The 51,414-nt window shown below is 35.3% G+C and overlaps 4 protein-coding genes across 7 annotated transcripts; 2 read left to right on the top strand and 2 right to left on the bottom strand.

Moving 5' to 3' along the window:
• Window positions 1-4,318: 4,318 nt before the first annotated feature.
• LOC145570342 (uncharacterized) lies at window positions 4,319-15,371 on the bottom strand. Of its 4 annotated transcripts, none has more exons than XM_081629387.1 (9): window positions 15,238-15,371; window positions 14,893-15,085; window positions 13,681-13,988; window positions 13,296-13,519; window positions 12,405-12,551; window positions 12,197-12,321; window positions 8,328-8,532; window positions 6,712-6,965; window positions 4,319-4,844 (listed from the first exon to the last, which is right to left on the bottom strand). In XM_081629387.1, the coding sequence occupies exons 2-9, from the start codon at window positions 14,991-14,993 to the stop codon at window positions 4,676-4,678; spliced, it is 1,533 nt and encodes a 510-aa protein (XP_081485513.1). In that variant the 5' UTR covers window positions 14,994-15,085; window positions 15,238-15,371; the 3' UTR covers window positions 4,319-4,675. The 4 variants fall into 4 exon arrangements, with proteins under 4 accessions (XP_081485513.1, XP_081485515.1, XP_081485514.1 ...); XM_081629389.1 differs by having other exon boundaries at window positions 13,681-13,985; XM_081629388.1 differs by having other exon boundaries at window positions 14,893-15,082; window positions 15,238-15,361.
• A 1,242-nt stretch (window positions 15,372-16,613) lies between these two features.
• LOC145570341 (guanine nucleotide-binding protein-like NSN1) lies at window positions 16,614-21,838 on the top strand. The gene is made up of 9 exons (XM_081629386.1): window positions 16,614-16,741; window positions 16,835-17,079; window positions 18,382-18,484; window positions 18,600-18,773; window positions 19,245-19,459; window positions 19,605-19,869; window positions 20,662-20,841; window positions 20,950-21,167; window positions 21,317-21,838. Exons 1-9 carry the CDS (start codon window positions 16,723-16,725, stop codon window positions 21,680-21,682), a joined length of 1,785 nt encoding a protein of 594 aa, XP_081485512.1. The 5' UTR covers window positions 16,614-16,722; the 3' UTR covers window positions 21,683-21,838.
• A 1,408-nt stretch (window positions 21,839-23,246) lies between these two features.
• LOC145572010 (inositol polyphosphate multikinase alpha-like) lies at window positions 23,247-26,246 on the top strand. The gene is made up of 2 exons (XM_081631032.1): window positions 23,247-23,462; window positions 25,004-26,246. Exon 2 carries the CDS (start codon window positions 25,055-25,057, stop codon window positions 25,931-25,933), a length of 879 nt encoding a protein of 292 aa, XP_081487158.1. The 5' UTR covers window positions 23,247-23,462; window positions 25,004-25,054; the 3' UTR covers window positions 25,934-26,246.
• Window positions 26,247-37,383: 11,137 nt separating this feature from the next.
• LOC145570866 (uncharacterized) lies at window positions 37,384-38,799 on the bottom strand. Its single transcript, XM_081629992.1, has 2 exons — window positions 38,323-38,799; window positions 37,384-38,139 (listed from the first exon to the last, which is right to left on the bottom strand). Exons 1-2 carry the CDS (start codon window positions 38,797-38,799, stop codon window positions 37,384-37,386), a joined length of 1,233 nt encoding a protein of 410 aa, XP_081486118.1.
• Window positions 38,800-51,414: the final 12,615 nt, after the last annotated feature.

The raw sequence follows: 51,414 nt of genomic DNA, 5'->3' as shown, positions 1-51,414 counted from the left end.
TTATCTATCTTTTTGCACTTTGATCTTTTTTACTTTGTCGTCTTTTTTCAACACTCACTCACTATCAACATTATCTAGTTTCTCTCTCAATATCCTGAATTTACATGCAAAAATTAATAAGTGTTAAACCTTTTGAAAACGAGAATAGTATTTCATTTTTAATTTTGTTTACGTGCAAGTGACCAATTTTTATGTTAGGATCTGTAACAATAAAACACAAACTTACTATCGTGTGAAAAATTCATTGAACTATTCACCAGTCCACGTCAGATGAATGTCAGATTACATACAAACTCAGCAAAGTTTTATCCTAAAGTCAATTCTTAAATGTGTGAGTTATTTTCTAAACATATCGTGACCTACGCGATCTAAGAATTACCTAGTAGGAAAGAAAAATTAGAAGATTAGGCCCCATTTGTATTTGGATCGTTTCATTAGATTTATTCTATTTTCCAATTTACATTCCATAATATAACTCAGAATTCTCCAACTAGATTCGAAGTCAACATCAAATCACAAGAGATTTGATTTATTTGCTTAACTGGCCTAAGGTGGTGTTGCTTTCATCTTGCAACATTGAAATGAAAAGTGACACAGAAAGCAGCCATGACTTGTGAATGGTCCACACACAGTAATCATAAGGCCCAAAATTTTATTTTAATAAATATAATTCAAGAATTATTATCATGTCATAAGAAGATTTCCATAGATGGGAAAATTAACTCCCTTTGACTTTTTGTTAATTAATGTCAACTTTGTTACTATGTCTTATATTCATATGTCTTATATGCTACAAGTAAATTTATTGAATGCATGTAATGCATACATGAAAAACAACTCAATTTACTTTAACATGGCCTTGAAAACATCAAAAATCTAAGAGGGTAAAAAAAGTGAGTGTTTTAGATTGTCCAAAATTTAGACATCAATAATTTCTCAAGTAATATATACTCCGTTTTACGTGTACTTGTACTCTCTGATATATTGTATAATGAGAGAAATTTAATGAGGACAACCATAATATTATAAAAATTATATGGTCACAACTATTATACATTAATATTTACAGAAATATAATACCCACAGTTGTTGATTTATTTACAGAATTATCATGCCAATTGGACAAAATTGTTGATCTATTTGCCATTTGATAAACAAAATTTGTTTATCTAAGAAATAAATTGGGTCTTCTGCTTATACTTTTGTATAATGATTATCTAACATACAATTAATATTTGTGAAACTGTGTAGAGGACCAATCTGGCTAGACCATGAGCTAATATGAGAAATCAATTAGCTAGATAGTTGTATTGTTATGAGAAATCAATTAGCTAGATACTTTTTTTTTTTTTTTTTTTTTTAATTTTTTTTTTAAATGGCTTGAGTTGATATCTATCTTTACTTTATGTTTAAGTTATAACCAAATTCCAATCGACCACTTTTATTTGGGAGTATTGGGACGGAAAATAGATACATGTCCATATATGATCTTATTTTTATCGGCCTCACTTTTATGCATATATTTTTAAAACGCATAATATTAAGTATTGATGCTCAATTTTGCACTGCAAAAAGAAATTCTAAAACCAATACTATTAGTAAGAAAAAAGGGATCATATTGAGAAAAAAAAAAAAAAACAACCTAGCATGTGATAATTTTTTTTGACAGGAGCATGTGATAATTTTCAATACTGTGTATATTATTCACATCTTCATCCACTTATCTTGTCAATATGACCCACTCCAAAAGTCCAAATGATACAGTTAAACGCACAATTAGGGATATACATAATCGATTTTCCACTATTATTGTTTGATTAACTTTCCATGTAATTAAATTTGTGTATAATATAGCTAGTCTATTCAATCTCTTAGCATCAACAGTCCAAAAGGCAAACAATGAAATTATTTAATACTTTTTGATCTAGGGGAAACATGATGAACAATTGAAATGACATTCATTAAAGTGTAATTATATCGCCTAAAGTAGGTCATTATGTATATAATCTACCTTCACTATTTTCCCTAAATGAGTGCCGTTGTGTTGTAGGCTATGACAATGAAAACAAGATTAAGACTGCCTTGATGGTCATGATAGATAGGCAAGCCATCCCGATTTGTGATTCTTTAGTTTCACACGAAGTTATAATTTTTAGTAAGAGACTATGAACCACTTCACATGTGAATGACCATAAATTTTCATTATAGATAAGTGAATGATCAAACTAGAATGAACGGGTATAGTGATTCGTGAAAGATAAACTTAATCAAACAAATATTATCCTTGTTTAATAAACATATATGGCCTGGTGCACACGTCACATATGACATACTATACTTATTAAGTTCACACGTGTATGGTGTACATGCATGTGCTATATACACACATACGCGACTAGTGTAGGTACAGAATATATTGTTTAATTATATGCATCATTCAATTCCGATTACTCTCGAATCTACGACAAAAGTTGAGAAAGAGAGAGTTCATTCATTGAGAATATGAATTGAGGAGGTAATAAAGTCATCACGATGAGTTAGTAAAGAATTTAGAAAGTGTACAATAGAAGAAAGCACAAGATGCCTAGCTAAGAGCTAATACAATAAAAACAAATTTGACCAGCGGCTCAATATATCTTCATACATATATATATAATAAGTGAACAAAAGTGGGAAAACTTTGCTTTTGTTTTGGTTTCTTTGAATAAGGAAAAAACTCCAAAAATAAGTTTCTCTAATTAATTATTGTAAGAACTTTCTTACATGAACTTTCATACATACCTTGCTAAAATATTTAATTTGTTCAAACAAATTAAAGTAGAAGGGAGCAAAGATTATCTTGTAAAAATGTACTTTAACTTTTATTTTGTGCGATCTTTTGTAAAAGTATAATCAACCACTAAAAGATATACCTATCATTTTCTCATCAAATTTGTGTTCCCACCAATTTGATTAATTAGTGATTAAATTATTTGAAGATGACTCATACCATGCAAGCTTACTACGTACAATATAACATACTTACTTTATTACATACATAATATTATATACACCCTAATGTTGTGACCAAGGATAATAGAATATACACATTTATTCATGTAAAGAGAAACATTATGTAAGAAAGAGTCAAATTAATGACTCAGAATTCTAAAGAGGGTCAAACACTCCATCTTAGCAATGCCTTAATATAAGGGAGAGTGTTGGATACTTGACTAATAGAGTAGATTTGAATATATTGTTAAACAAAATCCGTGTTGCAATTCATATTGGTAACTCAAACTATACTGTGGACTCGGGAGTATCAAGATGGTGTTATCGATTTATATTATATAATCACAATTCACCAGTAAGATTGTTGATGTGTGACAGTGTAAGATATATATTAATTAATTTATATGTGATTGACATGTCTAACCATTTTCACATCGCCCGTGAACATAAGATTGGGATATAACCATTGTTGAGGTAAGGACGAAGTACAATAATTTGTATGTCCTATTTGTCTTCCAAGACTTAAGGAGTACTCTTGTGAAATTATATGTATTTATTTATCACTCATTCACTTTTGTGTTTTTCGTTTAAAGGGTAAGTGGTACTTTTCCTCTTTTTGGTGTTATGATTACAATTATTTGATTGGACCACATTACAAGAAATGATATACAGTAAAAATTTTAATTCTTTTGATCTTGAAGCTTGAAATATGTAACAAATCGAGAACAATAATTGGTTGAAAAAGATGAGGCAGTGCATCCAAAGCATTGATAGTTGAATAAGGATCAAACCAGCAGAACCCTCTACATATTTGGTCGAAGTATTTCTATATCCAAATTTTCAACTTCATCACTATATACATAATCTCAAACTAATTCTGCATTTGTTTTAAATTGAAGATATTTTCCATAAATTCCTAATTTTATACAATTTCCAAGAGTGTTTTTAATGCTTATATATAGCTTTGCCCTAAGGGCTATGTATAACATTACCCATTTTATAATAAGGTAAGAAATGCCCTTTGGGAGTGGAGGGAAGGACTAAAAGGAACCCCCCCCCCCCCCCTTGAATCTTTTAGGGCCTGTTCTAATTGACTGAACTGAACTTATTGAAACTGAATTAAACTGAATTGAATTGAATTGAATATTTCATAAGAGACAGAAGTTATGAACTGAACTGAACTTATTAGAGCTAAGATGAACTGAACTGAAAATAAGCTGAAGAGAACAGATCCTTAGTAGGTTTTGATCCTCCAACCTTGACTACTCGTTGATAATAAAAAGATAAGACAATGAACATAAATGTACATAGTACAATGTACATAAAATTATATGGTGCAAAGTTCAATCTTCTCATTAAATGCAAAAATAAATTTACAGAAATGATAATAAAGGGATTAATCGATTGAATAAAGGGGTGCTGTAATAATATACCACCAAAAATGACAAAAGACCTGCTCAAAACAACAAATAATAATTTTCAAGGCCCAACAATTACCAAAAAAAGAATGGGCTGAAACAACTGGGCTGGGCTAAACTTAGGACTAGCCCAGAAAAGAATCACTGGATTGGAGTAGCAAGGTTGCTTTGTCCTATATAATCCATCCACTCAAGTGTATATTACTAGCTAACAAAGGTACAAAGCAAAATTGGAGAATGAGATGAGGGAGTTCCAGAGATCATCTTTACTTCCACCGTAGAGATTGCCTTATTCCGGTATATACAAGTCCTACAGACCGTCCAATCAAGCTAACAAGGAAGAAAGAGATGGCATTGCGAACCTGAGAAACTATTACTTTCACCATCGGCACTGCAATGTCAGACAACTCGAGTATGAGGCTGAAGTAGTACTTCCTGAAATCAAAAGATTTGTAGGAATATTAACGTCAGGATAAAAAAAAAAAAAAAAAAAAAAAAAAAAAAAAAAAAAAAAAAAAAAAAAAAAATCCTCATGCAATCAGTAAAATAAAAGGAAAGTTCAAGACTTCTTTGTTCTAGTTAATTTGCCCCATAATAAAACGGTTTGCCACAAAGCTATCAGAAAAATGCTACAAAGTTTGAACAAACCACCCAAGATCCAACTTGAGACAAGAACATATACCATAACTCGAAAACAAGTATGAAATGTAATATTCTAAGTCCTTCCTAATTACCCCCCTCCCCCCCCCCCCCCCCCCCAAAAAAAAAAAAAAAAAAAAAACTCCCAAAGGTACAAATCCTATGGCTGGCATAGTTGTAGATGTGACTTCTCTAAATAGATGCCTCATACAGAAGCAATGGAATGGCAAAATGGCATAAGACAAAAGGTTGATACTTGATATTAAGTTGCACAGTTCAAGACACCTCAGATTCAGCTAAGACCAAAAGAATCAGTGTCTCCCTTGCACTTTTACTAGACATCAATTGTCAAAAAGCACATGAGTAGATGGCTTCCTCCATACTACAGTCAGAAGCTTCTAGAATAAACTACAGCATATCCTTCATTCCTTCCAGGTATCATAGAGTTACATAATTCAAAGTTTTCTATGAACCTTTGAAACAAATTTTTTATCTCAGTAGCTGTAAGCTTGTAATCTACTTATCTCCAGATAGCAATTAAAGAATCAAAGCAACCTAAATCCAAGACCACAGTCTAGTTTGCAATTCTTTATATGCGTGCATGCTAAGCCAATTCAAAGATAGAGCAAGAGCACTCGGCACCAAAATTAGTTATTCACCACACTTTTCTAGTTTTCTGTACTACAAATCCACCACAAGCAATTACAAAAAAGTACCGGTTCTTATCTTCATATTCCCTCTGTCTCATAATCTGACACAGTCAACTTTGCACACATGCCAATGCACTAGTTTAACTTTATTTTTATATGAATAAATATTAATGAAAACTATTTTAAAAATTATAATTCCTCCTTTTTTTTAGTAGCAACACTTTTTTTTTTCCACATTCTCCTAGGCAATTTTTGAAGAGGAGAAAGATAGAGTGAAAAAAAAGAAGGGACCCATGTGGATAGGAGAGAGATATAAATATCAAAAATAGAAAGTGTTGCAACTAATTAACAATTTCCTAAATAGGAAAGTGTTGCAACTAAAAAGAAATGGAGGAAGTATTATGAAATTTTATATTAATACCTATCTAACAACATATTTTATGATAAAATATGTTTTTATTATGTTAGTAAAAAAAATATGGTCAAAGCTAATACATGAATAGTGAAAAAAGTCCAACGTTCCAAACATTCTGAGACGAAGGGAATATAATTTTTGTTTGCACATCCAATAGCACTATTAGGCCCTATACTCTTCACTTTAAAATATAATTTCAATTCAGGAAAAATAATTTTTAAGCAATAAAAATCAATAACTTTAAAGATCAAATATAATAGGGAATCAGTAAAAAAATAAGTTTTAATCAGTATAAAGTTAATTTCAGTTCAGCAAAAATAATTTCAATTCAATAAAAATAATTTCAGTTTGGCAAAAATAAGGTGAAGAGAACAGGGCCTTACTCTTGCTATTCCATAGTTTAAATAGGCATGCATTAATAGGATGAATGGACAAAAGGCTAGACTTTCAAACAGGAGACTGATTACAAAGATACTGCCCTAACTTCAATATATGTGCTTGGTGCAACTTTTAAGCCATTTCATGCAATATTAAGAGTACCATAATTATAGTTTCCACATATTTGGAAAATAAGAACTTGGGGGGGAAGGGAACATACCATCCTTTTAGGGCCCTTAGTTCCCTTGTGCGCTTTAAAGTCAAAGAGAAGGTACTGACTACAGAACAGCGTAGTGAGGACTGCACATGTACAGATTTCTTCAGAGTAAGTCTCCTCCACCAACTATGACTTTCCTTGAGTGTCTCAGCCGACTCACGATAAGGTTCAGTATTTAGTACCCGCAGGTTGAATCGATCCTCATACATTAATACAATTTCTCCAAAGTTCTGGTGAATCCACTCACGCATAGCTACCTTACACCATAAATCCAATTCAAAGAGTCAGGGGGCAGAACTGCTAAATTTATGGAGCAATTGATACATTGCTGCTGTTTTTCAACTTTTCTATTTACTTCCTATTCCAAGACAATGGAGCTCTTTCTAGAGACTGAAAGGAACAAAATGTTACTTTGACAGCCATATTAGCATCAATACTGAACATTTGAGGTACTTCACACAAATTGAGTCATAATTCATGAAAGGAAGCTGGATAGAAGACAAAATCTACAAAGAAAATCAATGAAGGGGAGCAGGAATTAAATACAAGGTTATGAAAAACACTACTTCTAATACTCACATCAGATTTTTAAGGAAAAAAATAGAAGAAAGGTAATTGACTAATCACTTTATAGCTTTCAATACTAGATCAAGTTTGGTAAATCAATTTGTGGGAAAATTATATGAAAAGGATATTGCAAAACAAAATATATCCTCTGTCCCTAAACCATCCTCATGTATACTCCCTGTCACTCTCAAACCTTCATCCCATAATTAAGTAAAAGCTCAAAGTTTTAAGGTTAGAGGAAAAGGTTGAGAGTCAACATGATTTTTTTTTTTTTTTTTTTTTTTTTTTTTTTTTTTTTTTTTTTTTTTTTGTGGATTAAGAACTTATGAAATTGTTAAATTAGTTGTAGGATGTCTCAAAATTCAAGATGTGAACTTATTACTACATGTTACCTACTTTGGTTTTTAGAAAAACCACCCTATGTGATAAAGACCAATATTCTCCTGAAACAACATCAATCCTATATCTCTCAAAATTCCCAAACTATCTCTTACTAATTTTTTTCACACATTTTACCACTCTTTAGTCCACCCCCAACTAGTGTTCTCAATTTGCATCTAAAGAGTGACAAAGCTTAACAAGAGGGCAATTGTAGAATAGAGAAGGTAGTGTACTATGCCTCAGCTTCTTATAACGATTACATTTCTACAATGCTACTCACTATGTTAACTTAGATCAACATTGCATCACTGATGGAACAAGAAGAAATAATCTGATTCAGTTTCAGGGGATTCTTAGTTTTACAAGTGATGGATTTTAAAACAGATTGGAGACAATTTTGGTCATAGGCAACAGTCAAAATACGTAGTAATAAGACCTGAAGTCCCAGGATATCAAAGTGAAACGAACACATATATGAATGATTATATACATATATTTCAATGTATAGATCTGGAACACAAGAATGTAAACACAGGTGGTCCTTCCTTTGATAAAGGCTGATCACCGAAATGATAGTTGCTCCTAATTCTCCTCTTTTGACTTTTGAGACACTGATCATTCCAAGACTGTTAGCAGGGAAAAGGAAATGAAGAACATGAAGAGGGGGATACCTCATTTCTTAATTTCTGCAAATCTCTGGTCGACAAAGTACACATGGACAGCCCAAAGTTACTAATCTTTTCAGAAATGTCACTGTCTACAGATATAACCTCCAAATATATACTTGATATTGCATCAGCAAGGGTAATAATTAGATCTTCCAATATAGCACCTCCATGTAAGGGATAAACATTATGATCATAGTAGCTACATTCCCTGCAACAAAAAAGGCAGATCCGTGTCAAGTGATAAAACTTCAATTTGGGGGTTTGTGAGCGTATCGCCATAAAGAAAAATCAACAAAGAGAAGAAGAGAAATGGTAAAAAGACCTGAACAATTCTACATTTCTATGTAAGTAAGATTCCTAAACTCTATAAATGTGAGTCACCAGAAGTTATAGTATAGAAAATGTTACTCCCTCCGTCCCTTAATTAGATGCCTACTTCTTTTTATTATGTGAGGAATAAATGCTAGAAGTACCATATAATTAAGGGACGGAGGGAGTAGTAGACAGTCACTGGTGGGGCATTATTCTTTATATCTGTTCATTTCCTTCAAATTAAAAATTCTCATTTATTGTAACATGTGAAATGACACCTATAACCTCACAGAATGGAATGTTGTGCCCATGACCCACTGTAAACTATGAATGAAAAGAGCACCTGTAAGATAAATTCAATCAAAGCTCAAAATACTTGAGTAAAACCTTTTAGTATAAAATATTATCGTAGAAGCATATTTCAGCCTTCCAGGTAGAGTAAGTACGTCATGAACATCAATTTTACTTATTCATTGCAAATTAGATCTTGAATATTGAGACTGCTCAAAGAGAGGGACAATAAGTATGGAAAACAAAACATAAAGACAGAAAAGACCAAGTTTCCATAATAGTTTAGAGCAACCTAAATATAAAGAAAGAAAACCCCATTCTCTTAAACTAGACAGGGCAAGAAAAAACCACATACTCTTCACTGGAGTTGGATTTAAAGGATTTATTCAACCTGATGTGAAATGAGACTTGAACTACAATAAATAAACTATCATAAAGAGCAGTTAAAGGATGAGGCTGGCATCAACAGAAGGCGGAAATTTCACTTTAATTTTTAGTATATGTCATCATGTAAGAACATGGGAAAATAAAAAGTTGTAACAGCTTATCAGAAGTAAGGAGCTCATTTTGACCAAAAAATTATGGGTAGAGGTGATTTAAAAGACCGAGAAAGGATATATCCAAATCCAATAACTAATTCTGTGTACAAATAAACCTGCAGTTGAAGCTTTTTAACATCTAAGGCAACTGCTAGCATTCACAGAAGGATTACCACAATAAATCTTTAGTACATATAGGCTTACACTAAAGTGCATAAGGTTTTGAGGTAATTGGAGAAAAGGGTCACAATATACCTGTACTTGAAATACTAAACACATATATTGAAAAGTGAAGAATTTCGTTAGACACAGAATAGAGGTATTAAGTTATGTCACAAGTCCTCCAGTTCTTTTCAGCTGACACAATTCTTTAGTTACATCCAATACAAAAAATCAACCACTGATATTTTAATTACCAATAAGAAAAAATTATAGAAAGTTGATATACTGAAATCATGTATCAAGACAAATCTTACAAGACCCTGCATGACTATACTTTTCATTATGTATAAATCACAAAAGATGGTCAAAGGGGAGTGTGTAAATAATGCTAAAGTTGAAATGTATCAACTAAAAAGAAACGGAATACGTATAGGCCTTACTCTATATAGCAGTCACAGACTTACAGATATGCTCAGAAGAAAACTTTTCAGACCAATATACCTAAGTTCAGGGTTTTTGTCAATTATTTTGGCTTTCGGAAACTATAGGCACAAAGGATGCTAGAAGCTGTTCTATCTTCTATGTGCTCGTTCAAACAGATGGAGAGACTAAGAATCCTATTCAAATTCTACGTGCTTGTTGAAATACATTTTCCCTTCATTTCAATCTAAGTATCCATGTCACCTGTTTTGAAAACCTCTTCCCTCCTCATATAATTTATTACCTTAACAGAGGAAATCAAAGATATGAACTTAAAAAGAACAGATGGAATTTTTTAACCCCATAACCATCATCAGCACCAATTAAAACCACACCTCAGTGACCTCACCATACGACCACTCACAAATCTGCAGCCCATGGCCATCCTTCCCATCCCTAACAACACAGTCCAATAACCATCATGATCAAGGCCAATGTACAAAAAATGAATAATTTCAAGCAAGAAGGGAAGGCAGAAGCAAAGCAGTTAAAGAGAATGAGAGAAGGCTTGAAGGGGGTGGAGCCACACCCAGTCTAGAAGCACTGGCATTGGCCATTGAGGGGTAATTTAGTAGCCAAATCAAGCCACATTTTGTGCATGGTTTCTCAGTAGAAAAAGAGAGATTGAGAAAGGGGAGGCTGAGGCAAAGTAACATAGGAGGCGAGAGAGATAAGATGTGGGTATAAATCAACATATTTCAGTAAGAATAACAACAATTGTAATCTTACTATTGTTCAAGTTACAACATTTAACTTACTAGTTACTAGAGAAGTAAATAGTTAAATCTGCAAAAGGTGCACATCATCTTCTATTTCCTTTTAGATAAATTTTGAGGGAGCAACATAATAGGCAAAATTGATGTCCATAACATTTTCCAGACTAGCATTTTTATTACAAAATATATTCACCAAGAACCTAGAATAGCATTACAAGATAAAAGCACTTCAAAAACTAGGCCATAATTGAAATTCAATTTCTTGGTCTGTATCTTCCATTTTTGGAAACTTATAAAGTTCTTCCTTTAAACCCTGATCAGTGAACCTCCAAAATCCTTCAAATTGTATCTGATCAAACCTAGGGATTGTAGACTTTCCCCCATTTCCATCCCGTAGCATTTGCACGCAATTCCCCATTTTTGGCTCATTCTTCGTTGAATCACCAACTTCTTCCAATTAACTATCCTTATAGAGTCTCTAGTGGTGACATTACAAGATAAAACTTTGTCTACCTACCTTGTTCCTAATGCCAAACCACCAAAACCCAAGTTAAAAATTTCCCCTTATAAAGTGGCAATGCTTACAATTAGCCTGCTGCTTTTTTAGTGCCCTTTTAAGCAGTATAAGAACATCAGCCAGTACCTAGTTTTTTCAATTTGCAAACCTTTAAAGTTTTACAGGTATATTCAAAGGACAGAAATATTTGGCAAGCTACATAAAATGTAGGTCCCTAGGATGATCAATACACAAATGTTGACAGACTTGACACAGATGAAAAGGGTAAAGGGGAACTTCAACAATATCAGTGCTTTATAAAACTCAGTACTAAGTTAGAAAACCCTCAAAAGGTACAGGAAGCAAGTCCATAAATCTCAAGCAAGAACAAGTAGGGAATCAACCAGCCCAACCCTTCTAATAAAGGTCTAGGTTGTATTACCTCCATTCTAATAATCAGCACCCTGAGGTCTAGGTTGTATTACCTCCACTGGTTATATAATAGCATCAATAGTAAAACAATCTATCAGTTCGTCTACAATTTTTCTTGCTTAGAATGACTTAATGAGTTCTAGCAATCTACAACTGAATGTCATACTTCTATGAAAATCAGTATTTTGAACATTATATACCTCAAAAGTCAAACAAAGAAATAGTGCATAATAAAAATAGTTTGTTGCAGAAAGATGATTCAGTTTAATTGATCAGAAACCAGATATGCAAAATGTAAGGTAAAGTCCTTTTTCTCTTTATTAAAGAGAAAGAACAATATATACTGCTGAAAGCATTATAGTGAGTGTACACTCCATTCTACCAAATGAATCAATTTAGACAAATAATCAGCTAGAGCACCCCAACAACCATAAACAAACTTACCTAAAGCAACCATATCTGAAAAAACCTATCAAATCTGCAAAAAGATCCATCTTGCCGGATTTTCTAAAATCTCCTAAGATGATATCTTCTCCTCTCAACTTCTCTGACATAGACAGCAAAAGCTCCTACACAAAAACAGAGCAAAGAATAATGTTGATATCTCAAATGTAACTACTTTGACATCATAAGCAATCTGTTCAAAAAATACCTTGTCAGGCTTGCAATTTTCTACGCTGAACTCCTTTTCCATCCAAGAAAACAAAGCTGATTGACAAGCCTTCTTTACTGTAGAGGAAAATAAACCCAGCCATTCCTTCCTTTCCATAGCCATTGATGTGTCTGGAATTTCATTAACCTGTCCAGACAATGGAGAAACTTGAGCAAGAAAGAAGAAACAAAATCAACATAATTAAAGGTTGACAAAGGAGATTAACTAGGCAAAATCAATTCACTATATGAAACAAGTTATCACATGATATCTTCGTAAACATCCACTACCACTCAATACCAAACTCTACAGTGGTAATCGGCAGTAATGGATACTTGTGAAAAAAAATACAGTGTAATGATATTCTTAGTTTTTAAATTTTCATATTTGGTTTACCCCATGATACCATGTGACCTAGACCTTAATTCACAGTGAAAAAACAATGTTCTTGCCAATTAATTTCAGAAATAAGCCAAGGTAAGATGCCCCTAGGAGCTATAATCGTAATTAATAAGGGATTCGTATTAAAGAAAAATGATTTCTGGAGCAGGAAAAGTATAAAAGAGCTACAGAGGAGTTGTAAACTCACAGCAAAGGGAAAAAAATAGTTCGCTTAGTTGTCTCATGCTTAAACCTTAATATATATATATACATACTACGTATATACAAAGCATGGATCCCAAGAGTATGGGGAGGGCAAGATACATGCAGCTTCACCCCTGACAAAAAGACAGATATTTTCGTGCAATTTCTCAATATAATTACAATCCTCTACATTAGATGCACATGTTTCATGTTTCAAGTGTCCAATGTCTGATAATATATTTCACGACGGAAACTAAACTGACAACAAGGAAACAAGCTGATAGCACATAAAGAACCTGTGCCCACCATTTTCTCAAGTTGCTCAACCAAAGACAAAAGCAACCTGAATCTGGGACCAATAGCAACGGCATACAAATTAAGAGGCCTTTTTGCACGATCTAATTCATATTCTTTGGTATTTTCTTCCACACTAACACCATTTTCAATAGCAAGAAGAGACTTTGTGATTTTCCCTTTCACTGCATCCCAGGAAACAATGACAACCATGCTGATCTTCCTTTTCTGTTGTACTGCAAAATTTAAATATAAATAATTAGAAAAAGGAAGAGCAGAACTAGAACAAGAAAATTTAGCACATATCTTCATAAATTAAGACAGTGCAAACTGCAATTGTACAATAGAAGATGTATGGTAAAGAAAATCAAACTTTAAGTACAGTAAGCTTACCTACCAAAAAAGATGGGACTTTCAGGGAGCAGCAGGTCATTTGACTTGTTCTTTTGGGATCTTATATAAGAGTCCCCAGAAGGAATGACTCCAGCCATATAAGCAAAGAATATGCTAGCAGTCAGAAGCACTTGGTCAATGACAGGAACCCAGCTAGACACAGCAGCACTCTCGAAGTCTATCATAGTTCCCAAGCAGCTACACCTCATGGGACTTCCACTAGAAACAGGAGTTCTGAAAGTAACTGAAACAGACATAGTACTACGCTTGCTGACTCTCCATAAAGGAAGTGATGCAGACCTACAATTTCTGCTGAGAAAAATATTAGAAGTTGTCAAAACCTCCATAGAGGTACTTTTGCGGACATATAATGATATAATCTCTGCAGAGAAAAATATTAAAAGTTGTCACCCCACAAATTAAGTTAATTTGTAATTAACATGAAATGCGCAGATCAAATAAGTGCATAGTTGACATACTTCTACAGAATTACACCAGGTCATGCCTATGACAGTTTGTCCTTTAAACTTATACACGAAAACACTAACAAAAAATTCCTACTCCAAAGCAGAAGCCTCGGTAAAGAATGTTCTTTTTCGAGAACGAAATAGCAGAAGGCAATAAAACATGCCTTGCAAATTGCTTCGATCAGTACAACAGAGATGACTTCTAGAAAGTGTTAGTGACAAAATTGGAATGACAGTCAGTAACATATGGAATATGAAATTATAGAGAGCAAGCCTAAAAGGGGTTGTCATTAACATAAGATAAATGAAGCTTCAAAACAAAGAATACGAAAATTGTAAGTAACAAATTTCTCAAGATGCTAAGTTCCCAAAGTTTTCAACCCAAGAATCCATCATAATATTCCAATCAACACATCCAAAAGTCCCTAACATCATTGCTGAAGCTAAACCTCGTACTTCCAATAGGCATTTTTGGGAGCTACATATCCATAAACAGGCAATATTAGAGCAATATTTATGGACATGACTCCACAAAGTTATGTTACACACCCATTGCAAATGCTTCCACATCATAAACAGGCAGCATTTTGTCAAATGATGAAGTGCAAAGAACCCACATTATATCAATTTCTTCGATTCGACAAAATAACAACACTACAGTTCTAGCAACCACAGAATAACAACCAAAATGAACAATATTATCATACCAACATGAAAATTAAAACGAAATTGGGAGGAAGAACAATCACCTTGGGAAATTTTTGGGGTATGAATTCTGGGGTTTGAGCCAAGACCCATTTGTTTGCAATAGCAGCTTGAAACTCGATGACACAGTCCCACATTCCGCCATTTTTCTACAGCTTCAATCTCACCCAAATGCTCAATACATTTTATTCTCCCAATCAAATACGAAAACAAGAACTTCGTTTATGCTTGAATCTACTGAAAATCAATCATAAACAAACAAAAATCAATACCTAAACAGACAACATATTCATTAATTTTCAAAGAAATGGCATAAAATTCTAAAAAAAGGCGTAATTGAAGTGGGATTTAGGGATTTAAGGATGAGAAAATGGGAAATTAGATGATACCTGGAGGTTAATTCTCATGAATTCACAGTGTTAGAAGGAAGGAAGGAAGGAAGGAATGGGCTGAGTTTTTGACTGGTTTTGCAAAGATGAAGAATGGCAGAGAGAGTGGACCATGATATCTACAATCCTTGGAGGTAAATCATTAGTCCTCTTGGGCCCTTTTCGCAAGCTGGAATTGGAATTTGGTGATTACTCTCTCTGTTTTTTATTGGTTAGTTACGTATAGTCAGTCATATAGACCTGTCAATTCAGATTAACGGGTCGGGTTTGGGTCAATTTTAAGTTGTTTAGGATGGGTCGGGTTCATGTTTTCTCTTAATAAAAAGGGTTAAAAATTGAGTCAGATTGGGTTGGATCATGAATTAACAGGTCTAGTTACATATATTTTTACTTCATGTATACATTAATATATGATCAAAATGGACCAAATAGCAAATGTGCCTTTAAAAAAAAAAACCAATCCTATTTGAATAAGTTTTGTTTTCCTAGGAGATATAAAAGAAAACAAGAGATTTGAAATTGAATTTGTTGCATTTTTAATCTACATCAAAATATGTGGTGTAAAATGCAGTATAAAAGTACTTAAATTTCTAAGGTTTTAAATAAAAAATTTTAATTTGTTTTGTGGTAGTAATCTTTAGGTCATTAAAATCCATTTTCCACATTCGTTTATCAAATTTTATTTGCCTTTTATGGAGTATATGGAACAATGAATTAACTTCAAACATAAACCCTTTTTTTTCCTGATTAAAGCCCCAAAAGGGCAGCTCAAATATCATTACTTAAAGAAAGCAAATCATTCAACATTACAGAGCTAATGGAAACAGGAAAAATCAGCAAATCAAATATTACTACCCAACTCCCAAGGAGGCACATGAGCAAACCATTTAATTCATCGTTTATCTTTCAAAAGGCTTTTGTCGATCACATTGTATGGCAATTATAGACTCATATCGATATACGGAGTACGAATATTTCTATACAGAACTTTTTTCTTACCCTTCCTAAAGAGCTAATTTAGGTTATTGAGACTCTCCCTTACCAAGAATATTAAATCTATATTATGATGGGTCTGTTGTTTAGAATTATGCAGTAACAAATATGATAATTCGTGATTGTAATGGTGTCATATGGTGTTTTTTATCCATTAAATCATATTTTAGCCTCTTTTCAATCGAAGTTACTATCTTACAAACCTAATTGTATTCGTGTATCTTTCTATTGAACAAAAAAAAAAAAAAAAAAAAAAAAAAAAAAAAAAAATCACTAAAATGGACCCTTAAAGCCCAATGTTGAATTCATGTTCAATCCAATAGAATTAGACCCGAATTTTGACAAATCGGGCCAATTCTCACTCTCCCCTACTTGTGAATCCATAAACCCTAACCCCTAACCCTTCTCTCTCTGTCTTTCTCACACAGAACGACCGCCATTCTTCCCCTTTATATAACTATTTTTCTCTTCAATTTTTTCTCAAAACCAAAAATGGTGAAGAAAAGTAAAAGTAAGCTTAACCCACAAACCATAAACCCCTTAATTTTCTGGGTTGTTGATAAAAATTCTAACTTTGATTTTATTTGATTGATTTTTATTGCAGAGAGTAAGAGTAATAGGGTTTCATTGAAGAAGAAGTATAAGATTATAAAGAAAGTGAAAGAGCATCACAAGAAGAAAGCTAAGGAAGCAAAAAAACTTGGAATTAATAAGAAGAGTAAGATTGAAAAGGATCCTGGTATTCCTAATGATTGGCCTTTTAAGGAGCAGGAGCTTAAATCTCTCGAGATTAAACGTGCTAAGGTTGTTGAAGAAAAGGAGCAGAAGAAGGCTGCCAGTAAAGAAAGGGTATGTGATTTTAATTTGTTTTTGTGATAGTAATTTTCAAGGTTTTCATTGTAATTATATTGTACTTATTTTTATGTAATGTAATGTCATTGTTATGTTATTCTCGACTCTTCAATTCACCTCAAGTACCCGTGTTGGATACGCGACAATTGGACATGGTTATGACATTTAGACATTTAAATTAAATTTAAGAAACAAAATTATGCAAAAAGGGTGGTGTTTAGATTCTATAAGTATGCCATGAACTTAGTAGACATTTTATATAAATTCAGATTTTAAAATAGTAGGAAAATTTTGGGGAATATGTTTGGAACTATGGATGTGATTACTTATTTCAACATCTTAGTAGTATAGATTTAAATTAATTGATGATGATACTAGAGCAATTGACTCTGTTTTTTTCATTGGTTGATGGAAATTATGCTTCGGTATTTGGAATAATCCATGGATTATATTGTGACACCAAGTGCCATAAGTAATCAAAATTTGAATTAAGATGTATGCTTTGTTATGGAGTATTGGTTTGGAGTACAATAATGTAGTATATATGGTGTAATTTAGCTGATTAGCTTAGCTACTTGGGAATTTTTTTGGGGGTCTCTTGATAGAGTTGATCTTGTTAAAAGTTGTTGTTGCTGACTGTGGAGCGATAATATAGGAGTAGTTATTTAATATCTAAGGTGAAGGGGAGAAAAAAGACGTGCCTTTGAAGAAAGTATACAAGTAATTGGTTTACAATATAATCCTGATATGCTATTAACAATGCTTAAACACAGGCTAAAACACTAACAGAGTATGTACTATGAAGTATTATTTATTATGCGCATAGCAGCTTGATTAGACCCAAAGTTCTTGGGGGAGTCATTTCCCCTGCCAACATCACCTCCCATCAGTTCGTGTTTGCGTCTTTGTATTTGGAGCTTTGGAGGATTGGATGGTGAGAATGGGAGGGGGTCATTGCACATCATTTAGCTTGATATTTGCTATTGATACCTTACGTTCTGATGTTGTTGGTTGACCAAAATGTATTGATTTAGGCAGGTCTAATTCCAATAGTACGCTAGCAGAACTTTTGACTCACCCCTTTTTAAAGGATGTGCTGTATAGAGTACGTTGTTGGTTGATTAGTCTTTATAGAAAATGTTTAAAATTTTAGCATGATTACTCTTTTAGTGAAAAGTGGGAGGTATTATGTATCTATAGGCTGTCTAATATTTAAGTGCGGTTGTACTTTTAGTGAAAACTGGGAGGTATCATGTATATGTAAGCTGATATCTTCTGATGCTTCCATTTTGTTTATAGGCTCGGAAAAGAAAGTTAGGATTACTTGAGGACAACACTGAGGAGCAACCTGCTGAGGAGGTTAAAGAAGCAGATCCAGCCAAAGAATTCATTAAAAACCGAGGTATGTGAGGTTTGCAAAACAATAGAGTTTGCTACAACTTAAATTACAGATATTTACTTACCTGCACATGATTTTCCTTGTAGTAGTGAACTAATGATTTTGAGATTTCATGCAGATAATTCTGACAGGGCGTTTTACAAGGAGCTAGTCAAGGTTATTGAGGCATCTGATGTTATTTTGGAAGTTCTTGATGCCCGTGATCCCCTTGGTACTAGATGTGTAGATATGGAGAAATTGGTTCTTAACTCGGGTCCCAGTAAGAAGCTTGTTTTGCTGTTGAATAAAATTGGTATGTCTTCCTTTTATCTGCTTGATGTTTTGTTGTAAGACTAGTTGTCCATTATGAAGTCTAAGTCTGCTGCCTTCATGCTTTTCAGATGCTCTGAAAACTTTATGCATGTTCAAATTATATCTTCAAGGCAGATAGTCATTGTTTTGGGGGTTGTGGTGGTTGTTGGTAGATGAGCATAAATTTGAACTAAGCTTAGTGCCGATATGATGAATTTCATTTTGATTTATTCATTCTTTCACGTGCCTCTGAGATTGAGGGATTGTTTTTGTCCCTAGCCTAGTAACTCATGTTTTGGTAATGGATCACACCATGTTGGTGTCGTTTTATAACAATTTATTATGTGCCTGAAGATTTTGATAGTTTTTTGCCCTTGTTTTTCCTCAAGTTTAAGTTATTCCATATTGAAGAAAAATATGGTTTGTTTATGGTACTCATCTGCTGTATTCTAAGTTGTTGCCTATATATCAGATCTTGTACCTCGTGAAGCAGTTGAAAAATGGCTAAAATATCTTAGAGAAGAACTACCAGCAGTGGCCTTTAAGTGCAGTACCCAAGAGCAAAGATCAAACTTGGGGTGGAAGTCCTCAAAGGCTGCTAAACCTAGCAACATTTTGCAGACCAGTGACTGTCTTGGAGCAGACACTCTAATTAAGTTGCTTAAAAATTACTCAAGGAGTCACGAGGTAAGAGTTTAAAAGTCCGTGAAACTTTTCAGACTTCCATCCATCAACGTATATCAGTTGATGTTACCTACATTAGTACTGTGATTGTTAACAAGTCATCTTATCATTTAATCACTCATCCTCTGTTGATTTGGGGACTTTGCAGATCAAAAAGTCAATAACTGTTGGCATTGTGGGGCTACCCAATGTTGGAAAGAGTAGTCTCATCAATAGTTTGAAGAGAAGCCATGTCGCTAATGTTGGTGCAACTCCTGGATTAACAAGGTCTCTGCAAGAAGTTCAATTGGACAAGAATGTCAAGTTGATGGACTGTCCTGGAGTTGTTATGCTTAAATCTGGGCAGAGTGATGCAACTGTAGCCCTTAGAAATTGCAAACGAATTGAAAAGCTTGAAGATCCTATTGCACCAGGTTACTATTTCCTACCTTCAATCTCTACTTGGTGGTTGCTGTAATTGGTGCATTGTTCATGATCTAATGAGTAGGTTATTTGCTGATAGTCTAAAATTCTAAATTTTCTTACAGTCTCTTTTGTTGCCGGTTACAAATAGCAGTAGTAGAAATGAATTTAAGTGTAATTTAACGAGCAAAGTAAAATCCTATAGTCCATACTCCATAGTAACACAATCTCCAAACTGATACTCTTTTTTTATAATTGTCCGTTAACACCTAATACCACTCCCCAAATGGTTTTGAATGGTAATGAATATTTGTAAGAAACATAAATAATATGGGTTAAACTAGCATTACCTTGGGAATGGACGTCAATTTTCTTACCAATTTATATAAAAGTCAATCCCATTACCACATATTATCAACACTTAGCAAATGGGCCAATTTATGAAACTAAACAACAAGACTATCCCAGTCAATCTTGGATTCACAGAGAAGAATAGTCTAATTCTTGTTTTGATTGATCCACATCTTATCCTCTAATTTGTTTTGTTAATGAAGTTACTAAGACATTGCAACATATCCTAGAAGCTTTTGGAAAAAGAGAATAGGTTATGTTTGGGTGTTGAGTGCATACTTCATTAATTGCTTTAATATTGGACATTCAGTTGTTTTTTAACTCTTGTTTGTTTCTTTACTGAAGACAGCGCTCTTTGGTACAAGTGTTTTTCCAAAAAAAAGTTCCATTACAGGTTAATTTTTGTATCTTGAATTCTATATTAATTGTGTGTACAATCTACCTCTATGCAGTGAAGGAAATCCTAAATCTTTGCCCTGCCCAAGTGCTAGTCACATTATACAAGGTCCCTAGCTTCGATACAGTTGATGACTTTCTGTTCAAGGTGGCCACTGTCAGGGGAAGACTTAAGAAAGGTGGTATTGTAGATATTGATGCAGCTGCAAGGATTGTTTTGTATGATTGGAATGAAGGTATGCTCAAGTTATAAAAGATCTTGTGTTCTCTGGTTCTCTCAGTACTCTGTGAAGACATGTAAGGAGCTGTTTTGTGAATATATTTGTCCATTTTCTTTGTTTCAGGTAAAATTCCTTATTATACAATGCCTCCAACAAGGAATCAAGGAGAAGTACCCGATTCCGAAACTAGGATTGTTACCAAACTTGGTAAAGAGTTCAATATAGATGAGGTCTATGGAACTGAAACTTCTTTCATTGGAAGCTTGAAATCGGTTGATGATTTCCAAACTGTTGAGGTTCCACCAAATTGCCCATTGAACTTTGATCAACAGATGATTGAGGTTAGCTCTTTTCCTATTCAGTATTTTCTATCCATCCATTTTAATTTTAGTACTTTTTTTTTTTCCTAAGCTTGGGAAAAAAATGGTAGTTAGTTGGAAAATACATCGTATATTCGTATGTAACTACATCCCTCATTTTCACCAAACAGGAAGATCAACAGCCGTCAGCTCAAAACAAAGTAGCCATTGATTTAAATGTAAATGGCGAGGATGAAGTTATGGAAGCTGAAGATGAGGAAACAGGAAAGACCAAGGTAAAAAGCTCAGCAAGCAAGCAAAACGAGAAGCTTTATGATGAAGAAGGAATGCTCAACACAAAAAAGAAGCGAGCAGAAAAGAAAAAACGAAAGAAGGTCAGCAAGCAAGTTGCATCAGAGGATGCTATGGTTGGTGATTACGATTTCACAGTGGATTTCAAGCAAGGAGGATCGTCCATGAAAGTTGATGAAGATGATGATGAGGATGAAATCAAAGCCGAGGTGCCAATGGCTGGCATAGAGTTTGACGATGAGTGATAATACGTTGATTGATCTCTTTGATTCATTGTCTCACCATAAATTTTTGGTAGTATACATTTTTTCAGAGGAAATTGTTGTAGAAGAATGCAAAATATTCAAAGTTGATATGCATAGTGAAAGTTTGTTCCTTAAAAGTTAGTTTCATTGATATTACTTATTAACTTTCCGCATTCAGCAGTCAAAAGTTCAAAACACCTCGCAGCCACTTTGCTTTTCCAAGTAAAATGAAACTTTTTTAAAAAAAGAACTTTTGAAGGGTCAGTGTTTACTGCGGAGTTATTAGGGTTTATTAGGTTAGGAAACTTGGGAATACCTTTTATTTTTATTTTTTTTAGCAGCAAAAATACAAACAAAAAAAACTAAGCCGCTCTCCTAGCCGTAGTGGCTAGGGAGTGGGTTCTAGCCATGACACGACTAACATGTTGACACTTCGAAAAATTAAGACAAGAATACTCGTAATTAAAAGACATTTTTCTAACACGATTGACTTGATCCGATGGGGTTGGAGTTTAAATTTTCCTCTCCGGTCTTGCATGAAGAGTGCCTTTTAGGCTTGATGGGTTTCTTGATCATTGTCTCCTCTATACAGGGCTTATAGCTATTGCCGAAAGCATTGTAATTGCCTTTCTCTTCCTCATTCCAACTAACCATTTTGTTTGTTCTCCCGTACACTTTAAGCTTCAGCATTTTGGATTTAAATTAGATGGTACGTCCTTTAATATGGCCTCGCGAACTTCTTAATCATGGTTAAATTAAGAGCTTGTAATTTATTTAGATACCAAGTACATTAGTTTTTTAAGATGAATGAGGAATGAGGACACCTTCAAGTGAAGAAAGTTGGCATATTAGAATGATTTATGATTTCATAATAAATGGTAATTTTTGGCTTAAACTTCAATTTAAAAGAATCATGAATCATCTAATCTTACGCATTGGTACTGACAATTAGGCGTGACATGATTGATTGGCACACTAACATACTTTTTTAATTGTTTATTACAATGTAATTTTGTTTTCGCTCTAAATTCAAAGAATGTTGCTTTGAAAAATCCTTAAAAAGATACTCTCGTGCTTAAACTTGTATTAACAGGAATCAGTTTTCTAGTTAGCTTAGACTGCTGATGCCCCATAGGCTTATACCCTACTCTAATACTCTCCAAATTACGATCGCTATTATAGACATATGCACCTCACACGTCGTATATAGATGGACAAATAGTGCATGCTAATACAAGTAATTAACTATATAGAGTATAGACATCGTCTCACATTGACATAGCTAGGCACACCGTACTCATAGTAGTTTACCTTCACAAGCAAGGATATTATGGGCAAATAATGTTAAAAACAAATACGAGTAACAAAATATTCAAAATTTAATACGTAGTATAAAGTATGAATAATAAATTTTTTAAAGAAGAACAAACATCTCAAATAAATAAAAAGTTTATGTTGCTAAATTATTTTATGCATAAATATTATTAGAAACGTACAAAGTATAATCTTTATATACAAGTGATGTATTGTATACAACTACGTGTTCAAGTACGCAAAAGTTCGAGATCGAGACGAGGGCATGTGGGGCGTGGGGTGTCAATGTGTCATGTCACCATAATAATTTGATTATTTGTTGGCAATCTTGGCAATAAAACAGAAACTTTTGAATTTCATAACACTTGTGAAAAACCCCACGAAGCTTCTTATAGTAACAACTGCATGCCAAATTGCCAGCCGAACAATAAGTTCCTAACCTTTCAAGAAATTGAACAAATACAAGGTTTTCATTCTCTCTCCTCTGTAATCTTTCTAAGATTTTCTGGGTTTCTTATTATTTTAAATATTTTTTGCTTAACTGGGTATTATTGCTATTGTGTTTGTGAATTGGAAGCTGTGTTTGTTAATTGGAGAAATATCCGTTCATACATTTTGAATGTTTGTGTTTTTGCATCCAAATTGTTTGATAAATGTCTAGAATAAGATTGAATTTCATTGTTAGATGAGTATATCTTGTGCATGAATGTAAAAGTTGAGGATTGATGAATTTATTTATGCTTGTTAATTGTTGGGAATTGATAATATAAAGCTGTGTTTTAACTCTACATCTCTATAAAAAGTGCTAATTTTGCTCCATTTTTGGAAAAATTCAAAGTATTTTGATGATGATAGAGTACTTCTATAATGCTAATTAAGGAGTTGTGATTGAAGTTTATGGATATCTTTTGAATTGATAATGTTGTTGGATTCAAGATTTGTTAAGTAAGAATCCTTCTTAGAAACCTTTTATATCGAAACTCGAAGAAATATAGTTGTGCAACTAATCTAGCTTAGTTACAGGGTCTTGTAATTTGGAAAAGAAGGGTTTGGTTTGAAGTGGTCTTAAATGCATATTCTATATTCTAAAGTGAAGTATGTCTTTATCAATTGACTGAAATGATGTGGGGAATGCTCTTCTTGGAAGAAACTTGTACAATCTTGGTAGAAATTAAGTTAAACAAATTAAGATATGTAGTACTTACAAACAACCTCAGTTCTATTAAGTCTAATCATCATTAATTTGTAAGGAAAGGGTCATGGCAACTTAAGGTAGAATTGCGATGTTTTACTATTAGAATACAAGCAAGAGCGCAAAAAGGCCCTCTTCAACTTTGTAAGAAGGTTGAATCAACTACCCTTTTTTGGTTTATAACTATATATGTAGGCTAACTTATGTAATGTTATGGATGGACTTTTTGAGAAATAGGGAAATGTTTGTCATATTGGGTGCCAAGTCATTGGCGTATTCACAATTAGCTACAATGGCCTGGGCTACTCTACTGCATTAGTTTCACTTGAGGCTCAAACTTAATGCTCTTCATGTTTATATGTATAAAATTCTGTATCTTGTAACACTTCGTAATACTAATGACATCGAATGTGGTAGTTAAAGTGTGCTTCGTGTGAGGCAAAATGAGTGCTTAAATATCATATATCATGTATTGGAGAATGATGATAGTGCTTTCTTATATTTGTAAGTAATTGGGGAATGCATCTATATGAAAGCTAAGGTGATCTTCCATGAGAAGCCTATCTTTCTGTACTTTGAAGATTTTATGTGCTATTGTAGATCGATATCCATCTGTTCCTCCAAAGATTTTTAAACACCAACATACACCGACTAAATGCAGAATAACATTGTCTTTGATATTTCTTGATAGAAGTTTCTTCTTTATCCTCAATTCTTCTGGGTGCAAGTTCTCTCTATTTTCTTTTGGCCCTTTCTTCCTGAATTCCCTCATTGACTCTGGTCTGTTTCTGATTATGTATATTTTAATCTTGTAGTTGATTTGAGCCCTAAAGTTTCAACACCTAAACACTTAAGAGACAAACACCATGATTAAATTCCCAGAACATCAGGTTGCAGGCCACCTGGCCCTTGGGGGAAAATTAGGTCCGCAGATAGACGAATCAGGGCGCTTTTGCAAGCCTCTTCAGGAGGATGAACGAGGCTCTAGAGAGGTTGCTTTCTATGAAGCACTCTATTCTACCTCAAAAGTCAAGAAGCAAATTCTTCGCTTCTTCCCTGTATTTTATGGTACACATATTATTGAGGCATCTGATGGATCTGGACTGCATCCTCACCTTGTTTTGCAAGATGTTGTTTCGGATTACTTAAAACCATGCATCATGGACATCAAAATCGGATCCAGAACATGGTATCCTCAAGCATCGGAGGATTATGTTGCGAAGTGCCTCCGTAAAGATAGAGGAACCACCAGCCTTTCTTTGGGTTTCAGGATATCTGGCCTGCAGATATATCAAGGCAAAAAATCTGGTTATTGGAAACCTGACAGGAAGCAAATTCAGAAGTTTACAGCAGATGATGTCAGATCAGTATTGAGGAAGTTTGTGTCTTCAAATCAGCTAGGTGATTCAGATTGCAAACCTGATTCTGCACCAGCATGTTATATGTATGGTGGTTTCTCTGGAATTTTTCGACAATTGCTGGAACTAAAATCATGGTTTGAGGATCAAACAGATTTTCACTTTAACTCTTGCTCGATCCTTTTAATTTACGATGGTGAATCAGAAAAGAACGGTGGAAATCCTCAGTCTACGATTAAGCTTATTGATTTTGCACACGTGTTTGACGGCAACAATGTTATTGACCATAACTTCTTGGGTGGTCTTTCCTCATTAATCAAATTCATTTCAGAGGCATCGGCCACACAGCTCAGCAAACCCAAATGGTTGGATGCTCCGGCTGCTTAATGATGTGCAACTTTCTCATATGCTTTTTCGACTGTCAAAACTGTGGTTCCGATTTCTAGTAGTTCTGAACTATCAGTTTGACGCAATAGTTGCTACTTTTTCGAAAGTTTCAGCTTTGGCATGCTATGGAGGAAATGTTGTTCTTGGTAATTTGCACCTTGTTTAATCAACTAGCTGATCATGAAGCCTCGCTCGCATTGGCTACTAATCCTTTTATTTGATCAGAATAGAGTGTGTGAAGGTGTGAAGTATTTAATTCTCTTGGAAAAACAAGTGGGTTTTAAGGATGTCAGTAGTTGATCAAAGCAGGTTATTGAGGGGGGTGTCGTATGTACTGAACTTGATTGACGGAGTTAGCAAAATCAAAACATAATTGAAGTTTAATTTAGCATTTCGTTTGACAACATAATTTTTTTACATGAAATTTGGTATTACTAAAATTTGTGGTGTACAATTTACTTAGATTAATTTGTTTTTCAAGTCGTTTAGGTTAACTAGAAGATTTGTGTGCAAGTTTTCGTACACATTCCTTATGGGCGGGGTAACCCCATTGCTTGGAATCCGGGCCTGACGCGGATCCTATAGCACGGTCAGTTGCTCTTACAAGCCAACCAATTTCCCACCCTAATCTACTCAATTGCACTTATCAAGTCTTCAATTGTTCCATCAATTTAATGCTCCCACTCCAGTCACAAGCTTGCGTTACTAAGCTCAGCAATTAGTATTAGCCTTTTAATGCTATATTAATTAGTACAAAATGGTGTAATTTAATGATTTGGGAACCCTTTGTTTTGGAAATTCATGACGAAATTTATCATTATTGTTTTTTTGTTTCATTGGAAATGGTTCTTAAGATTGTATCCTATAAAGCTCTTTTTTTTTCAAAATCATATGATATATTACCTCCGTTAAATATTATGTGCAACTTTGGGGTATTATTTATAAAATATAAAATATTCTAAAGTTACACATAACATTTAACGGAGGTAGTATGTCATATAATGAAAAGTCAAAATTATTAAAATTACGATAATTTTAAAAATAGACAACAAATGAAAAGTGAAAACCCCTTATTCTTGTTACATGTTTTTGGTTTTTTGTTGATACCAAACAAGCACAAATATTTATTTACAGTTTTTTGTTATGAAATCAATAGCTAGTGGCGTAATAGAAATCATTTTTCTTTCTCAAAAGGTATGCAAGGGACGAAAAATAACGGAGTTTCTTTCATATTTTTCACAATGTTTGATTCATCAATTACCTTGATATTAACTTTTATAATATTCTAGTTCTAATAAATTGTGGGCAAATACAAGTTTATCTGCCAGATAAACGTATTTTTGTTAATCTGGTGGTATTTCTGTAAATATATTGAAAAAGCGTGGTTATAGCTCATAAATTGTTATGACCTAATTTTTATAGTAAAATTTATGAAAAATTGATGTAATCATATTGTTGGAATATATATATTTTTAATTATTTTTATCAATGAATTTTTTGAGTAACCGCTAATGTTAGACCTTAAAAGGAAGAAACAACACTCATAGTCTCATAATCTCATACAATGACACCGTACTACATGTCTATCACTATCGTATTGTACACAATACTTTATAAACATGATTACAGAGCTCAAAACTTTTTCAACGAGTCTTTAAAAACGATCAAATTGATTGTATTAGATTTTTCAAAACTATAATACATTAGTAATTTGGTGATGTTATGAAATAAATTCAAAGGAAAACCCTAAAAAATTAGGGATTGTTGAGAAAAATAGAAAGTCCAATTAAGAAGATTAGTGTCGGAGTTTTCATTTTAGGAGGGTACCCGTTGTTACTTGGAAGTTGGAACCCTTACCCAACTCTTAGGAAGGAGGGAACCATAGCAAACTTGGGCTTGCTGCTATTACGATCATTTACATTAAAATCATCTCATTCCGATTCAAGTAATGCTACTATGTGGCGAACCAACCTTGCTATTCAAAATTTTCATAGCCTTGTGGATTGGATCAATCAGTATTGTATTACTTCTTTCATATTTTATTACTTATTTCATAAATTCATGCAGGAAGTATTCTCTAAAAATGCTACTATGTGGTGAACCATGCTATTCAAAATTTACATAGCCATATGGACCGGATCAATCAGTATTGTATTACTTCCTCTATATTTTATTACTTATTTCATAACTTCATGCACGGAGCATTCTCTGAAAATGCTAGTATGTGACGAACCATGCTATTCAAAATTTACATAGTCTTACAGACTGGATCAATCAGTATTGTATTAGTTCCTCCATATTTTATTACTTATTTCATGTGTGGAGTTTTAGAGGAATAATAGTAAAAAGTAATAAAAAAAACAAAAATAGTAAAATTTAATTAATAGTAGTAAAATATTGTTATAGTCAATAAAAAGAAATTAAAAAATAATGTTATGAAATAAGTAATAAAATATGGAGGAACTAATACAATACTGATTGATCCAGTCTGTAAAAAGTAACAAAAATAGTAAAATTTAATTAATACTCCGTAGTAGTTAAATATTGTTATAGTCAATAAAAAGAAATTAAAAAATGATGGTCCAATTGCAGTATCAGCCAAGAGGGTACTAATGGGCCAAGGAGGCGCAAGCCCGTAATCCTTCCACTGACGAGAGCGGGAGGTTTTCGTTGCTCTGTGAAACCAGCCTCACGCGGTACCCTCCACTTTAGGGCCCCATGAAGACTGGGCTTTCGCCTAACCCACATGGGCCAACTCTTAACTTGGATAGGGCGGACCAGCATACTGTCAACCATGACCCGACCCAATTAGCCGATAATCTGTTCCATCATCTTAATGCTCCCATTTTTCTTTTTTTTTTTTGACACACAAACACCACAGCAGCTTTATTAAGGGAAAACCAAATCAAGGTACATCAAGAGCAACAACATTAGTGACACAAGGGGGGACCTCTTCATGTAGGAGATTATAGGTACTAAATGCGGAATTAACATGAATCATATTCATATAGCACCAAACCAAGGATCTCATGCATAACACATAAAGAAGTAAGAATTATACCTTTGAAGCGTGATTCCACGATGATCGAGCAAGAACAATGGGGAGATAAAGAACCTCAAATGCGATTCCTCTACTTGGTCCACGGGCACAGATTAAGACCTCCACTAATGCTAGTTAGTCGCGAAAGAACACTTCTATCGACCTTCTACGGAGATGGACGAACGATCAACCAGGCAAGAACCACCGCGCAACACCACGTGGCCACTAGGGGTGGCCGGCCGTGGGTGAGAGGGGAGGAGAGGCGTGCGTGTGAGAGAGGGAGGATGAGGGCCTTTGGATGGTGGTTGCTTGATTCACAATTCACTGTATTGTCAATTGTGACTTGTATCATCAACCCTAGGCAAGGCTATTATTTATAGATCGCATCTCTAAATAATAGTCCAAGTCCAAATTCAAGCCCACTTCCTAATCCCACTCAAACTATACTTAGCCCACTCATGCTTATGACTAATTGATTGCTCATGAGGCCCATTAATGGGCCTCTAACTTGCTTAACCCAATACCCTTGTGTGTGACCAATATAGGATCCATTCTAAAGGGCTTTGGGCTATTTGACTAGCCCAAAGATCATCTCTCATAGTCTAGCAACAGAGGATGACGCCCCAATAGAATGAACTTATTATCTCCATAATAGTGATCCTTGATATATCTAGTAATTGCACTTATCGAAGACACAATTCCTTCAATCTCCCACTTGTCTGAGACAAGTGCGCAATATTCAAATTCCTTAAGTCATTTTGTGTCGATTTGATAATATGATTGCATCTTATGCGATCTATATTAATCTACAAATCGTTTCTTGAAATCCGAGTTAGAATTACAAAACAAATGGTTACTATATAACACATTTGAGCACGGCCATGCATTTTCTGAATTCTCCCTCTTCAAGAGGCCAAAACATGACACATTCCTAATTTAATAGGAAGACTCTATCCAATCTTGTGGCAACCAAAGCTCCCACTCAACTTCTGAAACAACCAGGAAACACCCTTTATAATCTCCAGTTACGGGAAGACGTTTGAATGTACCACAGTTATTTCATCCATTGAATGAAACCAATGTTCCACTCATGTCAAAGGAATCCACTAATATATCCGGAAGTTCTATACTTGAACTTCAAAGTAGGTCAATGGTTCGATCCTGCATCATTCATGCATATCCATGTGATTGACCGAGCCTTATCACTATGCTCCTATAGCCCATGAAACCGAGCTATCCAATCAATCTTACATGCTAGTCCATTCATTTAAATCATTTATGTCCACTTTAATGATTTCGAACTAGGAACTTAAATAATATGTGGATTTTGTTCACCTGTGGGGTTTCATACACCAGGTCTCTATCTAATAGATAACCTGATGAGCCCATCAATCCATAATTATTTTTGGACATTTTATTTAATATTGAAACCACAATTAAATAAGAGAAAAGATAATTTCTGATTAAACATAATTCTGCAAATGAATGTATTACATATGTAATTTATTTTCTCAAAACAAATAACAACTTCTAATTACACCATTCGCTTCAATCCAGTTGCACTAGTATGCTTCTCATGCTTAGGCATTGGAAGGGGTTTAGTAAGCGGATCAGCGATGTTCTCATCCGTGTGAATTTTGCTCATCTTGACATCTCCTCTGTCAACGATCTCTCGAATGAGGTGAAACTTCCTCTCTACATGTTTGGATTTGAAGTGTGACCTAGCTTCCTTGGATTGAGCAATAGCTCCATTATTGTCACAATATATCTCGATACCCTTTTGAGAACTTGGTACAATATCCAGCTCAGTCAGGAACTTCTTTATCCAAACAGCTTCCTTAGCTGCTTCAACAGCAGCCAAATACTCTGATTCTGTCGTAGAGTCTGCGACAGTGCTTTGCTTCGAACTCTTCCAGCTCACTGCTCCTCCATTCAGACAGAAAATGTATCCAGATTGAGATCTGAAGTCATCCCTGTCTGTTTGGAAACTCGCATCCGTATAACCTTTGACAACCAACTCATCTTCGCCGCCATACACTAGAAACATTCCTTTCGTCCTTCTCAAGTACTTAAGGATGTTCTTGGCAGCTGTCCAGTGTGCTTCACCTGGATTTGCCTGAAACCTGCTGCACATGCTTAGAGCATATGCAACATCCGGCCTTGTACAAATCATGGCATACATTATCGATCCTATTGCAGAAGCATAAGGAATGATAGCCATACGTCTCATCTCATCTGGCATAACCGGGCATTGAGATTTACTGAGCGTAATGCCATGGGACATGGGGAGAAAACCTCTCTTGGAGTTTGTCATCTCGAACCTGTCAAGAACCTTATCAATATAAGTCTCTTGACTTAGTCCAATCATCCTTCGAGACCTGTCTCTATGGATTTTGATTCCCAAAATGTACTCAGCTTCACCTAAGTCTTTCATGGAAAAACAACTCTTCAACCATTCCTTGACTGATTCAAGCATTGGTATGTCATTTCCCATGAGAAGTATGTCATCCACATACAAGACTAAGAAGACTATGCTGCTCCCACTAAACTTCTTGTATACACAAGGTTCCTCTTCACTTTTGACAAAATCAAACCTTTTGATCGCTTCATCAAAACGAAGATTCCAACTCCTGGATGCCTGCTTCAATCCATAAATGGATTTCTCAAGCTTGCATACTTTTCTAGGATTTTCTGGATCTTCAAAACCCTCAGGTTGTGTCATATACACTTCCTCCTTCAAGAACCCATTCAAGAATGCGGTTTTGACATCCATCTGCCATATTTCGTAATCGAAAAATGCGGCGATCGCTAGAAGAATCCGAATGGACTTAAGCATTGCTACTGGGGAAAAAGTTTCATCATAGTCAATACCATGAATCTGTCTGAACCCTTTTGCAACTAGTCTTGCTTTATGGATGTAGGCATTTCCATCCTTGTCTGTTTTAATCTTGTAGACCCATTTGCAACCAATGGGTTTTACCCCATTAGGCAAGTCAACTAGGGTCCACACTTTATTTTCAGACATTGACTCCATTTCGGATTTCATGGCCTCAAGCCATTTATCTGAGTTGGGGCTCACCAAAGCTTGCTTGTAGGTTGTGGGTTCCTCATTCTCCAATAAGAAGATTTCAGAATCCTCAGTTAACAGAATCTCGACAAACTGTTTGTTTCTGATTCTGGCAGACCTACGTGGGGTAGGAGTAACAGTAGAAATTTTCTCTCCAACTCCTTGAAGATTTTCGCATGAATAAGATTCAAGTGGGACGATAGGAGTCTCGCTGGTGGAATTAGCTTGCTCCGACGCATGATTAATCGTTTCATGCGCCCTCGCCTCTGATGTGGTGTTATCCACATCCATTTGTTGCTCGTCTCAAATTTCTTCGAGAACCACTTTACTCCCACTTGGCTTTCTAGATAGAAATTCCTTTTCTAGAAAGACACCATCGCGAGCAACAAACACTTTGTCATCTTCGCGATTGTAGAAGTAATACCCTTTTGTTTCTTTGGGGTAGCCCACAAAGAAACACTTGTCTGATTTAGGGTGTAGTTTATCGCCTTGTAAACGTTTTACATAGGCTTCACATCCCCAAATCTTGAGAAAAGACAACTTTCTACAGCTTTGGATGGGCTTCTGTTTAGTATTCTTGCAGCTGCTCCTAATGCATATCCCCAAAAGGATATATGAAGATCAGTAAAGCTCATCATGGACCTAACCATATCTAGTAGAGTCCTATTTCTCCTTTCTAACACTCCATTTAATTGAGGTGTCCCTGGAGGGGTTAATTGTGAAATTATTCCACAATTAATCAGATGTTCATCAAATTCTTGGGTTAAATATTCGCCACCACGATCAGATCGTAGTGCCTTAATTGTCTTCCCAAGCTGGTTTTGTACTTCATTCTGGAATTCTTTGAACTTTTCAAAGGCTTCCGACTTGAGCTTCATTAAGTAAATGTAACCATATCTACTTAAATCATCAGTAAAAGTAATGAAGTAATTATATCCACCCCTGGCTTTTGAACTCATTGGTCCACACACATCTGTATGTATGAGTCCCAAAAGGTCGCTAGCTCTTTCACCTATACCCGTAAAGGGTGACTTAGTCATTTTCCCAAGCAAGCATGACTCACAGTTTTCAAATGATTCATAATCAAAAGAAGAAAGGAGTCCATCCTTGTGTAATTTCTGGACGCGCTTTTGGTTAATATGTCCAAGCCTACAATGCCATAGGTAAGTTGGGTTTGAACCATCTGTTTTCTGCTTTTTATGATCTATGTTGTAGACATGAGTTGTATATTCTAAAACATACAAACCATTAATTAACTTAGCATTAGCATATAACATGTTTTCTTTCGAAATAAAACAACGTTTGTCTCTTATTTCAAATGAAAAACCTTCAGTATCTAAAACTGGAACTGAAATAATGTTTTTAGTAATGCTGGGAACGAAATAACAGTTATTAAGTACTAAAATTAATCCAGAAGTAAGTCTCAAATGATAACTCCCAATAGCAAGTGCAGCAACTTTTGCTCCATTTCCTACTCGAAGTGTTACTTCTCCTGGATCTAGCTTCCTACTTCCTTTCAAGCCCTGCACGTCATTGACGATATGAGCACCACAACCGGTATCGAATACCCAAGTGGAAGATGAAGTAAGATTAATTTCTACAACAAAAACATCAAGTAACTCCTTACCTTCTGTTTTCACTGGTGCATAATGGGGACACCCTGGTGTATGGGCTTGCCATCCACCACAATAGAAGCACTGGCAATCTCTCCTTATCAGGGCCTCCTCAGCATGGTTAAGTAAGATGTTGATCAAATTTGCAGATGATCCCTCATCATTATGAGAAAGTCTTACAATGTCAAAACCAGCATGGAGTGAGAACAAAATAATGTCACGTGCAGAATCATCATCAATCGGTTTACCGAGGACATCCATTTGGTTGATCATATCAACCAATTCATTGACATGGTTCCTCACTGACTGACCAGGTAAGAGTTTCTTTGCCATTATCTTACCATGAATCCGGTAAGTCTCATACCTTAAACTGTCAGCCCAGGAATAGTAAATCTGAGGGATCGAGTTAACGATCTCTCTTACATTTGGATCGTTGACACCTCCACTACCCAATGCCCCCATGCCACCCCTACAGATAGCACGAAGACATTGATATAAGTTGGTCACCTCATACCGTCTGAACCTATTGTACCAACAGTTTGGAATAGATTCCAGTATTAGGTTCTTGACCTTTATTGCATCCAAAACTAATTTTGCATGCATTTCAGGGTCCTGACCAGGAGCACACTTGTTCTCAACGGGTACATATAGGCGAGCGTCAAGCTTGAAGCTTGTGAGAACATTTCTCAATTCGCCCTCCCATTGCCTGTAGTTTATGAGATTAAGCCTTAAATTGAGTTTCATTGGTAAATCTGTGTTGTCATATAAGTTATTCATCTACAAACAAAAACAAAACGAGGCAAAATTCAATAATTATGTTTAATAAATTTAAAGTACCATAAGTAATTTAGAATTTATTGGTAACTTTAAAGCATTTTATTCAATATTAAAATGATCCCTATTGAATAAAATGATTCCAAGATCCTTTATTTGTGCAATAATTAACCGGACTGAGGCCCTGCCATCAACCATTACATTTTCAAGGTGAGTAAACTCTTTACTGATTACAACTCTTGTAATTCTTGGTTGAATAATTAACCATCACATGTTTAATTATTACTCTTAGCTTCAAGGTTCTAAACTGATCTTTAGGTAACCTTGTTGAATATAACCAATTAAAAGTGTAGAACGTGATCTACCCCCACTTCCCCAAGATATATTATGACGCTCTGCTGAGGCCGACCCATCACAAACGATCAAGGTTTTCGTCGGGTTTTTAATTGGGAAAGCTGCATCAATATTTCTGGGATCTAGATTTATTATGTTGTGATTGTATAGTAAACTCTAGCGCATCATCAAGCAACATAAATAAACCTAAACATGCATAATCTACTAATGCAATAAAGCATGACATAGTATGACCCCTTAATCCTAAGAAAACTAATAAAGTAAAATGCTCCCACTGGGATCTTCATGGATCTCATCCATCTTGCTCCATTGGGCCTTCACTTCATTGGCTTTTGGATCAACTGCAACCTGTAATTTTATTCTATTCTATCTACTATTTAAATAAAATAAAATAAATTACAAAAATACTCAACGGTACGCAGACCGTATTTAGATTACAAAAATACATCACGATGCGTAGATCGTATTTTAGAATCTATGGGCCATACTAGTCTATATATAGCAATAAACAATATCATATATTATAAAGTGCCATATAATAAATCACTCATCATGCTTTCCTAAACTACAACATCTGATGATCATAATGAAGGAAACATGGCTATAAATATCTCATATTTTAATTAATTACTGTAATTAGATAATATCATATATTAATCATAACCAATTATAAAATATCATATATTTTAATTTAGGTATGAGATAGAATCAAATCTTATTTGAAATTATGGAATATAAATCATATTTATTTTCCATGATTATCCTAAATAATTTAGGAATTCTATCCTAATTACTTGCCAATCACATATTTTAAATCAATTATTATCCATAAATAATTATGAGATAATCACATTATTTAATCAATTATTATCCTTATAGAATCTTTTGCTCCATAATTATCCAAACTTAACACAAATAACAACTTTAAATTTGTTAATTATCTTTTCAAAATTTAAACTTATCTTTAATATTTTTTTTTTTTTATTTTTAAATTTGAAAACTGATTTTATCCAAAATAAAATAATAAAAATTTTTTTTTTTAAATAGGGCCGCGTCAGCCACCGTGGTGTGGCCAGTCGAAGCCGGCCACGGTGGCCGCACACCTTACGGTGTGCGCTGCCCCTGCAGTGACGCAGGAACAGCAGCAGCAGCACACGCAAGGGGCGGTGCACTGCTGCGCTGCTCCTTGCTGCCTGACCCAGCCCCGCCCCCTCCCTCCTGGACCACCAGCAGCGGCACCACCGTGGCAGCGCCACCCAGCCGCGGTGCTGCTGCTGTTCTTTCCTCTTTTTTTTTTTTTTTTTTTTTTTTTTTTTTTGATTTTAATTAATTAAAACAAAACATATTTTGTAAAAATCAATTAAACTTTATGTGGTCCTATTAATCCCAAAATTAAATCATATTCAATTTTGAAATTAGGGTTCTTGATGAAATTAATCCCCAATTTAATTTAACATTTAAATTAAATAATTTGATCATGAAAAATTCATAATTTTAACATGTAATCAAATAGATTAAATTCCTTAAACATATTACCATCGAAATAAATCAAAATTAAACACAAAATTTCACAAATTAGGGTTTAAAATTCGAAATTTTCGAAATTAGGGTTTTAGGGGTTCGAATTTTTCGAATATTTTGGGGCAAAATTCGGATCAATTGATGGCTAATATGGAGCAAATTAAACACCTTTAATGATTCTATATTGTTAAATCATATTTAAAATAACAATTGACTCATAATTAAATTATTCTCCCTCCTAATTGAATTAAAATTGTGGATTATCAAAGAATTATTACTCAATATATGTAAATGCAAGAGGCTAACTGATACCACTGTAGGAGATTATAGGTACTAAATGCGGAATTAACATGAATCATATTCATATAGCACCAAACCAAGGATCTCATGCATAACACATAAAGAAGTAAGAATTATACCTTTGAAGCGTGATTCCACGATGATCGAGCAAGAACAATGGGGAGATAAAGAACCTCAAATGCGATTCCTCTACTTGGTCCACGGGCACAGATTAAGACCTCCACTAATGCTAGTTAGTCACGAAAGAACACTTCTATCGACCTTCTACGGAGATGGACGAACGATCAACCAGGCAAGAACCACCGCGCAACACCACGTGGCCACTAGGGGTGGCTGGCCGTGGGTGAGAGGGGAGGAGAGGCGTGCGTGTGAGAGAGGGAGGATGAGGGCCTTTGGATGGTGGTTGCTTGATTCACAATTCACTGTATTGTCAATTGTGACTTGTATCATCAACCCTAGGCAAGGCTATTATTTATAGATCGCATCTCTAAATAATAGTCCAAGTCCAAATTCAAGCCCACTTCCTAATCCCACTCAAACTATACTTAGCCCACTCATGCTTATGACTAATTGATTGCTCATGAGGCCCATTAATGGGCCTCTAACTTGCTTAACCCAATACCCTTGTGTGTGACCAATATAGGATCCATTCTAAAGGGCTTTGGGCTATTTGACTAGCCCAAAGATCATCTCTCATAGTCTAGCAACAGAGGATGACGCCCCAATAGAATGAACTTATTATCTCCATAATAGTGATCCTTGATATATCTAGTAATTGCACTTATCGAAGACACAATTCCTTCACTTCAAACCACACCCTTAAGTCACTAAAAACTCTACTTATATTTGCTAATTTATGGGCAGCCCCATTCCCCTTCCTTCCCACATGACTGACAGCAAAGGAAGAACAGTAATTTGCAATCTGAAAAATGTCGCCAATGACAGTACCCACAGCAGACTTCACTCGAGTGCCCCTTTTGATCTTATGATACAAATTCAAGCAGTCAACTTCCAGAATGATGTGTTGTAGACCTGCTTCTAGAGCAATAGTTAAACCATGTCTCGCAGCCATCGCCTCCGCAATTTCAATGTCAAAAGAACCCTTCACCAAACAGCAAGTTGACACCATAACATCACCCAACCAATCCCTCATAATAGCTCCAATACCCACCTTATTATCCGCAAAACAAGCAGCATCAGTATTCACTTTATACACACCCAAAGCAGGAGGGGACCAGGTGTGGCTACAGCTCGTAGAGATGCCCACACAAGACGCAAGGACCTCATTTGCCTTAGAAAACTCACCCACCAGACCTGACGCTTTCAGGATGACATCTTCAATCAGGATTGATCTATTCTCAAAGAGAAATGCATTTCTCTTCAGCCAAATGCCCCAGAGTAAACACCAAAACAAGTCCCACCAGAATTTCTCTTTGAACTTAGCAGCAAGGGAAAAGAACAGATCAAGCAGGGAATTCGAAGCCAAAGGAGAGGTGTCTAAACGGAGCGGGGAAGCATACCACACCAACCTTGCTTCCTGACACAGGAACAGAGAATGCAGAATGGTTTCAGGTTCAGTCCCACAGCAAGGACAAGTAGTGTCAACACACATACCACGCATAGAGAGGGAGCTACGGACTGCAATACTTTCATGAAGAACACGCCACCCAAAAAGTTTGATTTTTGGGGGTATGTTAGCCTTTCACAACCTGTTCCAAACAGTCGGATTATCAGACTCAGAAGAAGAAGCACGAGACTCAAGAGATGCCTTCAGCTCCACATGATAAGCACTTCGCACTGAGAATTCACCATTCTTAGTAAAGTGCCAAGTCCACACATCATCCCCACCATACCTAGCAATAGGAATTTTAAGAATTTCCTCCACCTCCCAATCAAGAAAATGAGAGCTAAGAAGGTCAGCTCTCCATTCCCCATCGCAAATTAATTCACTCACAACAGAAGGCTTATTATCAGCACGAGATTGCTTAGGAAGAGGTCGGAATCCAGGGAGCGATGGAATCCAAGGTTCATTCCAAATATCAGTAGAAGAACCATTCCCAATAGTCTTGCGAGCACCCCTAGTGATAAGGTCCCTAGCTGACAAAATTGATCTCCATGTGAAACTTGAATTGGAGCTTAAGTTGGCAGACAGAAAATCACCTTTTGGGAAGTACTTTTGCTTCAAAATTTTAACCATTAAAGAAGGGGTATTGTTCATAATTCGCCACGCTTGTTTAGCGAGCATAGCTTTGTTAAAAGCTTTTAGGTTTCTCATCCCCAAACCCCCTGCTTTTTAGACACATAAGTCTTCTCCCAGGCAACCCACGCCAATTTGCGTTCATCTTTTCGCTGACCCCAGAAAAAGTTTCTACAGAGTCTTTCAATTTCATTTAATATGCTAACAGGAATTTTAAAGCATTGCATAGCGTAAGTAGGGATCGCTTGTGCCACTGCTTTTATGAGAATTTCTCTTCCCACTTGAGATAAAAACCCTTCCTTCCAACCTTTCAACTTTTTCCAGACCCGATCTTGAATGATAGAAAACACCCGTTTCTTCGAGCTACCAAGGTACGTAGGTAACCCAAGATATTTTTCATGTCCCTCGACGGCCTTAAAAGATAACTTCAATTGAAGGATATTTTGCTTTTCTGGCTCAATATTTCGGCTAAAAGAGACTTCGAATTCTCCATATTCAATTTCTGTCCCGAAGCAGTTTCATAGGTAGAAAGGATATCCAACACATTATCCACCTCATCATCATTAGCCCTCACAAACAAAAGGCTATCATCCGCAAAAAACAAGTGGGATATGGGCTCAACCTGTTTCCTGATTTTTATTCCATGAATAAGCTTTCTATTCTCCGCATCTCTCATTAAGGTTGAAAGACCTTCAGCACAAATAATAAACAGGAAGGGGGAGAGGGGGTCCCCTTGCCTGAGACCTCTGGACGAACAAAATTCTCTCGAGGGTTGACCATTAACGAGAATTGAGAATGTAGCAGTACGAACACAAGCCATAATAGACAACACAAAGCATTCGGGGAAGCCCAATTTGATCATCATTTTCTCTAGAAACACCCATTCGACTCGGTCATAAGCTTTACTCATGTCAAGCTTTAACCCCAAGTAGCCCTTCTTCCCTTTTTTCTTTTTCCTCAAAAAGTGAAAACATTCATACGCCACAAGGATATTGTCAGTTATGAGCCTCCCAGGGACAAAACCACTCTGCGATTCGTGAATAATGTCGGGAAGAGCTTTTTTAAGTCTATTAGCAAGCACCTTAGCCACTATCTTGTAAATGACATTACACAAGCTAATTGGTCTAAAATCAACAGGAGACTTACAGATTTTTTTTTTTTTCGGGATGAGAGCAATGTAAGTCTGATTTATAGAGCCAATTTCTTCACCATTGTTCAAAATATTCAGCACCCGCTCAATTACATCATGACCAATAATATTCCAGAATTTTTGGTAGAAGAGAGCACACATACCATCGGGGTCAGGAGCTTTCGTTGGGTGCATATGTTTGATGGCTTCTATAACTTCCTCACCTTTGAAAGGGGCTTCAAGCATATTTTTCATAGTATCCGAAACCATGGGATTGACTTTGTCGATTACAGGAGCAGTTTCCACCGAGTTTGTTGTCTCAAAAAGATTATCAAAATGCCTCACCAATACCTCAGCAATCTGATCTTCATCATCATAACAATTACCAGCTTTATCATACAAAGTGTCGATGTTGTTACGTTTCACCCGTTGTTTAGCCTTGGCATGGAAGAATTTTGTATTTTTATCACCTCCCTTTAGCCATTCTTGACGGCTTCTCTGCTTCCAATATCTCTCTTCACGCTCTTCTAATTCATCCATTCTTTCATTAATGACACGCATCTGGCAAATAACTTCATGAGTTTGATCGGCTTCCATCAACCTGGCCATTTGTTGTTTACAATCTGCCATCTCCCTTCCAAAATTTCCAAAGGTATTTTTGCTCCACGAGCCAAGCAATCTCGCTGAGCGTTTCAGATTTGCCTCCACCTTATCACCTACTTCCCAAGCGTCCTCGACAATACCCGCAACACTTTCATCACGTAACCACATTTCTTCGAACCTGAAGATTTTCCTCACTTTTTTTTTTCTTTGTAACATGAACACGGTCCTTCAAGCAGAGCATTAAAGGCAGGTGGTCAGATTTACGCTTTTCTAAGTGAGTCACAAAGGCACCAGGGTAAAGGTCTTTCCACTCGTGAGTAGCTAAGAATCTGTCCAATCTCTCTTGAATGTTCTCATCATCACCTCTGTTGTTTGACCACGTAAATTGGTGTCCAATGAAACCCAAATCCGAAAACCCACAAACATCAACAACCCTCCGAAAGATGGCAGCATCATTGTAGTTGAAGTTAGCACCCCCCGTTTTCTCGACTGACCAAAGCATAAGATTAAAGTCCCCCCCCACACAACCACGGGATTCCATCATCTTTGTGGAGGGACTCAATGAGGGATCCAGTAAGATGTTTTTGCTCATCATTCGGGAAACCATATATGCCTGTAAATCTCCATTTCCTATTCTCAACTTCCACCAAAGCATCTATGTGGTTAACAGAAAAAGATTGTATACTCACCTTCCACTCATCTCTCCATAAAAGCGCCACACCCCCTTTTCTTTTACGTCCCTCACCCTCACACCCAACTGCCAGCATGCTATTGAATTTCATTTTTGTTTTTATTCTTTCCATCTCCCCTATACTCATCTTTGTCTCTTGAAGGAAGATCATGCTAGGATTTTCATTTATCACAATGCGTCTAAGCGCATTGACTGCCCGAGGACTCCCCAAACCTCGGCAGTTCCACGAGAGGATGTGCTTCATTGTTCACCGAGAGCCCTTTTTGTGGGGCTCGCCACATGGTTGTTGTTCAAGGCATTCACAGCATTTGCTTCAAAAACTCTCTTCTTGAGACTCAAGTTTGCATCCATTTCAAGGGGGTCTTCATCATTTCTCAATTCTTCTCTGTTTTTTCTTATCATACCAGTCAGATTCTCATTATTAACAATAGTGTTGCCCTTTTTTTCTCGGTGGAAACGCTTGAATTTCCTTTGTTGCTTACCTCCATCCTTGCTAATCACCAAATTGATAGGATGCCCCTGATCATGCTGAGAAATCAGAGAAAAGCCAGGGTTTGATTGGTCTTCAGTGTTAATAGGGCATCCATCATGAGAAACATCATCCAGAAAATGCTGATTATTATTACCCTCTTTCTCCAAGGTGTGATTCTCTCCCTCAGAAGTATTTGAGATAGAGCAGGTATTGAGTTTCTCCAGCACCTCTCCAATCTTTTCATTTGGCACCATTGCCTTCACGGATTTTGGTTTTGTAACAAAAAGTTGTTTTGCACAGGGGTTCTTCACATTAACACCATCAGGCCCATCAACATCTATACTGTGTTTCCAGGGGGTAGCTTTGAGCCAAGTACCAATAGGTAAATTGGGGTCCTCCTCCTTGCATTCATCGCAATCTTTGACTCCATGACCAAACATACCACAACAAAAACAGAATAGAGGTGGCTTTGATTTAGGGGTGTCCATTCGGTTTTCGGTTTGGATTTAGTCCAAATCCGATCCAATCCGAAATATAATTCGGTTTTCAATTTTCCAATCCGATCCGATCCGAATTTCTCTCTTGATCCAATCCGATCCAATCCGAATTAAAATTCGGTTATTTGGATCCGATCCGAAAATCCGAATTATAATACATTATTTTTTAGCGTCTAATACGATCATAAAAATAAAGTTTTAATATAAATAAAAGTCTTTAAAATCATGATTAAAATAAATCAAGCCATTAATTAATTAATATAAAGTCTCCCTAATTTATTTTATGTAAAAGTAACTATTTGTCCTAAACTTCAAAAAACATATTTACACAAGCTTAATTTTACAATTCGGTTTTCGGTTTGGATTGGATCCAACTAGAGTCAATCCGATCCAATCCGAAAATCCGAATTTTCAAAAAATCTCAATCCGATCCGTTTTAAAGTTTGGATCCGATCCGAATTGATAATTCGGTTTGGATTGGATTGGATTTCGGTTTTTATCCGAATTATGGACACCCCTACTTTGATTAAAGGTTTAGTAACATTAACACGAATTCTCGGGCTCTTTGATTTATCAATCCCGCATATCCCATTGTTATCAATGCTCCCATTTGGGATACAAGTCCACATTGCCGGACTCACCAATTCAATGATACCATCTTTAGATATAAAAAATATGAAAATAGTTTATGAACTTTCGATGTGGGGCTCTACATCTCTTTTAGCTTTTGTTAGGTTTCTTTCATTAACGTCTTATTTAAAGCGTAGAGATTTAGTTTACCATTGAACAATAGATTTTTCATTGATAAACAATAATGTAAATCAACGTTGGAATTGCGTATTGCCACACGAATGAGAAGTTAAACTATATTATTGGTAGAGTTTGATGATATTGGATGTTGAAATAGATGTCAGTTTCCTTATTACTCATTCGTTACAACTAATGAATGAGCTAAGTTTGATCTCTTCAATTTTGTTAGAAAATTCCTTTGAGAGGATATGGGTATCTACTTGTCTTATTCCCTGATATAATTTAACCATAATTTTTTTTAAATTTGTATATTTCATATACTTATTCCATTTCATTTGTCACAAAAATCATCACAATTAAAAAATTTAAAGCCGACTAGCCCACATAACTTGCTAATATGTTTTAGGGATATAATATATTGTTGCAATGAATTTCATTATCACTATCAAATTTCAATTCATGCTAATATTGGGGCATTAAAAATATGGTGCAAATTATGATGTGTCATCATGCAACCTCGCTCCCATGAGTGAACATGTTAGCGGGCAAGGCTTCTTGAAAGTGAAGAGGATAAATGTTAGGGAATCCCTACCCCCAAGTTAGCGCTTAGTGGAGATTGATCCCACAATCTCATAGTTTTGAGTCATTTGAAACACAAACCCTACTAGTATATTCATTTGGAAGCTAAGGGAAGTTCAAAACTTTTCAAAGAGTCTTTAAATAAGACCAACTTGTATTATTAGAGGAACCAAAATTTTTAGTAAATTAGTATTAATTTGGTGAAATTCTGAAACTCACCACAGTTTCTAACCTTTTTTTTTTTTTCCTCTTTCTTTTTGTGGTTCTCTATTTTATTGGAAAAGACTCTTAAGATTGTACTACTTCTTATCCTATGAAACTCATCATGTGGTTTATCGTTTTTTTATGACAACATGAACGGTAAGGAGTTGCAATTTTCTTCCCCAAAAGCCATACTAGAGTTTAGGATGCTTTTTTTTTTTTTTTTTTTTTTTTTTTTCTGACGGAATTAGGAAACTTACATGCCAACTACCAAGACTCCATGAGTACTCTGTAATTTTTTTTTTTTTTTTTTTTTTTTCAGGTAAGAAATAGGGTCTATTGAATTGAAACCTCTCATAGATTAACCTGGTCAGGATTAGTGAGTTAGGCCCTTTAAAAATGGAGGGAAAAGATATGAGAATTCACACCCCAAATTGCCTATAATTTCGCATGCAACCTCTTGACTATGAGATTACAAACCTTACTGTTAAACCAAGCTTTGCTTTGTACTCTTCAAAATACTCGGTAATTGGATAAGAAGATAATACATAGGAACATAACCCTCATATAAAAGCATGCTGAAAAATCAAGGGACATATTACCTTTAACGACCCATCTATAATATCACGTTTTTTTTTTTAATGAAACCTGTAAGATCACAATCTTAAATAAACAATGTGTATTAAACTTTATAAATATAAATTAAAAACATTTAAGCCAACAAATATTGGATTATGTATTAAATTAAACTTTAAAACTTTATTAAATAAATATTGGATATTTAGATTACAGAGACAATTAAAAATAAATAAACATTTTAAAAAATAATAATGGTCCAATAACTAATTTACAAGTCATTTTTCTGTTGGGTACCTTACAATTATATTATCCCACGCTGCTCTGCTTAAGCCAACAACCTAGAGTAAGTACCCCCAACAAGATCAATACTTGCAATTGTTCCATAACCTTAATGCTCCCACTTGGGTTACAAGCTCTCGTTACAGAGCTCAGCAAACCTTTGAACTCGGTATGCGTATATTAATTACGTAGTTAATGTTGTGATTAATAAATGTGGGAAATTTTAAATTATGGCTTTCCAAAAATTGTCTATGTGTCATGTGGACTCCTTACACTAACATCACACAACACATCACCAATCAAGAATTTTTATTTTGTCATCATCAACTAAATATGTATACAAATAGGTTTGAACGTCAAACCTTATTGAATGCAAATCTTACTTATGACTATCTCAATTAGAAATAAATCATGCTCTATTAAACCACACAAATATATAGAAGTACATATACATAATAGAATGTTGAATATAAGCAAAGAAATATGTAAAATAATATGTTGCTTTCATCGTAATATAATTACTCATACAATAAAAAGAAAATAAATAATAAAAAATCAATAAGTCTCTAAACTCCACAATAAAAGTAATTAAAAATTATTCAGAACAATACCCGTAGTAAAGCCCGAATCACACATTAGTTATGACATAAAAAAACAAGCTTTTATAAGGTCTTGAGAGCTTCTGCTATTTTTTCAAATGTGTTGAGTTTTATTTTAGCCAACATATTGTCATTGTTTTATTGCATACTTTAAGTAATTGTTAACGTATCACGTTATTCACGTACTAATGTTGAAATGATATGTTAACGAATCTTTGTGTTAAAATCAACAAGAATAGTTTATACTCCGTAATAATTAATCTCTGTTTAATTTGAGAATGAATGGAGTTGCAATTTTATAACAAAAATGAGAAGAAAAAAAATAAAAAAATAATCCCGTCCGTGGGGATTGTTTTAGGTCTGTCCTACGGCCCTGCGTGTGTGTTAGCCAGTAGCTAAGTTGTCATTCGTATGTTGAATGAGCTACCGCCCCTTTAATGCTCCCACTTAGGTCAAAAGCTTGCGTTACCAAGCTCAGCAATAACCATAACATTGTGTACAGTATATTAATTTAAAAATATTGGTGTAATTGATTAATATGGGAGTTTTGGACTTTTGATACCTTTTTATTTACTAGTTAGTATCCCTTTGTTTGGACATTTTTTACTACAGCATTTTGAATATTAGTTAAATTTTTGTGTTTAGCCTATATAACGACACGAGTTAAATGCAAAATTAATAAGTCATTTTTGCAAAAATAAGAGGATCGTGAAGGATTATCTTTAAAAATGCATTTACTAGGTTTCATCTGTATGTTGAATGAGCTACTGCCCTTACCTAACACAAATGCTCTTAAACTTCCATCTGTTCCACCACACTTTAATGCCCCCACTTGGGTCACAAGCTTGCGTTGCCAAACTCAGCAATAGCCCTATTTCAGGATTTCAGCCACCATCACTACCACCTGTCTACCTGAAGCCCTTCCCCCACTCCTACCTAAGCTCGAAACTGCCCGATCCCACTTAGCCGAAACCACAAACTCACCTCCCTGAACATTCCCGCCACCCTCTCTCCTCCCTCATCAAACTCCATTTGTTACCTCCCCGTGACCCCGTCAAATCTTATTTGATTTCCTTTTCTTCTCTCTCTCACTCAATTGCATTGGGGGCATATGTCTTCAATTATGTGTTTGGGGTTGTTTTCTTGTTCGAGGTGGTAGTTGGTGTTGTGGGTGTTAGTTGCTTAAGGTGTTGTTTGTGGCGCTGTCGTTGGTTGTGGGTTGATGTTGTAAAGGGTAGGGTGACCTGCTAGGGTTGCTGAGATAAAATAAATAGCAAACTTAGGATTATTCAGGTTAATCCGAAAGTTGGATTATTTTGGGAGGATGAATGAAATGTTGGATTATTGGTGTGAAATTTTCCTAAAATAAAGTCGTGTTTAAGATGGATCCACATTATTAGTGTATACTGTATAATGTACATTGATAGGAACTAACCCTTTTTTAGACAACACAAAAAACACGAAAGCAAACAACCTTGAGATGTCTATTAAAACCAATAATTACAGTTGCAAAAATTAAAAAAAAATATAAATATTATGTTTCAACAAAGAATTGTCATCGTTAATCCCTTACATCACATAAAGTCAAGAATTACTAATAATAATAATAATAATAATTCTTTTAAAATGAGCTTGAAGGAGAACCTTGAAAAGAGTTAATATCTTAATTCAAATGTAGACTAATACGTATATATTAAAGGAGCTGTTATTCCAACTTTCAATCACAATTTTTAAACCTTCAAACCTTTTTTTTTGACAAAAAAAAAATGAAAACCTAAGCACTCACAATTCTGAAAATTTGATAATAATAATACGAAGTAATATAGATACCAAAATAAAAGTGATGGTCCAATTGTTTCAAGTAAGTGATTGCATGCTGGATTTAGTTAAGGGTGTATCCCCAAACAGTAGCAAGAGGCCTGCTGCTCTATGAAGCCAGCATTGCCACCCCAACTAAACCCAACTGCTATATTTACTTGCCAATTCTTCCAAAACTTTATTGCTCCCATTTGGGTAACAAGCCCACGCTACTGGACCCAGCAAAATTACTACTTTTAACTTATTATATGAATGTATATAATCTTCTGCGAATGATCGATGTGGGTACTTCTTTATTCCCCCCTCCCCTTTAAAATTAAATTTTGGCTTTAGTTTTTGTAAGCTGTGTATTCAATAGGATAGTAGATTGATCTATTAAGGTTTTTTAAATTACCAAGTTTTGTTTGGAGGATTTTTACACCGACTCCTCAAATACCTCAAAAATGACAAGAACAAAGGAGAACATATAACCTCAATTCCTCAAATATCAATGCACCATCTCAAGGGGTCCTCAAATCAATTTAAACATTAATATATATATTTTTTTCTTTTAAAGGTAAGAAGAATGACCCTACTGAGTTGGCACCTCTCACAGGTTTAGCCAGCCCAGCTCCGCAGGTCATCGCTTGAGAGTAGAGGGGGGAGGTAAGGGAATCCCCCTACTCCCAAGCCTTTTGTAGTTAGTGGGGCTAAAACTTGTGACCTCAAAGTCACAAGGTGAGTTCCCCACCAACTCCACCAAGCTTTGCTTGGTCAAAAATTTGAATCATTTTTCATAAATGATTCCTTTTAATAATATTCAATTCAGTTCAGCCCAATCAGTTCATTTGTCTTCGAAAAGACATTTAAACATTAATATGCTTGTACAAAAAATATACAAGGGAAAATATGCTTGTACAAAACTGTGTATTCAATAGGATAGTAGATTGATCTAATAAGGTTTTCTAAGTTACGAGGTTTTGTTTAGAGGATTTTGACATCGACTCCTCAAATATCATGTCTTTTGGTTGGCTCATTGGTTGTAGAGTATTAATTATTTTGAATATTGGTTAAATTGTCTTTTTGACATCGACTCCTCAAATATCATGTCTTTTTGTTGGCTCATTGGTTGTAGAGTATTAATTATTTTGAATATTAGTTAAATTGTCGTGTTAAGTATGTATAATGACACGAGTTAAATGCAAAATTAACACGAATCCAATAAGTCCTTTTTACAAATATAAGAGGATCGTGAAGGATTATCTATAAAAATGCATCTAGTAGGTTAAAAATACAATTTTGGTATCACTGAAATATTAGGAAAATGATTCACCAATGTCAGGTGGATTTACAATACATACAAAGAATATGTAGAAGGTGAGTTTGATTGAGTATTGTTAGTATATTGTTATTGAGAGGTAAATAAAACAACAATTTCAATGCATGTCATCATCAAATTATTATAAAACAACTTATCTATACAAAATTCGAACATGTAGCCTCAAATACAAAAGTTATATATTGTGCCTCCAACTTATGTGTTATGTCATACTTTTATATCAAAAATATCAGAAAGTATATTGATGCACCACCTCAAGGGGTCCTCAAACGGAAAATGTACTTACTATTTACTACAAATATTATAGAATTATAGTTGTAAAAAAAAAAAAATTGATGCACCACCTCAAGGGGTCCTCAAACGGAAAATGTACTTACTATTTACTACAAATATTATAGAATTATAGTTGTAAAAAAAAAAAAAAAAAAAAAAGTGATGGTCCAATTAAGGTCTAAGCCAACTAGGTGCTAATGGACCTGGGAGGCGCAAGCTCGTATTCCTTCCACTGACAAGAGCGGGAGGTTATCGTTGCTCTGTGAAACCAGCCTCACGCCGTTCCCTCCACTTTAGGGCTCATGAAGATCGGGCCTTCGCCCAACCCACATGGGCCAACTCCCAACTTGGATAGGGCAAGCCAGCATTCAGCCATCCCTAAGCCCGACCCAGATGGCTAAGACCGTGTTCCACCACAATAATGCCCCCACTTGGGTTACAAGCTCTTGTTAATGAACTCGGCAACAACATAATGTCAGGTGGATTTACAATACATACAAAGAATATGTAGAAGGTGAGTTTGATTGAGTATTGTTAGTATATTGTTATTGAGAGGTAAATAAAACAACAATTTCAATGCATGTCATCATCAAATTATTATAAAACAACTTATCTATACAAAATTCGAACATGTAGCCTCAAATACAAAAGTTATATATTGTGCCTCCAACTTATGTGTTATGTCATACTTTTATATCAAAAATATCAGAAAGTATATTGATGCACCACCTCAAGGGGTCCTCAAACGGAAAATGTACTTACTATTTACTACAAATATTATAGAATTATAGTTGTAAAAAAAAAAAAATTGATGCACCACCTCAAGGGGTCCTCAAACGGAAAATGTACTTACTATTTACTACAAATATTATAGAATTATAGTTGTAAAAAAAAAAAAAAAAAAAAAAGTGATGGTCCAATTAAGGTCTAAGCCAACTAGGTGCTAATGGACCTGGGAGGCGCAAGCTCGTATTCCTTCCACTGACAAGAGCGGGAGGTTATCGTTGCTCTGTGAAACCAGCCTCACGCCGTTCCCTCCACTTTAGGGCTCATGAAGATCGGGCCTTCGCCCAACCCACATGGGCCAACTCCCAACTTGGATAGGGCAAGCCAGCATTCAGCCATCCCTAAGCCCGACCCAGATGGCTAAGACCGTGTTCCACCACAATAATGCCCCCACTTGGGTTACAAGCTCTTGTTAATGAACTCGGCAACAACATAATGTCAGGTGGATTTACAATACATACAAAGAATATGTAGAAGGTGAGTTTGATTGAGTATTGTTAGTATATTGTTATTGAGAGGTAAATAAAACAACAATTTCAATGCATGTCATCATCAAATTATTATAAAACAACTTATCTATACAAAATTCGAACATGTAGCCTCAAATACAAAAGTTATATATTGTGCCTCCAACTTATGTGTTATGTCATACTTTTATATCAAAAATATCAGAAAGTATATTGATGCACCACCTCAAGGGGTCCTCAAACGGAAAATGTACTTACTATTTACTACAAATATTATAGAATTATAGTTGTAAAAAAAAAAAAATTGATGCACCACCTCAAGGGGTCCTCAAACGGAAAATGTACTTACTATTTACTACAAATATTATAGAATTATAGTTGTAAAAAAAAAAAAAAAAAAAAAAGTGATGGTCCAATTAAGGTCTAAGCCAACTAGGTGCTAATGGACCTGGGAGGCGCAAGCTCGTATTCCTTCCACTGACAAGAGCGGGAGGTTATCGTTGCTCTGTGAAACCAGCCTCACGCCGTTCCCTCCACTTTAGGGCTCATGAAGATCGGGCCTTCGCCCAACCCACATGGGCCAACTCCCAACTTGGATAGGGCAAGCCAGCATTCAGCCATCCCTAAGCCCGACCCAGATGGCTAAGACCGTGTTCCACCACAATAATGCCCCCACTTGGGTTACAAGCTCTTGTTAATGAACTCGGCAACAACATAATGTCAGGTGGATTTACAATACATACAAAGAATATGTAGAAGGTGAGTTTGATTGAGTATTGTTAGTATATTGTTATTGAGAGGTAAATAAAACAACAATTTCAATGCATGTCATCATCAAATTATTATAAAACAACTTATCTATACAAAATTCGAACATGTAGCCTCAAATACAAAAGTTATATATTGTGCCTCCAACTTATGTGTTATGTCATACTTTTATATCAAAAATATCAGAAAGTATATTGATGCACCACCTCAAGGGGTCCTCAAACGGAAAATGTACTTACTATTTACTACAAATATTATAGAATTATAGTTGTAAAAAAAAAAAAATTGATGCACCACCTCAAGGGGTCCTCAAACGGAAAATGTACTTACTATTTACTACAAATATTATAGAATTATAGTTGTAAAAAAAAAAAAAAAAAAAAAAGTGATGGTCCAATTAAGGTCTAAGCCAACTAGGTGCTAATGGACCTGGGAGGCGCAAGCTCGTATTCCTTCCACTGACAAGAGCGGGAGGTTATCGTTGCTCTGTGAAACCAGCCTCACGCCGTTCCCTCCACTTTAGGGCTCATGAAGATCGGGCCTTCGCCCAACCCACATGGGCCAACTCCCAACTTGGATAGGGCAAGCCAGCATTCAGCCATCCCTAAGCCCGACCCAGATGGCTAAGACCGTGTTCCACCACAATAATGCCCCCACTTGGGTTACAAGCTCTTGTTAATGAACTCGGCAACAACATAATGTCCATATGACTATATTAAGTAGTTAAACTTCTTATTGTTTTTCGATGTGGGACATTTAGAATCTCTCTAATTTGTTTGCGTGGGAATGAATCAAAGGGAGCAATT

Source organism: Chenopodium album, chromosome 12, assembly GCF_948465745.1.
Source record: "Chenopodium album chromosome 12, dcCheAlbu1.1, whole genome shotgun sequence".
NCBI lineage: Eukaryota > Viridiplantae > Streptophyta > Magnoliopsida > Caryophyllales > Amaranthaceae > Chenopodium > Chenopodium album.
The sequence above is the reverse complement of the archived record's forward strand: the minus strand, read 5'-3'. Positions and strand labels throughout refer to the sequence as shown.

What these genes read in the sequence shown, in the direction of transcription:
- LOC145572010 (XM_081631032.1), top strand. Translation starts at nt 25,055, where the DNA reads ATGATTAAATTCCCAGAACATCAGGTTGCAGGCCACCTGGCCCTTGGG.
- LOC145570341 (XM_081629386.1), top strand. An exon ending in AGGCTGCCAGTAAAGAAAGG is followed by an intron (nt 17,080 to 18,381) that starts GTATGTGATTTT and finishes TTTTGTTTATAG; the next exon opens with GCTCGGAAAAGAAAGTTAGG. An exon ending in TTTGCTGTTGAATAAAATTG is followed by an intron (nt 18,774 to 19,244) that starts GTATGTCTTCCT and finishes CCTATATATCAG; the next exon opens with ATCTTGTACCTCGTGAAGCA.
- LOC145570342 (XM_081629387.1), bottom strand. Translation starts at nt 14,993, where the DNA reads ATGGCGGAATGTGGGACTGTGTCATCGAGTTTCAAGCTGCTATTGCAA. An exon ending in TTCAGATATGGTTGCTTTAG is followed by an intron (nt 8,533 to 12,196) that starts GTAAGTTTGTTT and finishes TTTTTGTTGCAG; the next exon opens with GGAATGTAGCTACTATGATC. An exon ending in CTAAGGGCCCTAAAAGGATG is followed by an intron (nt 4,845 to 6,711) that starts GTATGTTCCCTT and finishes TTTTGATTTCAG; the next exon opens with GAAGTACTACTTCAGCCTCA.
- LOC145570866 (XM_081629992.1), bottom strand. Translation starts at nt 38,799, where the DNA reads ATGGTTAAAATTTTGAAGCAAAAGTACTTCCCAAAAGGTGATTTTCTG. An exon ending in CTGAGTCTGATAATCCGACT is followed by an intron (nt 38,140 to 38,322) that starts GTTTGGAACAGG and finishes TTCCTGTGTCAG; the next exon opens with GAAGCAAGGTTGGTGTGGTA.